The following is a 72,089-nucleotide window of genomic DNA, read 5'->3' as shown; positions in this document are numbered from 1 at the left end:
TGTTTTGGGCGACGTTAAAGGTGCCTCAGTTCAAAGGAAGTGTCACTGAACCCGAAATTTCTCTCCACAGATGTTGCCAGGCCTGCTGAGCTTCTCCAGCAATTTCTGTTTGTGTTGTTAAAGGTTACAATATAGTTTAGGGATTTAATGAGCCTTGTGGAGATCCAGGTCGGCGCTAGTTAAATAGAATGTGAGCGATAGAGCATAGGAACAGCAATAGGCCATTCAGCCCTTTGAGCTTGTACCACCATTTAATGGGATCAGGGGCCCAACTCCATATGCCTGTCTTTTTCATATCCTTTAATATCTTTGCTTAACAATAATGCATCTAAAGCAGATTTAAACAACTGAAATGAGATTTTAGCTATAAGGCACTAGCCCTGCTTACAGTGAAGCGTTCTGAAGGAGGATCAAATTTAACTGTTTCTCTCTCCCCATATGCTGCCAGACCTACTGTGTTTCTCCACCAATTTCTGTATTTATTTCAGATTTCCAGCATCCACAGGATTTTGCTAACAGTTAATCAATTATTCTAGGATCTTACACTAAAGAAACGTTAACTCAGTATGTTTGTTTGTTTTATTATTCTTACAATCTACTGCCTTTCAAAGCTTAACTTTTGTTTAAGCCAAAGGTGAATTCTATTCTATCCAATCCCAGAGTCATAAAAGAAACTAGGAGAAAGTGAGGACTGCGGATGCTGGAGATCAGAGCTTAAAAATGATGCTGCCTGACTTGCTGCGCTTTTCCAGCAACACATTTTAAAGCAGAGTCATAAAAGCAAAGGATAAGCCCTATTCCAAGGGACTGGACCTGCTGTCCAACATTCAGGAATGTTGCATTTCCTCTACAGAATCACAGAGGTCTTATAATGCAAGAAATAGCCATTCAGCCCATTATGTCTGCACTGACCGTCCAAATGAGCATAAGCAGAGTTTTTTTGGATACAATGTTGAACCAAGACTAGTTCTAATTGTTGAGAGGTAGGGAGGGAGAAGAGGGAGATAGAAGTCATAGAGTCATACAGCACAGAAACATATCCTTCAGTCCAATCAGTCCATGCCAAATGTAATCCATGCTAAACTAAACTTGGCTCACATCCCTCCAAACCATTCCTACTGATGTCCTAACCTAAGTGTCTTTTTAAATGTAGTAACTGTACCTACATCCTCTGGAGGTTCATTCCAAGAACCACTTGCTCTGCAAAAAAAAATTGTCCTTCATGTCTTGTTTAAATTTCTCTCCCATCACCTTAAAAATATGCCCCCTAGAAATCCCCCATCCCAGGGAAAAGACACCCTGTGACATCATTGCAAAAAAATGAAGGGCAATTTATTGGTCCCTCTTAACAAACACATCAATTGTAAAACAGATTAAGCATTTACCTCATTGTCACCTGTGAGATCTTATGCACAAATTAAAACCGTATTCACCTACATAACATCCGGTCCTATTCCAGTCCAAGCCAGCTGGTGAAATATCAAGCTAGGTATAAATGATATTACTTGGAAAAAATAGAATTATTCACAGAATGCCATGCTGAATATGTCTGGAAGCACAGCAAATAGGAGCAGGAGTAGGCCATTCATCCTTCAAGCCTGCTGTACCATTCATTGTGATCATGGTTGACCATCCAACTCAATAGTCCAATCTTGCTTTTCGTCTCTATCTTTTGATCCCTTTAGCCATATCCAACTCCTTCCTGAAATCATACAATGTTTTGGCCTTGACTAGTTTCTGTGACAGAAAATTGCACAGGCTCACCAGTCTCTGGGTGAAGACATTTCTCCTCATCTCATTCCCAAATGGCCTCCCGCGTATCCTTAAACTGTGACCTTTGTTATGTGCTCTCTGGTCATCGGGAACACCCTTCAGTGTTTACCCTGCCGAGTTCTGTTAGACTTTTATAGGTTTCTATGAGATCCCCCCTTATTCATCTAAACTCCAGCGAATATAATCCAAACTGATTCAACAGCTCCTCATCTGTCAGTCCTGTCATCCCAGCAATCAGTTTGGTAAACATTCGCTGCACTCCCTTGGTAGCGAGAACACCTTTCCTCAGATAAGGAGGCCAAAACTCCATATACTCTCCACCTCACTTTAATGACCCAGCAGTCTCACTTTATACTACTTTGATTGAACAAGATTTAAATTAACTCGATAGGTGGCAGCCCCTTAGTGGGACACTGTAAAAACAGAAAATCTCAAAATGAAAGCTACAAAATGTACGTTTGGTGTGAGAGCTGATCATGCAGTGCCCATCAGCTGCAGGGGGCACCAAACATATCAATGGACTCTGAGCTGCTTTTCCAAGGACACTCCGATATGAGCATTAAATAACAAACTCGCGTTAAATGAAATTGAACCAAATTAAACTGGTGGCAGTTCCTTAATGCAATGGTGTAACTAAGGACAACTTCTCAAGAGAAATTTAATAATTTAAATTAAAATGTCATTTCAAAGGGTAATGATACATCCAGCCCCTGTCAGTCACAGTGCACCTGAAATGTACGAACAGCCATTGCTTGCTATTTTTCCATGGACACCCTGACATGGCCAATCCTGCAATTTCAAAATCCTCTAAATATTTGATTAAACTATGCCCTTCACTGATATTTCTTGAAATAATAATTAATATACCATTGGCAGTTGTGACTACTAATTGTCGGACAAGTGTTTTGGCAGGTTTAACATGACAGGAGAAAGATTTAAAAGGGACCTGAGGGCCAACTTTTTCACTCAGAGTGTGGCACGTGTATGGAATGAGCTGCCAGAGGAAGTGGTGGAGGCTGGTACAATTACTGCATTTAAAAGGCATCAGGATGGATATATGAATAGGAAGGGTTTAGAGGGATATGGGCCAAATGCTGGCCAATAGGACTAGATTAGTTTAGGATATCTGGTCAGCATGGACAAGTTGGAGGGAAGGGTCTGTTGTAAATCTCTATGACTCTAATATCATGAACATGGCACAGCAGTTATAAGTAAAATTCTTGGCTCTTGCATGCAGTGGTAGTGTTCTGACCTCTGAACTAGAAGCCTTAGGTTTAAGTCTTACCTATTTGGAGATGTGTCATAGCACATCTGAACAGATTGATTAAAATATCTACAAGTGAATTATTTTATTCTGAATCTGTGTGGGTTTTCTAGTTTCTTATCCATGGTCTTTATGGTGAGCTTTTATATCACAGATTGCTTCTGTTTGTGTTGAATATCTGATCCTGGTGAGAGTGTTTTGTCATCAGCCACAATTCAATTGCTAACATTTTTGCATCTGAGTCAAAAGGTTGAGGAGTTTAACCCTGGGAGTTAAACATAAAACTCAAAGCAGATAACCGAGTGAAATACTCGGGGAGTGCTGCACTGCCACTCGGGGTTTGTCTGCTCTCACAGATGGAAGGAATGTTAACTTTCGAAGAGTGCAGGGGATTAACCCTGATATCATGGCTACTATTTCTCCCTCAACCGGCATGAAAAGACACTAATTAGCTGGTCACTTTCTGATTGTTGTGGATGCTTGGTGTGAAGTTTTCTATTTCCTATTGCTGATGACCAATGGCTTCGCTTCAGGAAGGATTTCATTGACTGTAAAGTGCCTTGGAACATCTGTTGGTCATGATAGTTGCTATGTGTACCTGCCTATCATAAAATCCTTGGTAATCCAATCTTTAAAATTGCAGTTATAGAGTCATAGAGATGTGCAGCGCAGAAACAGATCCTTTGGTCCAACTCATCCATTACTGACCAGATATCCTAACCTAATCTAGCCCCATTGCTAGCACTTGGCCCATATCCCTCCTAACCCTCTCTATTCATATACCCATCCAAATGCCTTTTAAATTCTGCAATTGTACCAGCTTCCACCACTTCGTCTGGCAGCTCATTCCATATACGCACCATGCTTTGTGTGAAAACGTTGCTACTTAGGTCCCTTTTATATCTTTGTCCACTCAATCTAAACCTATGCCATTTAGTTCTGGACTCCCCTACTCTGGGGAAAAGACCTATCTATCCTATCCATGCCCCTCATGATTTTTTAAATCTCTATAAGGTCACCCTGAGTATTTAATGCTCCAGGGAAAACAGCCCCAGCCTGTTCGGCCTCTCCTTATAACTCAAATCCTCCTTTGGAATTTACATATAATGTTCTTCTGTTTTCTGTTTTTGAAACAGTGAGCCACTTCATTATAAGGGAGACTCTTGTTATAGCGATTTCAGTGTTTAATGATGGAGCAACCATTCCGTTTGTGAGCTGTAGAAAGGTCTGGTATAGTTAGGAGTCTAATGGAATACTCTCCACTTCAACAGCACACAAGGAGCTGGACACCATCCAGGGCAGTCTAATTGACTGATGCTACATCCACAAGCAACCACTCTGTCCACCTCACATTCACCACCACCAACATTCTGTAGCAGCAGTGTCTATTACCTACAAGATGCACTGCAGAAATTCACCAAAGATCCTTAAATAGAACCTTCTAACCCACAACCACTTCCATATGAAAGGACAAGGATAATTGGGAACACCACCACCTTCTAACTCCCCTCCAAGCTACTCACCATCCTGACTTGGATATAAATCACCGTTCCTTCACTGTTGCTGGATCAAAATGCTGGAATTCCTTCTGTGAGGGCGTTGTAAGTCTACCTACAGCATATGGCCTACAGCAGTTCAGGAAGGCAGCTCACCACTACCTTCTCAAGGGCAGCAAGAAATGGGCAATAAATACTGGCCCAGCCAATGATACCCATGTCCCACGGTGAATAAAAATAATTGACAGGGTGTATTAAGGTTTTATTTGATGTTGTGACGAACAAGTGAGGGGAGGGGGGTCAGATAGTCTCTTTTTCTACTCCTCATATGAGTGCAACAGGTTTTATTTTAATAAATGTGCCAGTTGAGTCAGTGTTTAAATTTTTATATGCTGTAACTGTAAAACATGCAGAAAATAACACTTATTGTACTTAATCCAATCTAAATTAAACAATAAAAATGCACACACTCCAGGATTCATATACACACAGATACAAATATATGACAGAGTGGGAGGATAGATTAGGCTTTTCAAAGTCCTGTAAAGTGAAAGGGGGATGTGGCTCCTGAAGGTTAGTGACTTGACTAACTGCAGGCTGAACCCAGTGGTCCTTGTAGGTCAGTACTGAGGTCCTTGGATATAACAGCTTCTTACATAACAGCTACAGGATTGTGTTCTTTCTAAAATCTGTCTGTTACAAATAGAGAATAGAGAAAAGACAGCACATAGGTTTTGAAAGTTTGCAGGTTGTCATAAGAAAGCGAGAGAGAGAGAGAGAGATGGAGACTCACAGAGGGGTTTTACTTCTTCAGTGTCCAATGTACATATTGTGGTTTGCAAGACAAAACAAAGAGTTAGCTCACTTGTGACATGTCCTTCTACCCCAAAAATGGTTCTGCTTCAGTAGATTCCAGGCACATGGTTTAGAAGATTCAATAATGTCTGGACAAATTCCTTTCAAAGCTAGAATCCCATTGTCCAAGCTATTACATTTAATATCAAGAGCGTGATGCTGGAAAAGCACAGCAGGTCAGGCTGCATCGGAGGAGCAGGAGAATGGACATTTCGGGCATAAGTCCTTCATTAGGAATGCTTATGCCCAAAACGTCAATTCCCCTGCTCCTCGGATGCTGCCTGACCTGCTGTGATTTTCCAGCGCCACACTCTCAACTCTGATCTGCAGTCCTCACTTTCTCTTATTACATTAAATGGTCTACTTTCACCAAGTTGAGTTCCCAGGTGATTATCTGGATATTTTCTGAATGGGATAGGACATGGTCATTCTCCTTCAATGGTAACTGTTTCTGGTGACGCTTTCCAGACAAAGTTGTCTCCAGTCTGATGGTTTGCGAATTAGAAGGTACAGCAGTGCAAACGTTTGCTTATCTTTCACTGTGAATTCAAGCCCTTGGGATGTGCCTTGTGTCTATTTTTTAAAGTCAATTTGTGGTTCCCATGCAGTGAAATTCATAAATTTATTTTTCACTTTGAACGTCTTCACAACAGTGTCAAATTTTCTGATTAGGTTTCCAGATAGATCATCAATAATATGGTCAAACCTTGGAGTCCAGATACTTTTACAGATTTTAAATGATTTTTAAATACGCTACAATATCTCCAATAGCATGATGGCTAGGAACAGTCAGTATGCATGTCAAATCTCCTATACATTTTTATTATAACTTGTGAGCTGCATTTTAAATATTTTTGCAGTAAATTTGCACATTAGAGGACAAATCTACTACACTTGCAGGACGGGCAAATGTGCAAATACAGCCACTTACATTCCAATCCAGCTTCCTGTAAACACAACGGAGGCAGAAATGTTTATGGTGAGACAATGGCCCCGTGTATTTTCATTAGACTATCAATCCAGAGACCCAGGTAATGCTCTGGGTTCAAATTCATGGAATTTGAATTCAATAAAAATCTGGAATTAAGACTGTAGTGACACTGTTGTCAATTGTTGCAAATACTCAAGTTGTTCAGTAGTTTATGGGTGGCTCAATGGTTAGCACTGCTGCCTCAGGGTCCCAGGTTCGATCCCAGCCTTGGTTGACTGTCTGTGTGGAGTTTGCATCGTGTCTGCATAGGTTTCTTCCAGGTGCTCTCACAGTCCAAAGATGCTAGATTGTCCATAGGTGTTAGGCGCATTAGTCAGAAGGGGAGTGGGTTACTCTTCGGGAAGTAGGTGTGGTCTTGTTAGGTCAAAGGGCTTGTTTCCACACTGTAGGTAATCTAATTTAGGGAAGGAAACTGAGCCTTCATGTGACTCTAGCACCACAGCAATGTGATTGTCTCTTATCTGCCCTCTGGGCCATTAGGGTTGGGCAATAAATGCTGGCCTAGCCAGTGATGTCCACATCATGAGAATGAATTTAAAAAAAACAATTTATGTGGCAAATGAGTAAATCCCACATCTATTACTTTTGTATTGGCTATAGTTTCCAGACCTCTACTATCTGGAAGGATGTTACTCGGGAACATCACCACGTGCAGATTTCCCTCCAATTAGCTGCCCTCGACCTCTTCATTTCCAACTGCCGCCGGGACATTTACCGCCTCAACCTGTCAATCCCACTCCAACCTCTCACCCTCACAACGCGCAGCCCTCCAATCCCTCTGCTCCAATCCCAACCTCACCATCAAGCCAGCGGATAAAGGGGGTGTAGTGGTAGTCTGGTGCACTGACCGCTATACCGCTGAAGCCAAACGCCAACTCAAGGACACCTCTTCCTACTGCCCCCTTGACCATGACCTCACCCCCCATCACCAAACCATCATCTCCCAGACCATACAGAACCTCATCACCTCAAGAGATCTCCCACCCGCAGCTTCCAACCTCATAGTCCGGGAACCCTGCATTGCCCGGTTCTACCTCCTTCCCAAGGTCCACAAGCCTGACCACCCTGGCCCACTCATTGTCTCAGCATGCTCCTGCCCCACTGAACTCATCTATACTTACCTCGACACTGTCCTATCCCCCCAGTCCAGGAACTCCCCACATACGTTCAAGACACCATCCACACCCTCCACCTCCTCCAAGATTTCCATTTCCCCGGCCCCCAATGCCTCACCTTCACCATGGATATCCAATCCCTCTACACCTCCATCCATCATGACCAAGGCCTCCAAGCCCTCCGTTTTTTCCTCTCCTGACGATACCTACAGTACTCTTCCACTGACACTCTCATTCTTTTGGCTGAACTGGTCCTCACCCTTAACAATTTCTCCTTCAAATCCTCCCACTTCCTCCAGACCAAAGGGGTAGCCATGGGCACACGTATGGGCCCCAGCTATGCCTGTCTCTTTGTTGGCTATGTAGAACGGTCGATCTTCCGTAATTACACCGGCACCACTCCCCACCCCTTCCTCCGCTACATTGATGACTGCATTGGCGCCATCTCGTGCTCCCGCAAGGAGGTTAAGCAATTCATCAACTTCACCAACACATTCCACCCTGACCTTAAATTTAACTGGACCATCCCTGACACCTCCCTCCCCTTCCTGGATCTCTCCATCTCCATTAATGATGACTGACTTGACACTGATATTTTTTACAAACCCACTGACTCTCACAGCTACCTGGATTGCACCTCTTCCCACCCTACCTCTTGCAAAAATGCCAATCCGTATTCCCAATTCCTCCACCTCCACCGTATCTGCTCTTAGGAGGACCAGTTCCACCACAGAACACACCAGATGGCCTCCTTCTTTAGAGAGCACAATTTCCCTTCCCACGTGATTAAAGATGCCCTCGAACGCATCTCGTCCACATCCCGCACCTCCGCCCTCAGACTCCACCCCTCCAACCGTAACAAGGACAGAATGCCCCTGGTACTCACCTTCCACCCTACCAACCTTCGCATAAACCAAATCATCCGCCGACATTTCTGCCACCTCCAAAAAGACCCCACCACCAGGGATTTATTTCCCTCCCCACCCCTTTCCGCCTTCCGCAAAGACTGTTCCCTCCATGACTACCTGGTCAGGTCCACGCCCCCCTACAACCCACCCTCCCATCCTGCCACCTTCCCCTGCCACCACAGGAGCTGCAAAACTTGCACCCACACCTCCTCCCTCACCTCCATCCAAGGCCCTAAAGGAGCCTTCCACATCCATCAAAGTTTTACCTGCATATCTACCAATAACATTTATTATATCCGTTGCTCCTGATGCGGTCTCCTCTACATTGGGGAGACTGGACGCCTCCTCGCACAGTGCTTTAGGGAACATTTGCGGGATACCCACACCAATCAACTACACCGCCCTGTGGCCCAAAATTTCAACTCCCCCTCCCACTCTGCTGAGGACATAGAGATCCTGGGCCTCCTTCACTGCCGCTCCCTCACCACTAGACGCCTGGAGGAAGAACGCCTCATCTTCTGCCTTGGAACACTTCAACCCCAGGGCATCAATATGGACTTCAACAGTTTCCTCATGTCCCCTTCCCCCACCTCACCCTAATTCCAAACTTCCAGCTCAGCACTGTCCCCATGACTTGTCCTACCTGCCTATCTTCTTTTCCACCTATCCACTCCATCCTCCTCCCGCCCCTGACCTATCACCTTCATCCTCTCCCCCACTCACCTATTGTACTCTATGCTACTTTCTCCCCACCCCCACCCTCCTCTAGCTTATCTCTCCATGCTTCAGGCTCTCTGCCTTTATTCCTGATGAAGGGCTTTTGCCCGAAACGTCGATTTTACTGCTCCTCGGATGTTGCCTGGGCTGCTGTGCTCTTCCAGCACCACTAATCCAGAATCTACCTTCCAGCATCTTCAGTCATTGTTTTTACCTTGGAAAGATATCAGTCTTTCCCTTGATGTGGCTCGTTCAAAATCCTGAAACTCCCTTCCTTACAAGATTGTGGGTCTACCTACACCAAATGAACTGCAGTGGATTAAGAAGGCAACTCACCACCATCTGCTCAAGGGCAACGTAGGATGAGCAATCAAGGCTGGTCCCAACCAGCGATGCCCATATCTCATGAATGAAGAAAAATCTCCCTCTGTCCCCATCACCTTCCAGCAATATTATTCCTCAATTCCAATACTGAACATTTGCGAATGCAATGCATATGTAATATTAATCCATACATAAATATTTGATAGTTGGCATTCCTATATTTACATGGACAGTGTGGGATAACTGAGAAACCCAGAAAATACCCTTTTGGGCAACCTCAGCAATAAGACTAACTTATAAAGAGATGTGTGTGAAGAATGTATATATCCATTGTACATATGTATTTCATATATATATAGATGTCACAACTGACCTATGTCAATAAAGATGGCTGCCTCTTCATGAACAAATGCTTGTAAAATGAAATGTGTAAACAGTTGTTAAAATGTATTGTCAGTTTGTGGCATCAGGGTGAGGATTCTAATGCACGATGCTTGGCCTCTCTCTCTCTCAAAGATCCTGTGGTATGCGTTGTTTTCAATAGAGGTAACCCTATCACCTTGTTAATTATACTCTGATTGCTCTTACGAAATGAAAACTGAAACTCTAGCCCAACAACTAGCTCCATTCATCACCTTGGAATTGATCAATTAGTGTAATTTTTAGGAACAATGCCAATAAACTGAGAGCAACATCCTGCGTCATGGCCAGGAATATTGAAGAGATCTGGGAATCTGCTTCCAATTATAGTCCATTGGCATGGCATGACCCCCAGCTTGGTCCTCATGCCTGTTCTCTGATACCTGCACACAATACATGTTTGGATGATTAATGCTTTCATGTAAATGAAGCAAGTGAAAGAGAAATTGTAATGGTTACAGGGCCATTGGGAACACAATATGCAATGTGCTCCGGGGGCTTGGAGAATGAGAGGTTAAATCTTCACAACATCTGCTCTCTGGGATAAATACAACTGTTGTACAATTATATCAATCAACTCCTTTAAATAAACTCCATCCATGTTTGTTAAAGAATACGGCCAAATTAATTTTATATGATGACCGTGATGGCATTCCAAAGCCCTCCACATCCAACGAAATAGGTAAAGTGTAGTCACTGTTGTAATATCAGGAAACGCAGCAGGTAATTTGAACATAGCAAAATTCCACAAGTAGATAAATGACCAGGTTATCTGTTTTAGAGATGCTATTTGAGCATTCCATCTCTAAAAACCGTTTAGGATCTCTTAAAGCCAGCCATGAGAGTAAATAAGTGAGACATTTCTGGACAGTTTGAAGAAATGAAATTGGAAGCTGCGGTTTCCAATTTTCCTTGCAAAAATGTTGCTACTTGCTCATAATCTACTTGGAGTTTTCTACATTTGAGACCAATTAACTCCAAGTCTTTGGTCACAGACAGAACTAAAATATCCTCAGATTCATAAAAACTAACGAGAATTGGAATTGAAACCAAAATGAGAAATGATTGGAAACATACAAGTGGTCAGTTAACAATAGTGTCCAAAGTTAAAAATCACACAACACCTGGTTATAGCCCAACAGGTTTATTTGGAAGCACTAGCTTTCGGAGCGACGATCCTTCATCAGGTGGTTGTGGAGAATAAGATTGTAAGACACAGAATTTATAGCAAAAGTTTACAGCGTGATGTAACTGAAATTATATATTGAAAAAGACCTGGATTGTTTGTTAGATGAGAGACTTAACAAACAATCCGGGTATTTTTCAATATATAATTTCAGTTACATCACACTGTAAACTTTTGCTATAAATTCTGTGTCTTACAACCTTATTCTCCGCAACCACCTGATGAAGGAGCGTCGCTCCGAAAGGTAGTGCTTCCAAATAAAACTGTTGGACAATAACCTGGTGTTGTGTGATTTTTAACTTTGGACACCCCAGTCTAACACTGGCATCTCCAAATCAGAACAATAGTGAAGATCACATTCACAGAGTCACACTGGACTCAACGTATTAACTCTGCCGCTCTCTCCACTGATGCTGCCAGACTTAGAGTCATAGAACCATATAATATGGAAACAGACCCTTTGGTCCAACCAATCCATGCTGACCATAATCCTCAGACTAAGCTAATCCCACCTGTCTGTGCTTGGCCTATATCCTCCCAAACATTTCTTACACATGTACTTATCCAAACGTGTTTTAAATGTTGTAACTATATCCATACCATCACTTCCTCTGAAAGTTCATTCCACACACAAACCACGTTCTGTATTAAAAATTGCCTCTCATGTCTTTCCTAAATAATTTCCTTCTCACCTTAAAATTGTGCCTCCGAGTCTTAAAATCCCTACCTTGCAGAAAAGACACATGCCAATCTCTTTATCTATACCTCTCATGATTTTATAAACTTCTATAAGGTCACCTCTCAACCTTTTACATTTCAATGAAAAAAGTCCCAGTTTATCTAGCCTCTCCTTGTAACACAAACCCTCCAGGCCCAGCAACATCATGGTAACCCTCCTCTGAACCCTCTCCAGCTTGATAAGATCCTTCCTATTACAGGGCTACTAGAACTGAACACTGTAATGGCCTCACCGATGGTCTCCCCAATGTCCTGTGCAATCTCAACAGAACATCCCAACTCCTACACTCAAAAGTCTTGCTTAGCATTTCCAAAACCTTCCTGTTTCTATTCCCAGTTTTGTTTTATAATCTGCATTCTTTGGGAAGGGGGAGATGACAGGGTTAGGGAGGGAGTGGAGGGGAGGAGTTGAGAGTGAAGTTCTAGTCTGAAGGGAAACTGGTTCATTCAATGTCAAATGTCAGAGCAACATAATATTTGACCAGCAGAATGTTGCACTCCATGATGTGTGTGTGTATGATAGAGTAAATGAGGGTGTATTGTGTCTGTTTGTAATTGTAGCTGTGTATCTGAGAGTTGTGCAAACTCTGTGAGGGTATGAGCATGTGGAAGTCAGCAAGGGCATATCTGTGAGTCTGTGTGTGAGTGAGGCTGTGTGTAAATGTGGGGGTGTGGGTATATAATGTGTGGGTCTGTGTGGGTGTACAGTATCTTGCTGATTTCATAGAACTGGAGATTTGATGAATATGCTCAAGATCATGAGGGAACTGGACAGGGCAGGCAGGAAGACATTATTCCACTGGTGGAAGTGTTAAAAATGAAAAATTGGTGAAATAAAAGCAAAACAACATGAGAAAAAGATGTCTTCATGAAGTTGTTTGTTAGGATCCTGGAAGCACTGCCTGAAAATCTGCTGGAGGAAGAGTGAACGAAGGCATTTGAATGAGAATTGGATCATTATCTGCAAAGGAAGAATGTGCAGGTTTATGGGGAGATGCATATTGAGAATCCATGTGTACATGATGTGTGTGTGTGTGTGTGTGTGTGTGAATGAGTCAGAGAGACAAAGTCAAAAGTCACACAACACCAGAATGTGGTCCAACAGTTTTATTTGAAACCACTAGCTTTGGGAGCATTCCCCCTTTGTCAGGTGAACCCCCTTCGAAAGACCGTGATTTGTTGGACTATAACCTGGTGTCATGTGACTCCTGACCTTGTCCACCCCAGACCAACACTGGCACCTCCACATTGTGTGTGTGAGACAGTTATGAATGCCTGGACAATAGTCTGTGTGTGTGAGGTGTGTGCATCTGAGTGAGGTGGCTGTGCATGTATGTACCTGGTTGTGAGAATGAGATTGTATGTTGAGTGTGTGTGCAACAGCAGAGGAGTCTAAGGGTGTGTGTGATTGTGGGTTTGAGTTAAGTGTGTGGATGAAGGCAAGTGAGAGTCTGAGTGTGTGTGAACAATGTTGTAGAAAATCAGATTGGGGGTGGTGACTCCTGTACACTTCTGCAGTTATTTTTAAATAATTACTGAGACGAGAACACACATGTTACCAAAGATAAGCATTAATTACGAAGGAAAAAGTACTCCAATGACATGGACAGCACTGGAAACAGGCTGTGTTTTGTGGGATTCCTTTAACCAGTGAGGATGAGGCTTCAAGCCCTCTTAGAGCTTCCATAGAGGTGTGGCTCCCTGACACAACATTGCAACAACAAGTACCTTCATTGCTGTTGTGCACAGGGCTGCATGATATCATCTGGCTTTTCTCTGAGAATAGGAATGTTAAAATTTAGAGTGACCTATTTCCAAAGAAAATGCAAAATTGTCAAGTCAAACTTTTGTTTGATCTAAAAGGAACAAATAAAAACAGAAAGTGCTGGAGAAATTCAGCAGGTCAGACAGCATCTGTGGAGAGAGAGAAAAACAGAGGTAACGTTTGACGACTTCTTCAGAACTGATTCAAAATATCAACTTTGTTTCTCCAGTGCTTCCAGATCTGCTGAGTCTCTCCAGTACTTTCAGCTTTTGTTTCAGATTTCCAGCTTCTGCGGTATTTTGCTTTCAATTTAACAAAAAACAGAAAATGTTTTTTTTTGAGGTGGTTGAGCTGGTAAATAATTTGTGTAAACTCAACTGAGTGGAGATTCTATTGATGAGCAGTTTGTTCTATTTAACATCCGTGGTTATATCTTATATTATCCTACGATATATTGGAAGTTGGAGAAATGTGGTGGCAATTCTGCACACAGCAAGATCCCACAAGGACATGGATGAAGCAGTCAATGCATTTTGCCAGTGATGTGTCTGATTTGTAAGGTGCAGGTAGGGAGCTTCAGTGATTTGCTTGTTTTTGCTACAAAATCATCTGGAGCATTGTTATTCTGGTTTGAAATATCAATCTGGAATTCATAGGATCCCTACAGTGTGAAGCAGGCCATTCAATCCATCAAATCCACACCACACCCTTCGAAATACATCCCACCCAGACCTACCCCCAATCCTGTAATCCTGCATTTCCCATGGCTAATACACCTGGCCTACACACTAGGGGACCAATCCACCTCACCTATATATCTTTGGGCTGTGGAGAAAACTTGGAGGAAGCCCACACAGACACAGAGAAAACCTCTTAGAACGGGGATAAGGAGAAACTTCTTCAGCCAGAGAGAGGTGAACCTGTAGAATTCATTGCCACAGAAGGCTGTGGAGGCTTGGTCCTTGATTATATTTAAAACTGAGACCTGAGTATCAAGGGGTTCAAGGAGTACAGGGAGAAAGCCGAAGAATGGGGTTGAGAAATTTATCAGCCATGATTGAATGGCAGAGCAAACTCAATGGCCTGACTGGCCTAATTTCTGCTCCTAAGTCTTCTGGTCTTATAATGTTCCACACACAGGATCAAACTCAGGCCCTCGGCACTGTCAGCCACCATGCCACCGCTAGTCAGAGACTGAAAAAGCATTTCTGTCTGTCCAACATGAAACATGCCTCATTGTCCAAACTGCTTTTAACAATATAATTTTGCAGAAAAAAAAGAGTCAGATGTTCCACATCCCTTGGCCTCCCATTATTATACTCAGTTATTGCTGTTCCAGAATCAAACCGCATACATCCCAGTTGTAACCCGTCATTAAACCAGTCCATGTCTGTCCAGACCTCCGGGAATTCTGCTGGTAGCTGTGGGGAGGAACTGCACTGAGTGGATGGTTGAGGAGGGCAATGTTGCATTGAATGGCAGCATTCAAGAGGAAACAGAGTAAAACATTTCTTGGAGCCCTTTGGAGCGGAAAGCTGTTATTAAGGTCGACTTAAGATCATGCAATGATTCATCTCAAATGTGGTTAGTTGTAACCACAGCCTGCATTGCATTCCTTTATGATCACAGTCTTCTGGCTTCGGCACAGAGCATTCGAACTGCAGCTTTATTTATGTTTTTACACTCGGTAAAATGCCCAGAGACAAACACACACATCGAAACACACTCATCCAGTCTAAGGATAAGGAGTAGGCCTTGTAGGACAGTGATGAGGAGGAATTTCTTCACTCAGAGAGTGCTGTGGAATTCCATGGCAAGGAAACTGCTGAGGTCAAAACATTCAAGAAGGATGTAAATAGAGCTCTTAGGCTAAAGGGATCGAAGGGTAACTGATTTGAATGACAGCCACGGTGATATTGAAAAGCAGAGCAGGCTTTAAGGGCAGAATGGCTTACGCTCGCTATTTTCTATGTTTCTAACACAGAACAGTGAGAAGGTGGCCATTTGGCCCAACATGCAAGTTCCATACCTTTGATACAGTTATCCAATTAGTCCCCCACTCTTGATATTTGTCTGATTCTCTTTGAATGTTACTGTGAATCTGCTTCCACTCCCCTTTCAACCAACATTTCAGATTCAATCTTGCTGCAGGTGAAGCTTTCCTCTTCTGATCAACAATTTCCTGAAATGAACCAACCTTCTTCTACCCTTTTACTCTCAAGGTAACATAGAACATAGAAGGATACAGCGCAGTACAGGCCCTTCGGCCCTCGATGTTGCGCCGACCGAATCCTACCTAACCTATACTAGCCCAATAACTTCCAAATGCCTATCCAATGCCCGCTTAAATGACCATAAAGAAGGAGAGTTCACCACTGATACGGGCAGGGCATTCCATGAACTCACAACCCGCTGTGTGAAGAATCTACCCCTAACATCTGTCCTATACCTACCACCCCTTAATTTAAAGCTATGTCCCCTAGTAACACCTGACTCCATTAGCGGTAAAAGGTTCTTAGTATCTACCCTATCTAAACCCAAACATTCGAACCCAACCATATTCAGCCACTTCATCAACGACCTTCCTCTTATCTTAAGCTCTGCAGTGGGACACTCACTGATGATTTTATGAAGGTCAACACCAGTTAGACTTCTCGGACACTAAAGCTGTGTCCATCAGCACCATCGGACATTATCCAGGTTTGTGTTCATGAGTAGCATGTAACATTCACATCACACATTTACCAGGCAATGACCATCTCCAACAAGGAATTTACCCGTCAAATTCAGTGACATTACCAGCACTGAATCCCCCACTACTAAATCCTGGGGGGTTACCACCAGCCAGAAACTGATTGAGACCAGCCACACAGTGGCTACAAAAGCAGATTGGCGACTAGGAATTCTGCAGTAGCTCGCTTCTTGACTGACCACCATCTAAAAGACAGAAGTTAAGGGCATAATGGAATACACCCCACTTGCCTGGATGAGTGCGGCTCCAAAAATACTCAAGAAGCTTAAAACCATCTAGGCTAAAGCAGCCCACTTGAGACCACATCCACCATCTGCCACATTCCCTTACTTCACCACCAATAGGCAGTGCCTCAAAGTTTAACCTTTACAAGATGCACTGCAGTAACTTAATACGGTTACTTTCACAGCACTCTACAGACTTGCATCTCTACCACATAGTAGGACAAAGACAGCAGATGCAAAGGAACACTGCTACCGTCAAGAAGAATCAGGTCAAGCCGTCTGTGCTAACAATTTCCAAACAAGGCCAAGGAGAAATTGGCAACCTCAAAACTTTTAAAATGTTGCACTGATGGTGCACTCGCCACTTTTTCTTCCCAAGCATGTTGAATTAAGAATGTAAGAAATTGGAAAAATAAGAAACAAAATGTAAGAAATGGGAGCAAGAATAGATCACAAGGAGCATTGAGCCTGTTCCACTATTCAACCTGATCATGCCTGATCATCTGTCTTACCTGTACTTTACTGTGGGCTCCCCATGTGCCTTTTTTCCTTGAGAAACCACAAATCTGTCTATCTCACTTTTAACTTTGTTCAATAATAACATGCATAATATATGTTCAATTTTATGGTTAATAGTGCAACATTCACAGACTTTTGGGTTAAAATTCCAAAGATTTGCAATCCCTTGAGGGATCCATTTCTCCTCATTTCCATCCTGACCAATCAATTCATTATCCTGGAACAGTGTCCCCTGAGTTCCAGGCTGAGGATTATGTGAAAAGCTTAAAAATCATCAATTAATCAATGGATTGAAAATGTTTACATCGAATTGCAATTGCAAAATGTATAGCTGAAAAATAGGGCACTCATTCAAGACTTGATGCTCAAATCAAAGTGATGACTTTGGTTGTGCAGATTTTAATAAATAATGTTACCCAACTTCTGTTCATCAGAAATTACTGAGGTGCAGAAAGAGATCATTCGGGCTGTTGTATCATCATCCCGCAATTAATGGAGCACATAAGCATTTGACTCAATCGTGTGATTTCTAGAACTGAGACAAGGGTGATAGCTCATGCAGAAACAGCAAACTTTGCAAACACTTTTCACTTGACATCATTCACACAGGAAAGTGGAGGATTCAAAAATAGTTTTTAAAAATGTTCCACTGAAATTACAATGCACAGGTCACCTCAATCTCCCACACCAAAGTTCAGGCCCCAGGGTGGACAATGAAATCTACTGTATTATGTCAATGAAGAGGTGGGGTAAGAATCAAATTGGAGTATGCAGCAGGCATCTTAGTGGTGAAAGAATATATTTTCTTGCTGGAAAAGTGTCATAATTATGGAACATGGGAAACTGAGGTGGTTATCCTTTGCATCATTTATGAGTAAACATAATTTAACCTCACTTAACTAGTGGGGGTATAGCTCAGTGGTAGAGCATTTGACTGCAGATCAAGAGGTCTCTGGTTCAAATCCAGGTGCCCCCTCATTGTATGCAGTTTTAGTGAAAACAGTGCACATTAAATATTTGTTCTCTTACCCAACATGCAGAGGAAGGTTTTGCAGGTTTTTTCCTATATTCCTTGTTAGTGTGTATCAATTAATTCCAGTCTTGACATCTTTACTCTTTACCATATAAATTATTGCACTTTACATATTTATTCAATTTGCTTTACTGAGTCTTACATGAGGGGTGTACACCTTAGTGGTGGAGCATTTGTCTCTACTTCACATCCAGGAAGTCCCTCGCTGAACCACCATTTGCTGCTTGACATGAAAGTTGCATACCAAGATGCGCATGAGACAGATAGCACTTAAAGAGAGTGTTAAGTTAACAGGTTGGGTCCAAGGACAGCAGAAAGTCATAAAACCCAAGTCAGGGTTACAGTGTATTTGTGTGAAGGTGCAAAGTGGCTGATGAGTTGCAGGACAAAGGGAGGATTCAGACGCTGGAGATCAGAGTCAAAAAAGTGTGGCGCTGGAAAAGCACAGCTGATCAGGCAGCATCCGAGGAGCAGGAGAGTCAATGTTTTGAGCATAAGCTCTTCATTAGCAATGAACATCCTTCCTAATGAAGAGTTGTAGGTACAGGTTGTCAAGTGGGAATATGATGTTGTGTCTAATAACAGAACCCTGTTTGAAGGAAGGACAGGAGTAAGTGTTATATATTCCTGGTTGCAAGTTGTTTAGGAAAGGATGTGAAGGGGAGTGATGGTGGTCCTGATTAAGTAGAGCATTGTAGTGCCGAGGAAAGGACATGACCCAGAGGGGGTCAAGGATAGAATTGATTTGGCTTGAGCTAATGAACAAAATAGGTATAATTACACTGCTGAGAATAGTCAATAGGCCACAAATTATTCTAAAGCTTGTAGAGGAAATAGTTTTCAAGCAAATTACAGATAGATGCAAAAGTTATCCAGGAGCTGTAATGGGAGAGTTTAGTTATCATAGTGAAACTGTTAGTCATAGCTTAATGGACAGAAAACGCAAGAACTGCTGGGGATTTTTTCAGGACAATTTTCACCAGCAATATGTGCCCTGCACAATGGAAGAGAAGCATTGTTAGACCGTGTTCTTGGAAATGAGGTGGGCCAAGTGAATCAAATTTCAGTGGGAGAACATTCAGTGGGATAGTGATCACTGTATCATAAGGTTTAGGGTGACAATGGGAAAGAATAATGAACAATGCAGAGCAAGACTAATTAATTGTGGGGAAAAGCCAAGTTCAATGGGAAAAGAATGGGTCTGGATCAAATAAATTGGAGTCAGTAGTTGGGAGGAGAAAACAAAAGCTGAATCATGAACCATCTTCAAATTAAAGGTCCCGGGCAGTTCCTTCTCCCACTTCACTCAGCATCTCCCTCTGCAGCTCACTATTGAATTTAGCAGCAACCCTCTCACTCATTGCTTCAATCAGTGCCTCAAACACCTTAATTGCCTCTTCATTCAGTGCCCCACTCCACTCTTCAGCATCCTGCTCACCATCCTGCTTGCAAACTTTCTGGTCACCCAACTCCCGACGCCTCACTGCCCCCCTCCTACTCACCACCTTGGTCCTTCACTCCTGGGGATTGTGAACAATGAGGCAACACAACAATGGGCAAAAGGGAGGCAGTGACAGGCAGGAGCAGCTTAGACAAGTAGTTTTTTTGTAATTCATTGGCAGGACATGAGCGTTGCTGACTGGGCCAGTATTTATTGCCTGTCCCCAGTTGCCCTTGAGAAAATATTGGTGTGCTGCCTGTTTGGAGTGGGCAGTGAGCAAATTGCAAACCCAGGATTGGAATTTATTTTAAACACTTGAAAATAGTCTTTTTATTGCCCCGTTCTTGGTACAGCATCACAGATAGTGACATCACATATGCTGCAACTACATGGGTTCAGAGTGCACCCTTGTAATCAAGGTGGCAGCAAACATATTTTAGATTAGATTCCCTACAGTTTGGAAACAGGCCCTTCGGCCCAACAAGTCCACACTGCCCCTCTGAAGAGAAACCCACCCAAACCCATTCCCCTACACTATATTTACCCCTGACTAACGCACCTAACACTATGGGCAATTTAGCATGGCCAATTCACCTGGCCTGCACATCTTTGGACTGTGGGAGGAAACTGGAGCAACCCGGAGGAAACCCACGCAGACACGGGGAGAATGTGCAAACTCCACACAGACAGGCGGGAATCATTTGTGAAAGTAGAAGCTCATGGAGTAAAAGGGGCAGTCCCAACAGTTGACTGAGTGATAGGAAAGACAGAGTAGTATTTGATGGATGTTTCTCAGGCTAGGGAATGGCTTGCAATGTAGATCCCCAGGGATCAGTGTTGGGACCCCTGCTTGACCTGATATATATTAATGATCTAGACCTTCCAAAATTTGCAGATGATGTGAAACTCAGGAGTGTTGCAAACCGTGAAGAGGCTAGTGTAGATCTGTAAAAGGAGAAAAGCAAGTTACTGGAGCACACGAATAGGTTACAGATGAAATTTAATACAGAGAAGTGTGAAGTGCCACATTTTGTTCAGAATAATATGGAAAATCTATATAAAATAAGGCATACAATTCTAAGTGGGTGCAGGAGTATAGAAATATCAGTGTGCATGTGCGTAAATCACTGAAGGTGATAGGAAAGGTTGAGAGAACAGTTAGTAACACTTGCAGTATCCTAGGACTTATATACAGGGGCGTAGAGTACAAGAGCCATGTAAATATAAGTGTATGCCAAATGAATAGAAGAAGGTAAATGGCTGGAGCATTGCATCCAGTTCTGTGCACTTTACTTTAGGAAGGATACAAATGTATTTGACAGACTGCAGAAGAGGTTTACAAAAAGGATTCCAGAGATGATGAATTTCAATTATCAAGATAGTTTGGAGAATCTGAGACTTTTCTCTGTAAGGAAAGATATATCTGAGAGAAGATCTGATTGTGAACTCTGGGGACTGAGTACATAGGGAGAAAAAGATTTCACTGAAGGAAGGATTGACAATAAGAGAGTATAGATTTAAAGTAAATAGTGAAAAAAGCAAAACTGAGAAGTGAAAAATCATTTTTGTGCAATAAATTTATAGGATCTGATTCTCGCTGCCTGAGAGTGTGGGAGAGGTAGGTTCAATTGAAACATTCAAAGGAAAATCAGCTGGTTCTTTGAAAAGGAGAAAGCAGGAGAATGGAACCTGATGAGATTCTCATTTGGATAACAATGCAGACATTGTTAGCTGAAGGTCCTCCTTCCGTGATGTAACTATTCAATGATTTTGTAAAATGAATTCTCACTAAATAATAAGCATTCCCTGCAGAGAAAGTTGCTCCAATTTATTCTGGTGATTCTGACTCTTCTGTGCAGATTTTGAATTCGTTCCAGTCCATATTCTTTCACTCCTCAACTTGGAAATTGTTCCACATTGGGTATTCACCCTGAAAATTGAACAACTGAAGCTCTCAAGTACTACTGTTGAGTTTGGACCTTGTAGCTTAATGGTACAGCATTTGCCTACAGGTCTGGTACTCTCAAATTCAAATCCAGGAGCTTTCCTCTTGTAAATAAGGGCTGATGCAAAAGCAAAACCTTGCTAGAGAAGCTCAGTAGGTGGAGGGAAAGCAGAGTCCAATGACATTCCCTCAGAAATAAGAAGCTCCACAGATGCGGCCTGACCTATTGAGTTTCTTTAGCAATTTCTATAGTTGTTTCAGATTTCCAGCATCTGCAGTTCTTCAATATAAATAAGATTTGATATTTAGCCCAGCTCAAGAATCACAGAATCGAACTGTATTATTTACAAGAATTGATCCAGGCCCCTTTTTCTGTAGTTGCACCTTTTGTCTTTCAAATATTAATCAAATAATTATTGACTGTTGTAAATTAATATGCTTCCACCGTCCCTTCAGTGGTTACATTTCAGTTTATTTGTCTTGTCCAGCTGATCGTGGTATTCTGAAACAGTTAACAATCTTGAGCTTTGAGGATCGAGCATACTTGTTGATTAATTGGCTCCACATGAATGGGTCTCCAGTTGCAATCTTTTTTCTTTGATGAGTTTGTACATGTGTTTGCAAATAAAATTCATAGTGATGCCCTTCTTGATCACCATCAGAGGCAAAATGCTGCCTAACGGTTTCTCACCAAAAATCATTCCCTAAAATGGTGAAGTTACAGATAGAAGCAGCGATGTGCTTGTCAAAAGGCAATGAAGCAATTTGGCAAACACAATGAGCTGCTGCTATGCTGTAACAATACTGTCTTTCTATTTTTCTGTGGCTATCTTCAAAAAGTCCATAAATCTGAAAACTTTAGTTGAAAATACAAACAGTTTAAACTTCGATCTGGATTCAGCTCCTGCAAAAAAGCAACACTGAATCAGTACTGCACTAAATTGTCCGCCTGGGTTTACTAACGTCGTGTGTTTGGAGGGGGCGCATGGACACAAAGTCTTATCTCAATTGTGTGAAAGCTGCCACTGAAAATGAGCTAATGAACAAGAGCAGAACAGCCTGTGCAAACAAAGCTCTCCACCCAAGAAAAGTGAAAATGTGAACAATAGCTCGAAAATATTTGCCACCATCAGTGCATTGGCCCGGTCTCTTTACACCAGTTGAAGTCTGGATATTGACCAGTGAGCCCTTCCCACATATGTCAGCGCTCTGCTGAGGTGGTCATCTCAGGGATTGGTGAATATTTCATTGACTGGAATTAAGGAGAGTTAAGTGTTGTGTGGGAGACTCATTACCTACTGCAGTATTTTATTGCAAAGTGATTACCAGTCAGTCAGCCAGGATTGAGGGGTGACAGCTCTGTGGAAGATATTAGCCTGCCAATTGCATTCTTCCTCGCTCAAATCCCATGAGCCCCTTATCGTTGCTTCCATTTCCACAAATAAGGTTTGCTGATATTACAGCATCTGTGGAGTCAAATTATACAGCGCCAAATTTTGTTATTCGTGCTGTTGTGCCTTTATACCAGCTCTACAAGAGAATTATCTGATTGACCCACAAGAGTTGCTCCGTCCTCATGGTCCTGCAGGAATTAATTAAATTCCTTTTTGACTATTGAATTTGCTTTCACCTGCCCTACTGACAGCACATTTGGAAACATATTCACAGCTTTACAAAGAGGCTGTTCATTGTCTCAATGATTTCTTGCAAAGCCCTATCTCTTCATCGATTTCCTATTCATCCTTGATCTAGACTTGAATTACAAACAATCTTATTTTGGAATAGGCAGTAAGCAATTCTAGGCATCTAGCTTAGTGGAAGAGAATTCCACAATCGACCAAGTGGTTTGTAGTTCAAATCCACACATGTGTTGGTTAGTCAACGTGTGCATAGATGAGCTACTTTTCACAGAATTCTGAGTAGCTCACAAAGAGCGCTGCTCTGATTATGTTGCATGAGTTTTGACTCTTTTGGAGAGACCTCACCCTAACTTTTACCTGAAATTGCAATAAAAACAAAAAATCCGTGAGGAATCCAGCAGGCCTGGCAGCATCAGTGGAGAGGCAAGCAAAGCTAACATTTCAAGTCCAATGTTACCTGAAGAAGAGTACAACTTACTTTTTCTTTTCATTCTTTGCCCTAAGAAATGTTAAATATGTAATAAAATGATGAAGTGCGGATGCTGAAGGCCTCAAACATAAACATGAATTGCTGGGATAACTCAACAGGTCTGGCAGTATTTGTTGAGAGAAAACAGAGTTAATGTTTCAAGTCCAGTGACCTTTCTACAGAACCCAGATTTGCTGAATTTCTCGATCTCTGCACAATTATAGAATTACCTCTTGATGTAAAACAACAGTCACTTTATGAGGGGACATAATTCAGTGGTAGAATATTTAACTACATAACACATGGTCCCTGGTTCAAACCCCTCCAGCTCCACATGTTTTGATATGAAAATATTGTTCTCTGAATTGTACAGCAAGGGAAGTAAAATCTTTTCAGCCTGTTGCTTTGCCAGATCAGTCCTTTGAGTGAACTAACGAATTAATCAATGCAGTTGGACCTTCTTCAAATTCCCATAGAATTTTACCCTGGATATAGTAATCAGTTTGTTGTTTGTATGCTGCAACATTATCTGTTTCTACCTCCTTTCAGGCAATACATATCGCGGCTTAAACATTTCCCTCATCTTCTCAATATTTTCTTCAAAAGATTCCATTTATTATTGTATCTTTTAATGAAGCCTGATGCTGAAATATACATTTTACCATTATACTTTCAAGTAAACAATGCTGTAATTTAAGAAAAACAAAGAACAATGGATGTTGCAAATGAGAAGCAATAGCAAAATGTGCTGGGAAAGCTCAGCAAGTCTGGCAGCATCTGAGGAGAGAAAGCAGAGTTAATATTTCAGGTCCAGTGACCTTTCTCCAAAACTGATCGTAGCTGGGAAAGGTATAGTACACGTGCTGAAGATGGGATGGGGAAGGGGGGAGGGGTAAACAACAGATGGAGATGGAGCCCAGAGAAAGAGATCAGCAATTGCTCTTCAAATGAATGGGTAAAGGTCCCTGTGTCTGCGTGGGTTTCCTGCAGGTGTTCCAGTTTCCTCTAAGAATCCAAATATGCGCAGGTTAGGTGGACTGGCCACGCTAAGTTGGCCAGGGATGTGTAGGTGGATTAGCAGTGACCAATGCAGGGTTACGGGGATAAGGAATGGAATGGCTCAGGGTGGAATGTGCTTCAGAAGGTCGGTGTGGACTCAATGAGCCAAATGGTCTGTTTCCACACTGTAGAGATTCTATGAATAGCTGTGAATGAAGACCGTTAGTGTCTGACAATGGGATGGTTGTAGAAGCAGCCGATGTGATGGCAAGATCTGATATGTGGAGGGTGGAGTAAGGGCATGGGAAAAGCTGCTCAGGTCCTAAAATTATTGAACTCAATATTGAGTCCCAAAAGCTGCAGAGTCCCGAAGCAGAAAATGAAATGCTATAATTTTGCTTCTTTGGAATATTACTTAATGGTCAAGCATTTCATTGCAGGTCAAAAGATCTCTGGTTCAACTGTCTTCACTTTATTTCACAAATAAAGTGTGAAAATGCGATGCCAGTTCATTAACCCCCGAATAGTACTGATCAAAAAGAGACCAGTTGGTCTGTTCTGCCATTACCCCAGCTGTTTAGAATAACAAACAAACAAAGAAATGTAGGATGCTGGAAATCTGAAACAAAAACAGAAATTGCTGGAACTGTTTCTGAATCCAGTTAACTCTGCTTTCTCCCTGCAGTTTGGCCAGACTTGCTGAGTTTTGCCAGCAATTTCTGTTTTCATTCTTTTTGACTATTTCCCTTCGCATATTAATCAAATTCATGGCTGAACACTGCTATTGAATCTGTTCCTAATGACTCTCCAGCTTTTCAATTACCACTTTAAAATATCTGCTCTCCCTCGCAATTATTTCTGGAAAATAGTGCATTTATTCTTGTACTTCCATTTTACACCAGAAACAGACATATACCATTGGCCACTTTAATATGGAATGCTTATCTTGCCCTGAGCCTTTAAGGTTCTATCTCAAATGATAAATTATTTTAAAATAAGTCAATTCACCCTCAAAACAAATCCAAGTGCACAGAAATATAGATATCCCCTTGCTGTTTTTGGAAATTTGCTGTATGCTGTCACATAATCACTGCCTCTATCATGGAACTTCAATCTACACCTTCAGCATTTTAAGGGTGACTTCCAGTGAGAAATCCATCTAAGTATTCAGCTTTATCACTGATCTTTATTATCACTACATGACGTGTACGAAGGAGGTTCTTCTCCAAGTAGTACCACAAGATCAGAAAAATCTACTTCAGAGGAGAAGCAAACTCTCAGGTTAAACTTTAGTCTGAAATCAGCTGCTCCAATAATGCAACATTGTACTGCAAGGGCACCTGGATTCAAGCCAGGGATATCTTGCCACGAAATCAAATGCTTTGCCACTGAGTGGCCTTGCCTTTAGCCTATTGAATGTTGTTGCATCTAGCAATCAAGTCGCCTGATAGTCATTGCCCAAAGTATCCCACGCAACCCTGTACTGTACTAAGTTAACAGCCTAAATTCACGGAAGTTTTGTGATTGTGGGAGCATGAACAACAAATATTTGACTCAATTGTACCACTGAGTATCAGCTGATAAACAGAGTACAGCAGCCTGTGCAAATATCCTCCAAGCAAGGTTTCTGCACCAAGAAAAGTGGACCTTAACAATATTTTTAAATAAATTGCAACTGTCGATGCACTGTCCAGGACTTCTTCCCACAGTAGATGGCACTGTGATTACCAACTGGTGATATCTTTCCACTTCTGTCAATGCTCTGATGTTAGGAACAAAGTCGGGATCATGGAATCAGACATTCCAACAATGGGTGAATCTCACTCTTGGCTGGAAATGTGATTCCGTCAAGATGAGGTAAGGATTGCGTGGGATGCTTTGGGCAATGACTATCAGGCGACTTGATTGCTAGATGCAACAACATTCAATAGCCTAAGGCAAGGCCACTCAGTGGCAAAGCGTTTGATTTCATGGCAAGATGTCCCTGGCTTGAATCCAGGTGCCCTTGCACTTTTGTAGGTATTTTCGCAAATAAGTGTTGATCGTTTAGCACTTCATAGTTTGCAGTTCTACTTGATGTAATCACTGATCTTCATTGTTGTTGTTCATTGCAGCTGAAGAGATAGTGAAGGCATCAGTGGTAATCTTTCAGGAATCACTACAATCAGGGAGGGTCCCAGAGGTGAATCGGTAACATGACATCCCTGTTTTAAAAAGAAGTAAAGCAGAGGATGGAAAAGCACAGACCAATTAGGTAAAAACAATGACTGCAGATGCTGGAAACCAGATTCTGGATTAGTGGTGCTGGAAGAGCACAGCAGTTCAGGCAGCATCCGAGGAGCAGTAAAATCGACGTTTCGGGCAAAAGCCCTTCATCAGGAATAAAGGCAGAGAGCCTGAAGCGTGGAGAGATAAGCTAGAGGAGGGTGGGGGTGGGGAGAAAGTAGCATAGAGTACAAGATGTGAGTGGGAGGGGATGAAGGTGATAGGTCGGGGGTGAGGGGAGGGTGGAATGGATAGGTGAAAAAGAAGATAGGCAGGTAGGACAAGTCATAGGGACAATGCTGAGCTGGAAGTTGGAACTAGAGTGAGGTGGGGGAAGGGGAAATGAGGAAACTGTTGAAGTCTTCATTGATGCCCTGGGGTTGAAGTGGTCCGAGGCGGAAGATGAGGCGTTCTTCCTCCAGGCATCTGCTGGTGAGGGAGCGACGGTGAAGGAGGCCCAGGACATCCATGTCCTCGGCAGAGTGGGAGGGGGAGTTGAAATGTTGGGCCACAGGCCGGTGTGGTTGATTGGTGTGGGTGTCCCAGAGATGTTCCCTAAAGCACTCTGCTAGGAGGCGTCCAGTCTCCCCAATGTAGAGGAGACCGCATCGGGAGCAATGGATACAATAAATGATATTGGTGGATGTGCAGGTAAAACATTGATGGATGTGGAGTGCTCCTTTAGGGCCTTGGATGGAGGTGAGGGAGAAGGTGTGGGCGCAGGTTTTACAAGTCCTGCGGTGGCAGGGGAAGGTGGCAGGATGGGAGGGTGGGTTGTAGGGGGGCGTGGACCTGACCAGGTAGTCACGGAGGGAACAGTCTTTGCGGAAGGCGGAAAGCGGTGGGGAGGGAAATATATCCCTGGTGGTGGGGTCTTTTTGGAGATGGCGGAAATGCCAGCGGATGATTTGGTTTTATGCGAAGGTTGGTAGGGTGAAAGGTGAGCACCAGGGGTGTTCTGTCCTTGTTATGGTTGGAGGGGTGGGGTCTGAGGGCGGAGGTGCGGGATGTGGATGAGATGCGTTGGAGGGCATCTTTAATCATGTGGGAAGGGAAATTGCGGTCTCTAAAGAAGGAGGCCATCTGGTGTGTTCTGTGGTGGAACTGGTCCTCCTGGGAGCAGATACGGCGGAGGTGGAGGAATTGGGAATATAGGATGGCATTTTTGCATGAGGTAGGGTGGGAAGAGGTGTAATCCAGGTAGCTGTGGGAGTCGGTGGGTTTGTAAAAAATGTCAGTGTCAAGTCGGTTGTCATTAATGGAGATGGAGAGGTCCAGGAAGGGGAGGGAGGTGTCAGAGATGGTCCAGTTAAATTTAACGTCAAGGTAGAATGTGTTGGTGAAGTTGATGAATTGCTCAACCTCCTCGTGGGAGCACGAGGTGGCCTAAGTCATGGGAAAGATCCTGGAATCCACCGTGAAGGATGAAATTTCTGAATACTTGGAAGTGTGTGGTAAAATAGGGCAAAGTCAGCATGGGTTCATCAAGGGTAGGTCATGCCTGACAACTCTGCTAGAAGGTGGGCGGCATGGTGGCACAGTAGTTAGCACTGCTGCCTCACAGTGCCAGAGACCAGGTTCAATTCCTGCTTCAGGCAACTGACTGTGTGGAGTTTGTCCCTGGGTCTGCCTGGGTTTCCTCCAGGTGCTCCGGTTTCCTCCCACAGTCCAAGAATGTGCAGGTCAGGTGAATTGGGCATGCTAAATTGCCCATAGGTTAGGTGAAGGGGTAAATGTAGATTACTTACAGTGTGGAAACAGACTGTTCGGCCCAACAAGTCCACATCAACCCTCCGCAGAGCACACCACCCAGACCCATTCCCCTACATTTAAGGGGAAACTTCTTCAGCCAGAGAGTGGGGAGTCTATGGAAATCACGCCACAGAAGGTGGTAGAGGCCAGATCATTGAGTATATTGAAGATGGAGATAGATAGAGAGGTACTGTTAGTACCTACAAAATTGGAGGTGTAGTGGAAAGCGAAGAGGGTTACCTCAGATTACAACAGGATCTGGACCAGATGGGCCAATGGGATGAGAAGTGGTAGATGGAGTTTAATTCAGATAAATATGAGGTGCTGCATTTTGGGAAAGCAAATCTTGGCAGTACTTATACACTTAATGGTAAGATCCTAGGGAGTGTTGCTGAACAAAGAGACCTTGGAGTGCAGGTTCATAGCTCCTTGAAAGTAGAGTTGCAGGTAGATAGGATAGTGAAGAAGGCTTTTGGTATGCTTTCCTTTATTGGTCAGAGTATTGAGTACAGGGGTTGGGAGGTCATGTTGCGGCTGTATAGGATATTGGTTAGGCCACTGTTGGAATGTTGCGGGCAATTCTGGTCTCCTTCAAAACAGAAGGATATTGTGAAATGTGAAAGGTTCAGAAAAGATTTACAAGGATGTTGCCAGGGTTGGGGGATTTGAGCTATAGGGAAAGGCTGAACAGGCTGGGGCTGTTTTCCCTGGAGCGTCGGAGGCTGAGGGGTGACCTTATAGAGGTTTACAAAATTATGAAGGGCATGGATAGGGTAAATAGGCAAAGTCTTTTCCCTGGGGTTGGGGAGTCCAGAACTAGAGGGCACAGGTTTAGGGTGAGAGGGGAAAGATATAAAAGAGACCTAAGGGGCAACTTTTTCACACAGAGGGTGGTACAGTATGGAATGAGCTGCCAGAGAATGTGGTGGAGGCTGGTACAATTGCAACATTTAAGAGGCATTTGAATGGGTATGTGAATAGGAAGGGTTTGGAGGGATATGGGCCGGGCGCTGACAGGTGGGACTAGATTGGGTTGGGATATCTGGTCAGCATGGACGGGTTTGACCGAAGGGTCTGTTTCCATGTTGTACATTTCTATGACTCTACAGGGGATCAAGGGTTCCAGGAAGAAAGTGGGAGAATGGGGTTGAGAAACTTATCAGCCATGAATAAATGATGGAGCAGACTTGATGGGCTAAATGGCCTAATTTCTGCTCTTATGGCCTTATGGTCTCCACCAAATATTGTCCATAAAGCTGTTGCAGATGTCACACAGTGTCTTGGATAATGAGACAGGAATAAAGGAACGGTCATAGCAAATGACCACTGACAGCCATGACATAAATCAACAGGGAAGCTGCTCCTTATGTGATGGTTTCTTGATTAGTGTAGCAAAGAACTCATTTCCAGATATTGTCATACACTTATTCATGCCCTCCTGACAGGGCAGACAAGTCCACAGTTTTACATCTCATCGCCTCCTTTGACAATGAACTGTGCTGAGCTGTCATCCTGCACTAGGTTCTTTGGGAGAAGGGAGAGGGCACCCACAACCATTTGGCATCATGTGCATTCTACTGCTGAGGAGTAGCCTGTTCAAATATTCAATTCATGAGGACATACACCAAGAGAAGTGGAAACTTAAAAATAGCTTTTAGAAACTTTCCTAAACTGTGCACTAATCACCTACTTATTCTACAGTGGGGCTCTGTGTCATAATGGCATAAATTACTGGCACAGACCAATGGCAATCTGTATGGCAATAACCCTGTGCCATGAATGAGGTTAATAGCACTGAGTAAAGCATTAAGGCATAAGTGTAACTTCTACCTGGCCAGAAAGATTTGGCAATTAAATAACGGTGATGTTGTAAGAAGCTTAGTCCATCATCTCTTGGATGGCTTGACTGTAAAATGTTTCAACCATGCTTAGAGCCGAGCATTTGGAACAATGTGGCAAAGCAATAGCCTGCACTCCGAGTAGCTCCTAGTTTGAACCACAAATTGGCTGGTGAACCCATATTCCGCAGAAAATATATAAACAAATATCCAGGTCAACCCTTTCTGCTCTTTCATAAACCAGTATGAGAATCGCTAAAATGCACATCAGAGAAAGGGGGCGTTCAGACAATATGATGTCATATCACCTCGTTCATAGAACATAGAACATAGAAGGATACAACGCAGTACAGGCCCTTCGGCCCTCGATGTTGCACCGACCGAATCCTACCTAACCTATACTAGCCCAATAACTTCCAAATGCCTATCCAATGCCCGCTTAAATGACCATAAAGAAGGAGAGTTCACCACTGATACGGGCAGGGCATTCCATGAACTCACAACCCGCTGTGTGAAGAATCTACCCCTAACATCTGTCCTATACCTACCACCCCTTAATTTAAAGCTATGTCCCCTAGTAACCCCTGACTCCATTAGCGGTAAAAGGTTCTTAGTATCTACCCTATCTAAACCCCTAATCATCTTATACACTTCTATCAGATCTCCCCTAAACCTTCTCTTCTCCAATGAGAACAGCCCCAAGTGCCTCAGCCTTTCCTCATAAGATTTTCCTACCATTCCAGGCAACATCCTGGTAAACCTCCTCTGCACTCGTTCTAAAGCTTCCACATCCTTCCTATAGTATGGCGACCAAAACTGCACACAATACTCCAGATGAGGCCGCACCAGAGTCTTATACAACTGCAACATGACCTCAGGACTCCGGAACTCAATTCCTCTGCCAATAAAGCCCAGTACACCATATGCCTTCCTCACAGCACTATTTACCTGGGTGGCAACTTTCAGAGATCTGTGTACATGGACACCAAGATCCCTCTGCTCATCCACACTACCAAGTAGCCTACCATTAGCCCAGTAATCCATCATCTTGTTATTCCTACCAAAGTGAACGACTTCGCACTTAGCTACATTGAATTCCATTTGCCACATTTCCGCCCAGCTCTGCAACTTATCTATATCCCGCTGTAACCTACCACTTCCTTCCTCACTATCCACAACTCCACCGACTTTTGTGTCATCCGCAAACTTGCTTACCCAGCTTTCAAGTCCTTCCTCTAGATCATTTATAAAGATAACAAAAAGCAATGGTCCCAAAACAGATCCTTGTGGTACACCGCTAGTAACTGCGCTCCAAGATGAACATAATCCATCAACTACTACCCTCTGTCTCCTTCCAGCCAGCCAATTCCTAATCCAAACCTCTAATGTATCCTCAATGCCATACCTCCGAAGTTTTAGCATTAGCCTACCATGGGGAACCTTATCGAACGCCTTACTAAAATCCATATACACAACATCTACTGCTTTACCCTCATCCACTTCCTTGGTCACCTTCTCAAAGAACTCAATAAGGTTTGTGAGGCACGACCTGCCCTTCACAAAACCATGCTGGCTATCCCTGATCACGTTATTCCTACCCAGATGTTCATAAATCTTATCCCTTACCATTCTCTCTAAGACTTTGCCCACCACTGAAGTCAGACTCACTGGCCTATAGTTGCTAGGGCTATCCCTACTCCCTTTCTTGAACAATGGGACCACATTCGCTATCCTCCAGTCCTCTGGTACTATTCCTGTTGACAACGACGACATAAAAATCCAGGCCAATGGCTCTGCTATCTCCTCCCTAGCTTCCCATAGGATCCTGGGGTAAATGCCATCAGGCCCAGGAGACTTATCTATATTCATCCTTTCCAATATTCCCAAAACCTCTTCCCTGCATATTTCCAGGGCATCCATTCTAATTATTTGTGATTCCATATTCACATCAGCAACAGTGTCCTGTTCCTGAGTGAATACTGAGGAAAAGTACTGATTTAATGTCTCTCCAATCTCCTCCGCCTCCACACACAACTTCCCACTACTATCCTTGACTGGACCGATACCTACCCTAGTCATCCTTTTATTCTTGACATACCTATAGAAAGCCTTTGGGTTTTCCCTAATCCTACCAGCTAAAGACTTTTCATGTCCCCTTCTCGCTTCTCTTAGCTCCCTCTTTAGCTCCTTCCTGGCTACCTTATAACACTCAATCGCCCCTACTGAACCTTCACGCCTCATCTTTACATATGAGTGGGCCATCTAATTGCATTTTCCTCAAAGGCATGCAGGATTTTCCTCTTCAATTATTAATTAAATTTATTTTTTGAACAGTACTTTTAAATCCGTTTCTGCCAGCCATTCACACAACGTATTTCAAAATGTAATCACTGCCAATGTCCCTCCATTTCCTCAATGGTTTCTGGAAGTTATTCATCTCCACTTCAATTTTCCATTGAGTTCTGATATGGTCTTGAGTTATGGACAATTTTGATTTGAAACAGGTAGTAATCAATGCTGGGGTAAAACCCAATGACAGACCACATGATTACAGATTAAGCAGGCCCTTGCTCAAGTCTAGATACCTCCTCAAAGCAATTTTGCAGATAGAAAATCCTCATGTAATTCTTTTTGTATAGGTTCGACATTATCATTAGTGATTGTGGTTTGATACAGAGGCTTTGCACCCAACATCATTCTGAAGGTGACGAATGCACCAATTGAGGTTTTCACGTTGGAATGTTCACAACATAGAAGACCTTTGGGTGTAGGTTTGCTCGCTGAGCTGGAAAGTTTGTTTTCAGACATTTCATCACCACACGAGGTAACATCATCAGTGAGCCTCTGGATGAAGCACTAGTGGCATGGTCCACTTTCTATTTATGTGTTTAGGTTCCTTTGGGTTCATTGATGTCATTTCCTGTGGTGATATCATTTCCTGTGATGATGCAATTTCCTGTTCTTTTTCTCAGGGGGTGGTAAATGGGATCCAGGTCAAAGTGTTTGTTGATAGAGTTCCGGTTGGAATGCCATGCTTCTAGGAATTCTTGTGCGTGTCTCTGTTTGGCTTGTCCAAGGTTGGATGTGTTGTCCCAGTCAAAATGGCGTCCTTCTCCATCCGTGTGTAAGGACACGACTGAGAATGGGTCATGTCTTTTTGTGACTAGTTGATGTTAGGATGATAGAGGCCTTTTTCCCATTGTGTCAGGATTGGTTTCATGTAAGTGAAATTCAGCAAATCTGACCTCACCCCATCTCCCCAACACCCCCACCACTTTGTTTTTCCTCACAGCCAAGCAAATCTTTCTCTGTTTAGATAAATATCCAATTGATGTGATTGAATCTGCCTCCATCATACTCATAGGCAGTACATTCCAGAGCTTAATCATTCTCTATATTAAAACGTTTTTTTTCTGGACATGCCTTCACTTTTGCCAATCACTTTAAATCAGTTTGCTTTGGTTCTCAACCTTTCTGCCAACAGGAAAGCTCTTTAGGAGAGCAGGAATACATATCCAGAACTAGAGGGTGTGGGTTTAGGAGGAGAGAGGAAAGATTTAAAAGGGACCTGAATGGGCAACTTTTTCATGCAGAGCATGGTGTCTGTATGGAATGAGCTGCCAGTGGATGTGGTGGAGGCTGGTACAATTACAACATTTAAAAGGTATCAGAATATATATATATGAATAGGAAGGGTTAGAGGGACATGAGCCAATGCCCATTAATGGGATTAGATTAATTTAGGATATCTGGTCAGCGTGGACGAGTTGGACTGAAGTGTCTGTTTCTGTGCTGTACAGCTCTGTCTCTCTATAACCCTTGGATTCTGTGGTGCAAATCCCAACCCTCAGCCTTAGCTGATAAATAGAGGGGACAGACTTTTCAAATATTTTCTAAACAATGCCATGAGAAGGCAAAATTGTAAAAATTGTTTCAATAATGTTTCCACTGGCAGTGAACAAGCCATCTCTTTTTCCCACAACAGGTTGGATTCTGGATATACACCACTGAGCTCTTGTCAAATTTGTCAGTATTCTAGTGCCAGGAATGAAGTTGACTGCATGGATGGGACCAACCCAATGGATGGCAAACAGCTGGAAATGTGTCTGCATTATGTAGGTGTGACTGTTATGTGGGAAGCAAAAGCCATCATCCATCAGATTATTCATTTACAAAAGACATAAGCCATAATTAAATGTGAGGGGATGTAGCTCTGTGGTCAAGCATTTGACTGCACTCAACTGGTTCCCCCAGTTCAAATTTACATTTTATTTCCTAAATAAAAACTTATCATGCATAGCAACTCTGTGAGCATTAAAATCACAACCCCTAACAGAGGCCATGCTGTAGGACACAGAATAAATCAGGAAATAATGAGGGCATGTGAAACAAAAGCAGTACATTAATCATTGTTAAATTTAATTTTTATGTAGATTGGGTCAGATTGGCAGAGGTAGCCATGAGGAAAAATTCATATAGTGTGCTCAGGACAGGTTCCGAGAACTATATGTAGTGGATCCAACCAGAGAGCAGGCTATTTTGGATCTGGTGACATGTAATAAGGCAGATTGAATGAATCATCTCAGAGTAAAAGGCCAGCTAGAAAACAGTAGCTATAAATGGTCAAATTTAGCATTCAATTTAAAACCTGGGTCAGAAACAAGTGAAAATCAAACAATTTAAATAAGGGTAGTTACAAAGGAATAAGGGGCTTGAGTGAACTGGAAAAGGGTCAAGGAGCAAAGACTACTGAGGAACCATGATAGATATTAAAGAAAATACTTCATGGCTCTCAACAAAGTGAGAAAGAAGGATTTTAGGAAGGACATAACCCAACCACAGTTCACCAAATGAAGTAAAGAATAACTTCAAATTGAAAGAGTAAGCATAACATGGCAAAACTTAGGATCAGGACAAAGAATTGAGAAAGTTTTTTAAAACTAACAGAAAATAGCCAAAAATGGGTGAAAATAAGCTTTGAGGGTGAACTAGCAAGTTATGTGAAGACAGACAAAAGCTTCTTTAAACATAGCAAAAGGAAGAAAGAGGCCAAAGTGAATACAGGCCCCTTAGAGACTGAGGCTGGGGAAATAATAATGAGGAACCAGGAAATGGCAGAGCATTTGAATAAATACTTTGCATCAGACTTCACAGTCGAAGACATAAATAGCATTCCCAGAAGTACAAAATAATCAAAGGGTTCAAAGGGAAAAAAAAAGTATATATAACTATCACTAGAGAAAAAGTACTTGGGTATCTAATGGGACTAAAGACTGATACATCCCTCGGAACTGATATGATGTATTATAGGAACTTAAACAATGTTATACAGTGATAATGGATGGTAGACATCTTCAAAGAATCCTTAGATTCTAGCAAAGTGCCAGAGGATTGGAAAACTCCCAATACAACACCTTTATTTCAAAGAGAGATATCACAACCAGATAGGCTAGTTAGCCTGTCAATGGGAAAATGTTAGTGTCAACTGTAAAAGATGTAATCAAAGAGCATTTAAAAATACACGGCATGATCAGACAGAATCAATCTGCCTTAAAACTGGGGAAAGCATGCCTAATAAATTTATATGATATTTGCTGCAACTCTTCAAGGAGACAACAAGCAGGATAGAAAAAGGGAAAAGAGTGAATGCAATATGTTTGGATTTCCAGAAGGAAATTTGATAAGGTACCACACCTTAAGATAAGAATAGGATAAGAATGCAAGGTGTTGGAGGTGGCAATGGTTAGAGATTGGCTAACAAATAAAAAACAGAGTTATGGTCAGAAAGGCATTTCCAGAATGGCAAACTATAGCTAGTGGAGAGTGATGGGGTTTAGTGCTGGGCCACCATTATTTACTATCTATTTAGTGACTTGGATGAAGAAAGTGAATGTACAATCTCCATACTTGTGAATGACACAAAAATAAGTGAAAAAGCAAGTGTTGAGGGTGAAACATAGAGCTACAGATATAGATAAGTTAATGAAATGGACAAACACTTGGCTGGTGGATACAAGTTAAGAAAATATGAGGTTATGCACTTCAGCAGGAACAATAGTGGAGCTGAATATTATTTACATGGATACAGACTGTTGCAGAAAGCTACAGCACCTAAGGATTTGGGAGTCCTCTTGCATACATTTCAAAAAGCTCAGCAAGTAATACAGAAGGTAAATGGAATAGCATATAAAATTAGGGAAGTTTATTAAAACTATCCAAGACATTAATCAGACCACATCTGAAATACTGTAAAATATTTTGCTCTCCTTATTTAAGAAAAGATATATTCCCAATTGTGGCAGTTAAGAGAAGATTCAATAGATTGATCCCAGATGTGGACGGACTTTCCTGTAAGGGTTGGGTCTGTGCTCATTGGAGTTTAGAAGAATGAGAGTCAAAACATGATTGGAACATTTAAGCTTCCTCGGGGGCTTGGCAAGGTAGGTATGGAGAGGTTGTTTCCCCTTGTCAGAAAGTCTAGGACCATATTCTCTGAAAAAGAAGTCTCCTATGTAAAGCAGAGATAAGGAGGAATTTCTCCTCTCAGATGGTCGTGAACCTGAGTTGTTAAGTATATCCACAGCTGAGCTAGATAGTTTTCCAATCAGTAAAAGAATTGGGGTGGTTCAGTGGTTAGTACTCCTGCCTCACAGCACCTGGGATCCAGGTTCAATTCCACCCTCGGGTGCCTGTCAGTGTGGAGTTTGCACATGCTCCCTGTGTCTGTGTGGGTTTCCTCCGGGTGCTCCGATTTCCTCCCACAGTCCAAAGATGTGCAGGTTAGGGTGAATTGGACATGCTAAATTGCCGATAGCATAAGGTGCATTAGTCAGGGATAAAATGTTGGGAAATGGGTCGAGGTGGGTTACTGTTCAGAGGGTCGGTGTAGACTTGTTGGACCAAGTGGCCTAGGGAGTCTAGAATTGGGGATTAGGGCAGGAGTTAGGGGACGATGACCAGATCAGCCACAATCTCATTGAATGGTGGGGCAGACCTGATGGACCAAATGGCCTACGTCTGCTCCCACCTATAATGTGTATGTCTTATAGTTAGTGATATTTATTCTTGAGTGGTTTGCATTAGAGTACAGTTCAAATATGGGTGTTCAATGCATATTTTACATTTTTCCACAAATGTGATCCAAAATGTATCCATTGCAGTGCACCCAGTCTGTGGTTAATACCACCTCTTTGTCATGTTCTTCTCACCAATGATAACCACAACCTTTGCCAGCTAGGACAAGGGCAGCAGCTGTATTGCAGCACCACTATCTGCAACCAACCCAAACACCATCCTGACTTGGAATGACTCCTTCACTGTCACCGAGTCAAAAGCTGGAAATAATTCCCAGCAACATTGTGGCTTAGCTACTTCCCCAGGACTGGAATGACTCGACACCACCTTCTCTAGGACAATTAGAACAATAAATACTGGCCCAGTCAGTGACGCCCACATCCCATGTAAGTATTTTTAGAAAGTGAATTGAGAACTCTGTGATTTCTGTAGCTTTAGTGCTGATGGCAGTAATCAGGATGGTGCAAACAGGCAGCGCCCACAGACTGCTATGAGCTAAATGAAGAGACTTATTTTTGTGATGGTTTGGGGATAAATATACTCTGAAACCTCTTCTTCAAGAAAGATCATAAAATATTTTATACTCAGCAGTAAAGGCAGACAGGCCCTCAGTTTTAACATCTCGTCCTGGTAACGCCTGCACTGACAATTGCAGCAATGCCTCAGTTCTGCACTGAAATGTCACTCTGGCTTACCCAGTCTGGAGCACACTAATATTCTAACCATTGATCCGTGGCTGCTAATGAGGAGAGCAAATGGTGTGAGGACCCTCAGAAACAGCCTATCCACCAAGAACACAATGGGATTCAAAAACAGGTACCCTCCATAACTGGGGGCCTCTTGCAACGTTCATTGCAAACTGATGAAGCACTGTCGGTTGCCACTTGAGTTAGAACACCCAGCTGCCCACAGTAGGGGTATTGTGACACAATGGTAGCGTATCTACCTCTGAGCCAGGAGGTCGGAGTTTAAGTGTCAGTTGCAACAGCATCTCTGAGCAGCGTTTTTGGGGAAATATCTTAATCCTAAAGCCACTGGTGTAAAGACTTCCTTTTGAGATTTATATCCTCACAAAGACGATGAATTATCCGCACCTCCTCCTGCAACAACGTTATTAGAATTGGGTATCATGTGTGAAAGAACTACACATTTTCAGAACAATGTTTAACATTTTGCAACAACTGTTCGAAATGAAGCTTATTCTGTATCTTTCACTGGTTTCGATGGTATTTTGGTGGATTTTTTTTTAACACTGGGGTAACTAATGCAGCGGAGTGCCTCTGGAAATAATTCAGCTGCCGAGCAGTCGAACCGCAGATGGTGTGATCCCTAGATCAGGTGTCCCTTATACCATTTCTTTACCAAGACGGTCTACTCATCTTAAGGAGCGCCGTGACCACTGAATGCAATAGCTCGGACAGGAGAAGCCTTTTCCTGAAGCCATCCCACCCGCTATTCCCCCAGAGTCCTGCAAAATTCCCCTTTACAACTGCCCTTTGAAAGGTTACAACTGAATCTGCTCCCATCACCCTTTCAAACAGTGCATTCCCAACTGGGAGTCAGCCTCAATGGATTCTCTTCATTCTCTCCACATATATTTTGCCAATTTCTTCAAATCTGTGTTCTGGTTACCGACTCTGCTAGGGAACAAAACTTTGCTGCGTATTTACTCTCTCATCATCCCTGGGAATGTTGAACTCATTTACAATCTCACCCCCCGCCTCTTGGCTCAGCGGAGAACAGTCGATGTAGCAACTCCACGTTGGGAAAGTTACATTTATAGAATGTTATAATTCTGTATGTTGAAAAAAATGGAGTCTAAGGATATTTTTGCATCGGCGTACAGCAGTTGGTGAAATTGGATAGAGAATGAAAAAAGGATTACTTTTATTTTAGCTTTAAAAGGATATTTTATTCAATTCTAATCACAGAAGGAAAGCGAGATAATGAAAGTGATATTAGACAAGTCGATTTGAATTTACGACTTTAACGCAGGATACCCATAACCTTCTAAATAATCCAATACAAAGTTATGGCCTTCCCGGAACTGATGTATATAATTAAACTAACCTTATAGTCTGGTTTAGGATAACATAGAAATAGAAGAGGCATCAACCTCTTTAACCCACCGCTTGGACAATATAAACTTATTCACTTCACATTGTGGGCGGCACGGTGGTTAGCACGGCTACCTCATAGCACCAGAGATCCCGATTCAATTCTAGCCTCGGGTGCCTGTCTGTGTGGAGTTTGCACGTTCTCCCCGTGTCTGCGTGGGTTTCCTCTGGGTGATCCGGTTTCCTCCCACAGTCCAAAGATGTGCAGGTCGAGTGAATTGGCCATGCTAAATTGCCCGTAGTGCTAAGTGCAGAGGGAATTGGGTCTGGGTGGGTTACTCTTTGGAGGGTCGGTGTGGACTGGTTGGGCCGAAGGGCCTGTTTCCACACTGTAGGGAATCTAATCTAAATGTATCTCTCTGGTATCATTCATATTTATTCAGTGCACACCTTAAAGCGCCTCATGGCGCTTCTGTGTCCGATTATAATAAGAATTGGCTTCATTATTCTCTGTATGACATATTCAGTTACGATGCTTGGAGTCACGACAGTATTGGCCTTTTATTCCGTTTAAAGGGGGTGGATAATAAACGCCAGCCGAGTCAGCAACGTCCACATCCCAAGAACGAATTTTAAAAAATCGAATTCATACCTACGTCCTTCCTAGTGTTTGCAAACAATTGTTTCTGCTTTTGATTGTTTTCGTTGCTTCCTTCGAACTAACTCCAGAATACCCTGAGAAAGAAGCTAACAACATTAGAGTCAGATAATTTAGCTCATTGGGATATTGCTGTGTATTAAATAGGCAGTTCTTTTTTTACAATGGTGATGCACTTCCCAGTGTGGGAGTGCATTAGATGTGGAGTACTTTGGGTCGTTCAGGCAATGTGAAATATATCTCTCTCTCTCACACACACACACACACACACACACCTTCCAAAAAAAAGGCTGTTTTTTTTTTCCCCTGCAGCTCTGATGAACACAGTTAAGTGTAACTTTCCTTCTATGCCAAATTCACACATAAACGGCATTCCCTTCAATTAAAACACTTCTTCCAGATAAAATGAATTAAAATAGTTCCATTCCTTGCATTCCAATTCAAATATATTTCCCAATTCGGATTTGATCACGCGTGCTGTTAATGTCCCGTTCAAATCAATCTCAGATTTGACTGAGTGCTGAGCGCTTTCCAGAAATGGTTAATGGTTTGAGTTTTACGCCCGAGCAGTTTTATGGTAAATGATGCCTGTAAAAAAAAATCTTCGGTTCGTCCAATGATTTGTTAATTGTATACATTTGGTCTGCAGAGATCTTCCCGTTTAATTATTCAGTAGACGATGGGCTAAAGCCTCCCAGAATGTGGGAGTGAGTGGTATAAATTTAATACTGCAGCAGGAAAGGCTTCAAAGACATGCCAAGGGATTAGCGCTTTGAAAGCAATCCTGATGCTGAGCTTAGTGTCACTGGCGTAAACTGCAAACAGCTGCTGCAGTGTCAGCTTAATGTTTAATCATTGTTGCTACGCTGATGATGTCATGGGACATGTTGCTGTATTTATTACAGGGAATTCCTCTGTTGTGTTCAGGTTGTCTCATATCGAGTTGCTATGGTGACAACATTTCATGTTGCTATGACTAAACGTCATAAATATTGTTATTGTGATGGCGTCATGCATTTACAGTTGCGATGGGAATTATATCATCAAAGGCATTTTTTTTATTGCATGGTGCTCTCCAGTCCAACCTGATCTGAGAGAGTCCCTGCACTGTCGGCTCCGGTGCCCCACCTGAACACAGAATTCAAAGGCCACAATCCTGGGCAGAGTTGAGAGTGGTCTGTGCTGTCTTTTGGATGAGGCACTAAATCTTGATTCAATTGGTCTCTCAAGTGGGCATACAAGATCCCATGTCATGGCCTTGGAGAAGTTACCTCCAGTGTCCTCGCCAAGATTGACCCCTCAAACAACATCAGAGGACTTGATTAATAAGACCATACAGCATAGGAGCAGAAGTGGTCCATTTGGCCAATGGTGGTTAGCATTGCTAACTCACATTTGGGTTCAATTCCAGCCTCATGTGACTGCCTGTGTGGAGTTTGCATATCCTCCCACAACTGAGTGGTTTCCACTAGGTGCTCCAGTTTCCTCCCACAGTCCAAAGGTGCGAAGTTTAGACGGATTGGCCATGGCAAATGCAGGGTTAAGGGGACAGGGTGGGGAGCTGTGTTTGGATGGAATGCCCTTTGGAGAGTTGGTGCAGAATCAATGGGCCAAATGTCCTCTTTCTGCACTGTCAGGATTCTACAATTCTAGCCAAATATGTCAGCTGGTCATCTAACGCACTTATAACTGATCTGATAACCCTCAACTTCAGTTTTTCCCATTACCCTTGATTCCCGCACTGTGTATTTCAGTCTTGAATATACTTAAGGACCCAACCTTGACAGCCCTCTGTGGTAAGCAATTTCAGATTCACTACCCTCTGGGACAAGGTTATCTTGTGATTATTATGTTATTGCTTGTGGCAGCTTACTCCACACAAATTGCTTGCCCTCTATCCTCCATTAAACAGTTTTTTTAAATTAGATTTTATGGGAATCATTGTTAAGGACAGTATTTGTTACATATATTTAGTTGTCCTGCAGAGAGTCCACCAACTTCTGAAACTGCTGCAGTCCATCAGTAACTGCATTTTAAAACTGAACTTCAGTGGTTGTAAAACACGTCAAGTCATACAGTTGTCATGTAAGCAATAACATAAATTTATGCTTTTATCTTAAAGCCATGCACTTGAGTTTATCATGAAAACCAGAAAGTTGAGATCAAGTGGCAGCCCCTTTGGTTATCAAGATCATAGATTGACTTTGAAAGTGAAGCTTAGAACAATAGACAGAGAGAGAATCTTGTCATGATTCTTGAAGAAAGTGAATTTTTTGACTGCATGAACTGAGAATTATATTATTAGTTTTTTAAACCACCCCAATTTTGAATATAAATATAGTAATGTATCCATTTAAATCTGAGAAATTCTTTGAAATTTTAAATCCACTTTTTAACTTTGGTAAATTTGTCTCACATCCATCAATTTCTATCCTGAGTTAAGGTCAAGACAGGTATTCGTATCACATACTGTCAGGGGCACAAATAAAGCAGCAACACTGTCATAGCAAAGTAATTGAATGCATTAAAACATTATTGTCTCCCAACAAAACAAACAAAATAAGGAATTCACACTCAGCTACCATAAATATTCCAATCTTTATTTTACTCTGGAAACCACTACATAAATACAAATAATTAGTTAAAACAGTGTATACTTCGGTTTTTCTTTTGTACACTGCCATGTCTGAACTGGAGTGTTCACAACTTCTGATATATTTCTCATAGAATACAGGGAGAACTGTCATTTGGATACAGAACTGGCTCAAAGGTAGACAACAGAGGGTGGTGGTGGAGGGTTGTTTTTCAGACTGGAGGCCTGTAACCAGTGAAGTGCCTAAAGGACCGGTGCTGGGTCCACTACTTTTCATCATTTATATAAATGATTTGGATGTGAACATAAGAGGTAAAGTTAATAAGTTTGCAGATGACACCAAAATTGGAGGTGCAGTGGACAGCGAAGAGGGTTACCACAGATTACAACGGGATCTTGATCAGATGGGCCAATGGGCTGAGGAGTGGCAGATGGAGTTTAATTTAGATAAATGTGAGGTACTGCATTTTGGGAAAGCAAATCTTAGCAGGACTTATACACTTATGGTAAGGTCATAGGGAGTGTTGCTGAACAAAGAGACCTGGAGTGCATGTTCATAGCTCCTTGAAAGTGGAGTTGCAGTAGATAGGATAGTGAAGAAGGCATTTTGTATGCTTTCCTTTATTGGTCAGAGCATTGAGTACAGAAGTTGGGAGGACATGTTGCAGCTGTACAGGACATTGGTTTAGGCCACTGTTGGAATATTGCATGCAATTCTGGTCTCCTTCTTTTAGGAAAGAAATTGTGAAACTTGAAAGGGTTGAGAAAAGATTTACAAGGATATTGCCAGGGTTGGAGAATTTGAGCTATAGGGAGAGGGTGAATAGGCTAGGGCTATTTTCCCTGGAGCATTGGAGGCTGAGGGGTGACCTCATGGAGATTTATAAAATCATGAGGGGCATGGATAGGATAAATAGGCAAAGTCTTTTCCCTGGGGTGGGGGAGTCCAGAACTAGAGGGCATAGGCTTAGGGTGAGAGAGGAAAGATATAAAAGAGACCTAAGGGGCAACTTTTTCATGCTGAGGGTTGTACGTGTATGGAATGAACTGCCAGAGGAAGTGGTAGAGGCTGGTACAATTGCAACATTTAAAAGGGTATATGAATAGGAAGGGTTTGGAGGAATAAGGGCCAAGTGCTGGCAGGTGGGACGAGATTGGGTTGGGATATCTGGTCGGCATGGATGAGTTGGACTGAAGGGTCTGTTTCTATGCTGTACATCTCTATGACTCTATTTCCAGAATACCTTGCTCAGACAGTCCTTGGAACAATGACAATTCATTCTCTCTGTAATTATATCAGCATCTTGCTACTGATGTCTTCTCAATGAGGAAGAGCTCTGATCAGTGTTCAACTCAAAGCAAGTAAATTCATTTCAGCTGTCATGGAAATGCCAACCCAGGTGCCAATTTGAGCAAAGATTGTTCTTGAATATAAGCCTCCTGCAATTACTTTGAAATGTAATTGGTGGCTTCCAAAAATACTGGAAATCATAGAATGGTCAAAGAACAGAAGGTGGTCATTTGGCCCTTCATATTTGTGCCCACTCTTTGCAAGGAGTATTGAGCTCATCTCGCTCACTGATCTGTTACCCTCACCTTGCAAATTCTTCCTCACTAGAGCTTATTTAATTTTTGTAAATCGATGACTAAATCTGTATCCACCATACTTGCTGGTCATACACCTCTCAGATCTACCAAGTTATTGTTTCTAAATGTGTTTCCGCTATCAAGGTCAAGCTGATTGGTTTGCAGTCACAAGGTTTAGCCTTACATGTTTCTTTGAACAAGTCTGTAGCATTAACATTTCACCAGTATACTGGCAGTAGCCTCCCAACTAAAGGAGGAATGAACAATTATTGCAAGTACCATAGAACTTCCAAACTTCATTCCCTTGGATGTCCTCAGATGTATTTGATTTGGTCTTAGTAACTTGCTATTTTTAGGTACTGCGAGTCTTTCTTGTATCCCCACTTCTCATTTTTAGACTTCTTTTTTCAAATCATTTCCTCTTTCACTTTGACTTCCTCAAAATCTGCTTCTTTAGTAAAGGCAGATGCAAAGTACATATTTAATGTCTCAGTCATGCCCTCTGCCTCGATGGTGGTTCGTAAGGAGGTTTACCCTTCTTTTACTAGAGTTCTATTGATGAGATTACTTACAGTGTGGAAACAGGCCCTTCGGCCCAACAAGTCCACACCGACCCGCCGAAGCGCAACCCACCCATACCCCTACATTTACCCCTTACCTAACACTACGTGCAATTTAGCATGGCCAATTCACCTGACCCGCACATCTTTGGACTGTAGGAGGAAACCTAAGTGTTTAAAGGAGACTTAGAGTCATAGAGATGTACAGCATGGAAACAGATCCTTCAGTCCAACTTGTCCATGCTGACCAGATATCCCAACCTAATCTAGTCCCACCTGGCAGCACCCAGCCCACATCCCTCCAAACCCTTCCTATTCATATACCCATCCAGATGCCTGTTAAATGTTGCAATTGTACTAGCCTCCACCACTTCCTCTAGTACCTCATTCCATACACATTTTAGATTTTAATTTATATTCACTGCAATTCTCTTCTCTTACTGTACTTTTGCCGCTCTTACTTTATTTTTAATTCCCTCATAAACTTTTTTCTTCAGCATGGTTTTCAACTGATTTATCAATCTAGCATGTATTAAATGCTCCTTTTTGCTGCTTCATCTTGCCCTCTATCTCTTTTGTCATTGTCCCTGTTTGTCTACCTTTCTCCCTCATAGGAATGTGCTCCACATCCAAACAATTTAATCTTCGAAGGCAACCCATTGTTGTGTTAGAGCTTTGATGCCATTTACGTGAGATAGATCCATTTTCACCCCATTGACATTGGCTCTGTTACAATTAAGCTATTTTTACTCAAAATTGTTCCTTGTTCTTTTCTACGATTAATCTAAACCTTATAATATAATAAATAATTTAAAGGGTGTTGAATTAAAAGAGAGCTTAGAGATTCACTTAGAAGCTTCAATAAAAGTACAGTTTGGACTTGCTGAACAGTGATACTCTGCAATAAAAAAGAACAAACCTAGAGATTTTGTTTTAATCCATTTTGACAGACTGCAAAGAGCAGTCGACTAGACACACTGAATCTGATTGTCCCACATCTTAGACTAAACTATAAATATCAGTTCAGTCCTAGATAATTTCTTGCTCATCTTTTTATATCTGTCCATTTTATATCTGTCCAACAAATGGAACTCTAATATCAGACACACTTAAAATAATCATTCCATTCTGCTCAGTCAGTCTGCCCCTAACTTGGTCCTGTGGCTTTAGTTGAAACTCAAGACTATAATTTTGTATGTCTGGGTAAATGGAAGCATGAGTTTATACAAGGATACTCTGTATTTTAGAGCATGCCAGTGTATTTGTTATGTGTCTGCCCAGTACAGCAAGTCTGGCATTTATTTGTTCGTACCATCTGAAGACTAAGTCTCCCGTCTGTAGGTGTACGTGGCCACCATTATGAACCTCGTCATATGTAACAATGACAGATTATTCGATTGTTTATTCTATTCCGTGGAATCTGTCACACTAATTGTTGTCAGGGTACAGGCAGTATGGATTTGCATGCAATTGAGAAAGCTGATGTTACAAATAGCCATACAGCTCACACTTCCATAATCTATTCCAAAATTGTCAGCTGTACCTCAGTGATGTCATTTTGCCCTCCACATAAGGAAGATGGGGTTTCAAATCTTATTCGAGAGTGTGGTGCTGGAAAAGCACAGCAGGTCAGGCAACATCCGAGGAGCAGGAGAATTGACGTTTTGGGCAAAGATCCTTCATCAGGAATGAGGCTGTGAGCCGAGGGGTTGGTGAGATAAATGAGAGGGTGGTGGGGCTAGGGAGAAGGTAGCTTGTCCTTGGCAGACTGGCAGATGGAGTTGAAGTGTTCGGCCATGGAGTGGTGGGGTTGGTTGGTGGGATGTCCCAGAGATGAGTTCAATGGGGCAGGAGCAGGCCAAGACAATGGGTCAGCTGAGATAGTCAGGCTTGTGGATCTTTCTGCTCAACCTGCTCCTGCCCTGCCAAGCTCATCTCCACATACTTCAATATTGTCCTATTCCATCACCCCCACCCCCACCCCCAACTTCACACACCCCCTCCCCCCAACCTGGTCCAGGATCTCTCCACATACTTTTGGGACACCACTCACACACTCTACCTCCTCCAAGACTTCCATTTCCTTGGGCCCCAATGCCTCATCTTCACCATGGACATGCATTCCCTAAACACCTCCATCCACTATGACCTCCAAGCTTTCTATTTCTTCCTCTCCTGACATCCCCACCAGAACCTTCCAGTGACACTCTCATTCATTTGGCTGAACTGGTCCTCACCCTCAATAATTTCTCCTTTGAATCCTCCCACTTCGTCCAGACAAAAGGGGTAGCCATGGGCACCCGCATGGGCCCCAGCTATATCTGTCTCTTTGTCGGCTATGTGGAACAATCCATCTTCCGTAGTTACATTGGCGCCAATCCCCACCTTTTTCTCCGCTACATTGATGACTGCATCAGCATCATCTCATGCTCCCACGAGAAAGTTGAACGGTTCATCAACTTCACCTACACATTCCACCTCAACCTTAAATTCACCTGGACAATCTCAGACACCTCCGTCCCCTTCCTGGGCCTCTCCATCTCTATCAACGGTGACCAACTCAACACTGACATTTTCTACAAACCCACTGACTCTCACAGCTACCTGGACTACACTTCCTCCCACTCTGCCTCCTGTAAAATTGCTATCCCTTATTCCCAACTCCTCCGCCTCTACTGCATCTGCTCACAGGAAGACCAGTACCACCCCAGAACACACCAGATGGCCTCCTTCTTTAAAGACTGAAATTTCCCCTCCCACATGGTTGATGATGCCCTCCAGTGCATCTCATCCACTTCCCGCACCTCTGCCCTGACCAAAACAAGGACAGAGCCCCTCTGGTCCTCACCTTCCACCCCACCAAACTCTGTATACATCGCATCATCCTCCACCATTTCTGCCACTGACAAATGGACCCCACCACCAGAGATATATTTTCCTTCCCTACCCTATCTGCTTTCCGTAAAGATCGTTCCCTCCGTGACTACCTTGTCAGGTCCACACCCCTCCAACAGCCCACCCTCCCCTCCCAGCACCTTCCTCTGCCACCACAGGCATTGCAAAAACTTGCACCCACACCTTCCCCTCACCTCCATCCAAGGCCCCAGAGGAGCCTTCCACATCCATCAAAGTTTCACCCGGATTTCCACATATGTCATATACGTATCCGTTGCTCCCGATGCAATCTCCTCTACATTGGGGAGACAGGACACCTACTCATATAGCACTTCAGATGATATCTCTGGCACACCTGCACCAACCAACCCCTGTGGATGAACATTTCAATTCCCCCTCCCGCTCTGCTGAGAACTTGCACGTCTTGGGCCTTCTCCATCACCACTCCCTAACCACCCAACATCTGGAGGAAGAATGCCTTATATTCCGCCTCGGAACCCTCCAACCCCATTGCATTGAAGTGGTTATCACCAGTTTTATCATTTCCTCTTCCCCCACCTTATCACAGATCCAACCTTCTAACTCAGCACCACCCTCATGACCTGTCCTACCTGTCCATCTTCCTTCCGACCAATCCACTCCACTCTCCTCTCCAAAATATCACCATTACCCCCACCTCCACCTACTCCCACTCTCAGCTACCTTACCCCCAGCCCCATCCCTCTCCTATTTAACTCACCAGTCCCTCAGTTCATAGCCTCATTCCTGATGAAGGGTTTTTGCCTGAAACATCGATTCTAATCTCCACACTCTCGACTCTAATCTCCAGCATCTGCAGTCTTCACTTACATCTTTCAAGTTTTATTGTAAAGACTTAAGCACAGAAATCTTAGGCACATGTTCTTTAAGGTGAGATATTAACAAACTAAGACCTATCTACGCCCAGAGGTGAAAGCAAAATATTCCATTAGACTGTGGGTCCAATGAACCAACTAAATTAGGTTAAATGATCATGATCTTATTACTATTCATGAGAACTTGATGTATCCAAAATGGCTATGTGTTCCCTAAATTAATGCATCTCCTTTATAATCCCATAAACACAAATTTGCAGGAAACTCTTGGTGTAATGATATTACTGCAATGCCAATTGATTGCAACTGCAGCCATATTGAAAGAGATATGAATAATCCATCTGTACAGCATGTGTCCATGATTTCTCTAAACTGGATATTCTTTTTTTTATTTTCGTCTATTTTTAATTGTAATCACTGGTGTAAATTAATTATCCACTATTAATGTATCAGAGCTCTTAAATCATTGCCTCCTTTTCCAAACTCATGTCCTTATGTTACAAAGCCTCCCCATGGTTTATCCCATTGTCTCTAAATTGCCTTCAGCCCTACAGCACTGGAGAACAATGCATTCCTCCAACATTGACACATGTGTATTGCCCAACCATTGGCAACATTTCCTTCAACAATCGGAGCTCTAAATTGTCACATTTTCTCTTGAATCCTCTAACTCTGGCCCCCATTTTTAAGACAAGTGGGGCTGGGGTTCAGAATCAGATGTGAGTTTATTGAACAATTAATATATAAGCCTTTTTCTTGATCCAATTTCCATTGAAACTTATCTCATTGGCCAAGCTTCTGATGAGCTGTCCTGATGCCTTTGGCTAAGGCTCAATTCTCTGCTGATGGCTTTTCTTCAACATGATAGCATTGTAAATACTGTGAGTACAAGAGCAGGTCAGAGGCTGGGAATTCTGTGATAACTCACCTCCCAGTTCCCCACAATCTGCGTGTCTTCTGCAAGGCACAATTCAGGAGTGTGATGGAACACTGTCCATTTCATTGGACGGGATCAGCTCCAACAGCACTTGAGACCAACCAGGCCAGAGGAAGTGGTGGAGGCTGGTACAATTGCAACATTGAAAAGGCATTTGGATGGGTATATGAATAGGAAGGGTTTGGAAGGATATGGGCTGGGTGCTGCAGGTGGGACTAGATTGGGTTGGGATATCTGGTTGACATGGATGGGTTGGATCGAAGGGTCTGTTTCCATGCTGTACATCTCCATGACTCTATGACAATAAAAATGTTTCATTGACATTCTATCCACCAGTTTTAAACATTCAATCCCCTCCGCGGACATGGCTGCAGCAGAATGTACCACCTACAAGATGCACTGCGCCAATTCGCATTGGCTCCTCAGACAGCACTTTAGAAATCTGCAGAACAGAGACAACAGAGATATTGAAGCATCTGAGCAAACGTTTAGATACCTATTACCCTTCTTTCACTGTTGGCCTGTGCAAATCTTGGAACTCTGTCTCTTAACAAAACTGTGGGTAGACTTCAGGGAGTTCCCATGGGCAACAAGAAATGGGCAATAAATACTAGCTTTGCCAGTCTTGTGGATGTCCCTGGTTCTATATAAATGTAAGCTATTGGGTTTTGGTAACGCAATAGAGAAATGCTTGAACAGTTGGTGAACAGTTAGTTTCCAAAGTTAAAAATCACACAACACCAGGTTATTAGATTACTTACAGTGTGGAAACAGGCCCTTCGGCCCAACAAGTCCACACCGACCCGCCGAAGCGCAACCCACCCATACCCCTACATATACCCCTTACCTAACACTACGGGCAATTTAGCATGGCCAATTCACCTGACCCGCACATCTTTGGACTGTGTTCAACGGGTGTATTTGGAAGCACTAGCTTTCGGATCGCTGCTCCTTCATCAGGTCAGTTAGTTTCCAGGCAACTTCTAATGGCACCTCGGGAGGAACAGGCTTCGGGGCATCGCTGTGGCTGATGAAACACAGGAGCCGGACTAGCATTAGCAGGGCAGCAGTCATTAAAACAAAGGACTTTGAACCTTTCCATAATATCAACTGTTTACGTTAACCCCCAACTCCCAAATGCTGGGAAAAAGAACACGTCTGTTGTAACTTTATCGGCACATTATGGAAAAGCAGGTAAAGTGAGCCACTAACGGTGCAGGTATTCAGACCAGGTACAGTATTAGTGTCCAGTATCATGTGCCATTCAAAAAGTGCCAGATGCTCTTGGAGCGGGGGTGGGGGGGTGGGGAAGGTGGTTTAAAAGGACCGAGTCCATCCCCTGTCATTCAGATCTTAGGCTCATTCCCCGAAACGCGGGCTCCACCGCCTTTTATTATTTACTCATGTCATTCTAAGGCGCATATGTGAAAGTTTATCTGAAGTGGAATAATCCATTCGGGAAACCTATCCGCCTGTTTCTGGAGACACGTGTTGACACCGCAGCTGTTCGGAATCTTTCTCTAAAAGGATTTACACAGAAAACGCCTCCAGAATGTTAATCAGCTTCTCCCCAGCAAAGCCGAGGCGCTCTCTGCTTTCTGAAGTGCTTCTGCTTTTGGGAAATGTTCAAGGTTGGTGCGGAGGTCCTGATGCTGCAGCACTTACCATTAATGTGGCAACTCCTAGGGGAGGGTGGGGGAGGTCCATCAGGTGGGGGAGGGGTTCTGTCTGCTTCCAATGAACTTCCAAACTGTTGGGTCTCAGTTTTAGTATCATCGTCCAAATGTCTCCTGGATCGTTGTAGGATCTATTTCGAATCTGGAAGTTAACTGCATTATCAGCAACCGCGGTCTTTTTTTTAATATAAACCGAGAAATGCTATCAAGCGTCTTTCCCACCACCCTGACTTTTTACTTTCCTCACCAACACCCCCCCCCCCCCCCCCACCCCCTTTGTAACTACTAACCGCCACCAGTAATCACCTAATTCAATACCTACAATCAAAATCCATTATGGGTAATGCATACCATCAAAAGTGAAGGAGGGCTGGGAACAGCAGAAGGGATTAAACTGGAGTTGGAGGGAGTTAAAGCCCTCGACCACCACCTCCCCACCCCCTTCAGTGATCCCACCTCTCTCTAAAGACATCCCCTCTCCAAGGGCATCCGGGCATGAACATAACCGTGGAAATGGACAATAAACAAGTGTTGTCAATCAATGGAAACATTTCACCCGATGGATATTTGGAAAAAGAAACCATGAGCGGCATGGGGACGGTACAGGGGATCCAGGCCAATTGGAAGAGTTAGTACTAATGACCACCACCGACTAGATGGACCGAATGGTCTCACTGAAACATTTCATTCACTCATCATGATGTGTGAGCTCGAGTGACCGGGTATGAGTGAGTGTGTGACTGAGTGTGAGAGGCTGAGTGTGTGTGATTGAGTGTGAGAAGCTGAGGGTGAGTGTGTGTGATTGAGGATGTGAGAGGCTGTGAGAGTGTATGTGTGTGTGACTGAGAGTGTGAGAGACTGAGTGTGTGTGTTTGAGTGTGAGAGGCTGTGTGTGTGTGTGTGTGATTGAGTGTGTGACTGAGTAGGAGAGGCTGAGTGTGAATGTGTGAGACTGAGTAGGAGAGGCTGAGTGTGAATGTGTGTGACTGAGTGTGAGAAGCTGAGTGTGTGTGTGTGACTGAGTGTGTGATTGAGTGTGAGAGGCTGAGTGTGTGTGTGTGTGACTGAGTGTGAGAGGTTGAGTGTGTGTGATTGAGCGTGTGGCTGAGTGCGTGTGATTGAGTGTGTGACTGAGTGTGAGTGTGTGTGACTGAGTGTGAGAGGCTGAGTGTGAGTGAGTGACTGTGAGGGACTAAGTAAAAGGCTACGGCTGAAGGAGCGAATGTGAGTGAACTAGGCCCGAGTGTGTGCGTGCAGTCTCGACCTTTCTGTTTTTAGCGTGAATTACAGTGACTTTGGAATCAGCTGACTCACTGAGACCGGCTAATCTGGATATTTTTCAACAATGAAACAGTAACGTCATTCTGTCGAAGAACTACGTGCAAGACCTCGAGAACCCTCGGGAAGGTGGGTCAGAGAGAGACCATAGAGACAGTGGAAAGCGAGCTTTGGCGAGCCGGGGGAGGGGTGGTGTCGCGTGGTGACAGAGACATAGGAATGAAATAGTTTTGGAATAAACTGCACAACTTAATATAAAACAAAGAACTGTGGATGCTAAAACATCAAAAACAGACATTGCTGCAGGAACTCAGCATGTCTGAGTGGCGAGAGAAACAATGAACCTTTTGGTGACTTAGTTTTGAGGTTTCTGTAACAATTCCAGTTTTTGTCTCAGGGCAGAGTGGAAAGTGCGTCTCAAATCTGGTCGGCGCGAAAAACTTTCGCCAGCTGACGGAAGTGGAAAGAGACTGGAAGGCAAAGCCAGGGTTTAACACAAGAAACCGATTTGTGAGTGCACAGCTCCCACCTCCAGGGACATTGTCCGGCATTTGACACTGGAAGTGAGATAGCTCTGGAAGTGTGTGGAAGTTTGAAGAGCGCCTCATCTTCCGCCTGGGAACCCTCCAACCACAAGGAATGAACTCAGATTTCTCCAGTTTCCTCATTTCCCCTCCCCCCACCTTGTCTCAGTCGGTTCCTTCAACTCAGCACCGCCCTCCTAACCTGCAATCTTCTTCCTGACCTCTCCGCCCCCACCCCATTCCGGCCTATCACCCTCACCTTGACCTCCTTCCACCTATCACATCTCCATCGCCCCTCCCCAAGTCCCTCCTCCCTACCTTTTATCTTAGCCTGCCTGGCACCCTCTCCTCATTCCTGATGAAGGGCTCTGGTCCGAAACGTCGAATTTCCTGTTCCTTGGATGCTGCCTGACCTGCTGTGCTTTAACCAGCAACACATTTTCAGCTCTGATCTCCAGCATCTGCAGACCTCACTTTTTACTAGTGTGATAGCTCAGCCTTTCCAAGGGAATGGGAAGAAATATTCTGGGCACAGAGGAAACCAAGATACAAAGTTGAATTTATAGAACATAGAACAAAGAAAAATACAGCGCAGTACAGGCCCTTCGGCCCTCGATGTTGTGCCGATCTAAGCCCACCTAACCTACACTAGCCCACTATCCTCCATATGCCTATCAAATGCCCGTTTAAATGCCCATAAAGAGGGAGAGTCCACCACTGCTATTGGCAGGGCATTCCGTGAACTCACAACCCGCTGAGTAAAGAATCTACCCCTAACATCTGTCCTATACCTACCACCCCTTAATTTAAAGCTATACCCCCTTAAATTTCTACAGCAAACACTAGCTTCAGTGAAGAAAGTACATTAATCAGCCTGGAAACCGAAGAGAGAAGAAGGAACAATTTAATTAAAACTTGGTCTATCTTGGCTTCCAACAGAGATTTCCTTCTGAACTGACGGACATGTTAGTGAATTTGTAATTCCTCATGGAATTTCCAGGAGACCTGCACATGTACCAACAGGATGGTCCAGTGACCCCAAATTCTACTGCTCTCTCCGCAGATGCTACTGAGTTTCTCCAGCAATTTCTGTTTTCCTGTTTGACTCATCAGCTCACTCCAGCGCAGACTCACACCCACAGGCTTCCAGACTCACACAGCACAAACTCCTGTCCACAATCGGACACCGATTCTCAATCCCACGTCCCGGCATGCAGACAATCACAGGCCGCCCACCTTAACACCAACCCCTTCCTACTCTCAGCTGGTCAGACAACATCCCTGGAGAGAGCTGAAAGCGTGTTGCTGGAAAGGCAGGCAACTTCAGAGGAGCAGGAGAATCGGGCCGGAACCCTTCCTCAGCAGACCTCACTGTCTCCATGGAGAACAAGTTACCGTTTCGAGTTGAGATGACCAGTGCTCTCTGTCTCTCCAGGGATGCTGCCTGACCCGCTGTAATCTCCAGCATCCGTTGTTTTCAGTATAAATTCCAGTCTCTGCAATAATTTGTTCCTACCGTTCCTAATCTCGCCTTCCTTCACTTCACCCAAGGACCCAACTAGATGCCTCAACACAGGGACATGGCAGTACATGTACTGCTCTGAGTCCCAAGCTTTTTTTTATCTTAAATTGCATGCATTTTCTTCCACCCTCCTCCCATCAATAGTCACATTATCCCAAGCCTTTGGGAGTCTAGTGGGAGCAGCAACGAATCCATTCCAAAACTGAACCGAGTTGCCAGCAGCTTGGTCCGATTTTGGTTCTGAATCTGGTGCTCCATCTCAGTGTTGCAGCGATTGTCCACCGTAGTGCTCCCAACCCCGGCCAGGGCTCACCCGGGTCCCTGCTCCGGTTCTGAGTCTGAAAGCAGCCGCAAACTCACGGTGAAAGAGTGTCTCACACACACGCACAAAGAAACACAACTGGCCGACCAGCGCCCGCACCAGGTGGGTCAGGGCGGGCCCTGCCCCGGACTGGGGGTCAGTTTTGGCCCTTTGTTGGCTCCATCGTGAACACACGGGCCGGGCCCGGCGTTTCTCCACCCTTCAAGCTGCCCTTTAGAAGGAGGGTGGCGGTTCGCCTCTCCCGCTGTTAAGTTCTTGCTTGAAGCCGGCTTGCCTTGATTCCCACGTGCTTTGTATGTCTCTCTTATTGTTCACCGTATTCCAGGAAATTGCAGCGGTCAATCATTTCCTTAAACGCATTATTTTCGAGTTTAAAACAAAAAAAAATCCTGTGCCCTCTCAGACGAAATTTAGCATCCGTGACTGTCGCTTCGGCCAAGCGTGACCCATCCTGGATTAAAGAGCCCAACAATCAGTCTTAAAAAAATCAAAAATCAGGTGTCACTTACCTACCACTTTGTAACATGGAATGGCTAATAAAGTGATAGGCTGCAAGTTGTGTCTGTGTCTGTGTGTGTGTGTGGGTGTGTGTGTGGGTGTGGGTGTGTGTGGGTGTGTGTGTGGGTGTGTGTGTGTGTGGGGGTGTGGGTGTGGGTGTGGGGGTGTGTGAGTTTGTGTTGGTGTGTGTGTGGGTGTGTGTGGGTGTGTGTATGTGTGGGTGTGTGTGGGGGGTGCATGTGGGTGTATGTGTGTATGGGTGGGTGTGTATGTGTGGGTGTGTGTGGGTTTGTGGGTGTGGGTGTGTGTGTGGATGTGTGGGTGTGTGTGTGTGGGTGAGTGTGTGGGTGGGTGCGCGTGTGGGTGTGTGGGGGGGGTGGGTGTGGGTGGCTGTGTGTGTGGGTGTGTATGGGTGTGTGTGTGGGGGTGTGTGTGTGAATGTGGGTGAGAGTGTGTCTGGGTGGGTGTGTGGGTGAGTGTGGATGGGTGTGGGTGTGTGTGGGTGTGTGTGTGGGTGGGTGCGCGTGTGGGTGTGTGTGTGGGGGGGTGGGTGTGGATTGCTGTGTGTGTGGGTGTGTATGTGGGTGTGTGTGTGTGTGGGTGTGTGTGTGAATGTGGATGAGAGTGTGTCTGGGTGGGTGTGTGTGTGTGTGGGTGTGCGTGGGTGTGTGTATGTGGGTGTGTGTGTGTATGTGGGTGTGTGTGTGGGTGAGTGTGTGTGTGTGTGTGGGTGTGTGTATGTGGGTGTGTGTGTGTATGTGGGTGTGTGTGTGGGTGAGTGTGTGTGGGTGTGTGTGGGTGTGTGTGTGTATGTGGGTGTGTGTGGATATGTGTGCGTGTCTGTGTGTGTGGGTGTGTCTGTGTGTCGGGGGGGGAGGGGGGTGTGGGTGTGTGTTTGTGTGCGCGGTTTTTGTGGAATTCTGTTCCAACTCACTGCGCTATGTGAGGGATATATGTCTGATCCGAAAAGCTTCAAACAATTCTCACGTTTGGAAAGTATTTTGAAAGAAATGCAGACTCTAATCAATCCTTCACAGAAATGTTGCTCCTTGTACCCAACCACCACAGCTCGGACTGCAAAAAATACCAAGAAATCCGAGAGATTTAATGTACTTTCATGGCAAAACGAAGTTTTTTTAAAAAATGTTTGCCTTTAGCAAGCCAGCTTGTTTGTATTTGTAAACCTCCCCCCCATCCTGTTAACGAAGAACAAAAGCCAGGCCTTTGTGGGCACGTCCCTGCCCCTTTAATGGTGGATTGAGTTCGCTGAGGGTCAGGGGTCAGCCAGAGGTCAGCTGGGTCATTGTATTGTGATCGTGGGTCAATAGGCAACCGCATAGCCACTAAATCCACATCATTACCTAAGTAGTCCAGGAATGCTCGGGGACCATTCATTGCAGAGTGGCCGAATTTTTAAAAGAAATCAATACTTTGAATAAAACTAGGCTCGTTTTGTTACGTGTCTGTGCAATTGCGTATGTGTGTAGGTGTCACTATGTGTCACTTTGACTCAGTGTCTCTGTGTTTGTGTGGGTTGATGTGTCTGTACCTGTGGGTGTGGATATGCTCTGTGGTTGGCTGGCTGTATCTGCCTGTGTAAGTGTTTATGTCTTCGGATGGGGGTACACATGTGAACATATCTTGCCTGTGTACATGCCTGTATGTGTGACTACCTCTGAATGTCTGTGTCTGTGTATGTCTGTGCCTGTGTCTCTGTGTCCGTGGACGTGTGTGTGTGTGGAGGGTGGGACTGTGTGTCTGTGCCTGTGTGTGTGTGTATGCCCGAAACGTCGAATTTCCTATTCCTTGGATGCTGCCTGACCTGCTGTGCTTTAACCAGCAACGCATTTTCAACTGTGTCTGTATCTGCCTGTGTGCATCTATGCTTCAACCTTCGCGGTTTTAAAAAGGTTGGTCAAAAAGTGTGAAACATAACACACATACATTTTCAGAGGCTTCTATTACAAACTCTTCGTGATGTAAAAGTGAATGATTTCCATCAGTACTGGTATTGCCCAACCTAGAATAAAATCACGGGAGTTGAGGATCATTAAGCAGTCATTCGGCCCATCAGCTGCGTCGATGTTAGCATAAGGCCCGCTTCCCTGCGGCTTGTCCCATCCTTTCAGCCAACTGCCTCTCACATTCCCTCTTCAGCTGGGAGAACTCAATAATAATTCTGTGCCTCTAATAATAATGAGTCCTGCGCCTCACTTGAGGCCACTGTGATTCGGAAAGTTGACGCTAGAGTATTAAATCTGTGGAAACATTGAGCGCTGATCCTGTTCCAGTTGGTCCTGGTGGAATCTCCGAGCTACAAAGCTGATAGCGTCGTTAGTGATCCTTGGAAACGGAATTCCTGTGTTAAAAAAAATCCATTAGCTGGAACTCAGAGATAAAAAAAAACAACGCGGGAAACTACTGCTAAAACTGAGTAATCAGGTCACGTTGAATTCTAAGAAGCTGGCTATAAATAATAGGTTTCTGACAACCTCCATTGGGAAAGTGTGGAAAATAAAACAAGATTACAAATAGAAATCTGTGCACCTTGGACTCAGTGTTACTATAATCAGCTATCCATGTCCTGTTTATCCATAGAATGATCTACTTGCACCCTCGATAAGTACTTGCTTATTTTAAAAATCCATCAATTCCGTGCATTGCCAATTAACATTAGCAAGTTGCAGAGAATTGACATTCGGTACTAAAGATGTATGCAAAACGTACCCAGTTTTCATAATCGGATTAAAATTCAGATGATTCTGTCAAGATTTAACTCCAAGTAGGCCACATCTTCAACCAGTCAAAGTAATATTTCTAAAGTTAGTGTGGGGGTTAAAGTGGATTAGCAATCTCCTGAAAAATGTGACATTTTGTTCTTTGGAAAGTGGGATTCCATACTCCATTTCTTACAAAGAAAATATTCACTTTGTCTTTATGACCTGTCAAAACATCCAAACTATCGGTACCAATTGTGTACCAGTTAGACACTGATAATCGATACTTATTCTTCCGCTACATTTCACATAACCAAGTCACGGATATATAAACCAGTCGGTCATTTTGTACTAATCCAATGCTAGTTAATCATTATCAAAGTATCAGTAAACCCACACCAAGGGAAATGGAGAAACTGAACTAGGTCTTACATGGAACAGTTCATTCTTTAGTACGTCTGGCCGAGTGTGAAACGTGACTGAGGGGTTTCTGCTCCTCATTACTTCTGGAAGAGTTTCAAACGTAAATGACAGACAGCGTTCCGAAAAGGGCACCATCCGAAAATAATGAGCATTGCTGCAATAATAAATACGAGAAAATGTAATCGCTGCCTTACATTAATAGATAAATACTTTCAACAGCCCAACTGTTTAGTCAGTCAAAAAATCTATAATTAGTTTGGGATAAGTGATCCCTGCGATATTTTCTGCGTGTTATTTGATGACTGTTACTTCAAACCCTATCGTAAGTCAATGCTTCCAGTACAGAGACTGACAAGAGATCGCCGATCTTTCACGTCCCAATGATCAATACTGGGTATGAGCAATGTTAGGTTCTGAACACATTTCAACATTTGTCCCATTTTTGATCTTTGCTCCAACTGGGCCTTTATCATTGCGGTGTTTTGAGCAGCTTGGAATTTGGTGGAAAATCAGACAGCCAGTACCTCACATCCATATAGAGCCTTCTCATGGTGAAATCGTGCACTTACACAGGGCCTTTTAATGTCATGAAGAGAGCGGGGAGAATGCTGTTAGACAAAACAAAACTTTTCACTGTACTTAGGTACACGTGACTATAATAAATCAAATCAAATCAACTCCTGATACGCAAGGAGATGTTGGACGTGCGACCAAAGGTTTGGTCAAACATTTTTAAGGGTCGTCCTAAACGGTGTGAAGGCAGAAATGTTAAAGGAGGGATTTCCAGGTCTGAAAGGCCCAGGGATCTGAAAGAGAAGTCCGCTGTTGCTGACTTGTTTAGTTCCCACGTTGAGGCAACTTTCAGATGACCAGGCTCCCTCGCTACATTTTTTTAAGCTTTCATTATTGTGACTGGACATATAAATACTCCTCCTAAATCATCTCGGTTCACTCTCAAATTAAGGCGGTGTCCACTCTCTACACTGAGAATACCGCTGTATTAAAGCAGGAGTTGCATTCTATGTTAATCACCGTGAGGTCATGGTAAAACTGGTCGTTTTAAACTAAATGTGGCGCTTTCAGGACAGACGACCACAGAATTTTCTTTCTGTCCCTCCAGTCTAGGCTATTTCCTGCGTCTTCGCGCACTGAGTTTACAGGTTATTTGAAAAAAATTGCGAGTTACTGAATTTAGGAAAGTCCAACAGATTTGTTTGATTGGATCAGCAAGCAATTCTTAGACTGCACGCAAACACTATAGTTGCAAACTGTGTGCAGCAGAGACCTAGCGAGACCAGACTGCCTTTATAACAACATGGTGAATATTTTCCAGATATGAGCAAGTTCATTTGAAGCCAGTTCAGAGAATTGCTATCGCCCTTCTCCAGGAGAAACCAGACCATGTTATTGTTGAAGCTACCTTTCTAGGACCGACAAGTTCTGTAGACCCAAACAATTCTGTTACCTTTCGTTTCAGAGTACGGGTTAGTTAACACTTTCCCCTTTGGGGGAATGGTCTGCAGAGCGTTAGCCTTAAATTTGACGCAAAATGGACCGGAAATAGAGTGGGATATCCTTTTAAAGCTTTGTTAGCGCGCGTGTGTGAAGGGGAAGCTGTGAAAACAGCTCGAAAGGACAAGGAGGAATACAAATAGCAAGTAACAGAAGGTTATATTCCTTACACTCCCCCGCGAACTAAACGCAATCTCAATACCAATTAAATGAAAGACGTTAAACTGAGAGTGCGAAAGTCAGAAACATCTGAACTCAAAGTTGAATTGAATTGAACATAGATATCGTTGATTCAAAACAGAATCAGCTAATATAAAAATAATTACAGCCTGCTAGTTTGGAGCCAGCCCGGTTCATGCTATGATGTGCATTTAAATTCAAGTGCCATTAATCTATTATACCGCTGAATCGGTGGCTATAGCAGTAACACTGTCTCATCATACGCGAGGAAATGACTGTGCTACATAATGATGGTGCTTCCAACAGAATACTTCAATGAAAAGTAAAACATGGGGGGAAATCAATGCCGTTTTGGCCTCGGTTTGGGAAGAGTTAAGAGAAAAATGTAAGGTTTGTGCGTGCCTGGTATCCCATAATGAGTGGAGGCAATGCCACACTTGTTGTCTTAGTTGAGATAGGAAGCTGACAAAGGATTCATTCTTATGTTTCGGTTCCCTTTCCTCGGTGGAGGTGCGGGTTCGAGTGAGGGAGGGGAGGGGGTGGCTGGGGAGAAGGGCTGGTGGTTGGTTCACCTCGTTGACAGCAGGGAGAGGCAGTCCCTGTCAGGATGTCTGCAAGGCCAGGGGCTAGCGAAAATCTCCGCAGACATTTTTAAAAATCTGTATTTGAATTTGAGCTGCAATTAAATTGTTCACAAAGCTTTGAGTGTGATGTGGGAAGGCAAAGGAGAGAGAAAATATCTACGTGTTCTGTATATTATTTGAAAATGTGTGCTTCATTATGCACGCATTAAACAGTGCACGTGTGAGTAGGTACATTCACTTGCAGATATGAATGTGCGCATTTTTGTTGGTTACTATGTATTTTTGTGAGCAGAGCATGAATGTGAGAGTTGTACATGCATATGAGAGCGAAAGTGTTGGTAGGTATGGTATATGTGAGAGAGAGATTTGCAGGCCAGAGTATGTATATTCGAGAGCATATGGAAAGGTGGAATTATGTGTACCGGAAAGATGTCTAAATATTTAAGGAAAAATAGTTCGACCGATTAGAAACTTATAAAAATCGAAACAACTCAATAAAGGTTAATTCAACTTTGCACGTTCCCAAGGGCCTGTTCTGCGTGTTCTATGAGATTGATAAACAGGGACCCAGCGATTATTCCAGCATGAGAATATAGAGGCCTCGCCGCTTGTAGTTCCGGAAACAAATCCACAGTCAAATCCACATTGGATTTTTGTCGATTGTGATGAGATGGAAACAAGAGGAGAACTTGTTGGTCCAGCGTAGCATGTTGTCTGACTGCTTCAAACGTGTAAATATTGTGCAGAATGTGCCCTTTTTTTGACAAGGGAAGTAAGATATGTGAGGGGCCTAGCTCTCAATAGGGAATAAACTGGAACTGAACAAGAGACAGGTTGCACAGGTTTGTATTCTTTGTGCTAAGAGATGAGTGTGTGCACTGGACCGTGTCAGTGTGCTCCCCCTTCCCTCCCCCAACCCCCCTGAACGCCTCTTGTGTTAGCATGCAGTATACAGTGTAGGCGTTTGATATGCGTTTAAACGCGTTTAATATATATACTTAGCTAATTAAGATTGCAGAATTTAGAATACCTATTGATTTAGTGTTGGCAAAAAAAGGACTGATTTCAGTTTAGACACGCCGGGGGAAATGACAATATGGGTACATTAATTTCAGCGCAGGGAATCGTAGAACCCAGCGTAAAACTCTGCAGATTGTTAACTTCCAGTGACAATGTAAATATGTTAAGATCAATTCGACGTGCACCGTGACTGATGCAGGACTCACGTTTACTGACCTGAGGGTTGATCTATCCTGTAGCCTGGACTTAAATGGACTCAAGTTGCTTTTATTCGAATGACTTGCTCGATCATCTGCTGCAGCATCTATTCCTTACATCTGCATCCTGTTACAGGGGGCCATTGCGGCAGAAGCTGAGTTTGTTTTATTTTAGTAATTTGAAGGGCATATGCTGAATAGAATCTGGAGGATTTCGCTGGCAAGACGGCTGATTGGGGATTTAGATATAGAGAAAGGATTCCTTGAGGTATTGGAGAGCCCCGGAACCGTCACAGTTTAATCTTCCCTAACCCATATCAAACGCATGTACACACAAACTAATACAATATTTAGGCACAAACATACATACATTTACAAACACACACGTACGTGCAAATACATACGCACGTGCATGTACGTACACACATACTGTACACCCATTTTATATACACACGCACATATACAGATTCAAATATGGGCGTATAATCGCACATACACATGTCGAAACTTACGTACATACATGCAAGAACGCATACAGATAAATACACATGCATATAGAAACACATACATAGAAACACATAATAAAAACCAGGGGAGATAGTGGCCTGGTGGTATTATCGCTGGGCTGTTAATCCAGATAATATTCTGGGGACCTAGATTCAAATCCAGAAAAAAATCTGGAATTAAAAGTCTAATCCATTGTTGGCTGGTTCACTAACACCCTTCAGAGATGGAAACTGCCATCCTTACCTGGTCTGGCCTACATGTGACTCCAGACCCACAGCAATGTGGTTGACTCTGAACTGCCCTCTGGGTAATTAAGGATGGGTAATAAATGCTGGCCTAGCTAATGCCGCCCTCATCTTGTGAATGAATAAAGGGGAAAAAAAGGCACGTACCTAAAATACTAAATGCAGTTTGGTGTACGTGCATTGGTGTCTTTATGTTAATAAGCGCTTATATTTACTAATTGCAGTTGTGCACGGCTCGACCTAACTGATCTGCTACAATATCAAACGGAGACTCCGACTTACCACGTCCCAGTGGCCAGCCTGTGTGGAACAGGGTAGGGGACCCAAAGGTCGAAACTGCATCTCAACTCTACTCAGTGTCTGCCTGACCTCCGGCTGTGACATGGCATATTTGCCCTAGTCACTGAACTGGATTGGATTAACCCCTTCCCCGCTCCCCCCACATTTCACTCCCCGACAGAGCTGCGTCCCGATCATTTTAAAAATCAACATTTTGAAAGTGAAGGCAACCAGTGCAGCCTCGTGGGCTCAGAGTAATCCAATCAAGAATGAAACGCGGCCGGAGACAGAGGGACAGCCGAGCGGATGCAATGGTAAATTACATGGATTTGGTAAAATATTCGCAGTCCTCGTTTGATTCGCAGAGAAATGCAAGCAGCCCTCACCTCGTTTAAATCCCGAGCCTGTTGGCTGAAAAATAATCAGCGTTTCGGGTCTGATTTCATCCAGAAATTCATTTCACCAGAGGACTGCGCCGCCGATTCCTGGCGCACAATGGCTCATGTCAGGAAAGATGAAGCGCCGAAGTGTAACCGACTTCCTGTCCTAACACACAGACATGCTGAGGGAGAGAGAAGGGGAGGAAACACGGGCACTTACAAAAAAAATAGTTCATTCGATGAACCCGGACAACAGTCTCCCTGGGCTCTGTAAATACTGCATAGGACTGATGGCTAGCATTACTAAATATCCCCAGTCTTAATGTTGGTTGTACATTTAACACAAAAGGCGGTTCTCGCTGTCCGGCGATTGGCGGGGGTTGGTGATAGATTGGGATATTTCACGTTAAATTTGAAATAGTCCCAATATTTAGAATTGGTGAGTGTGGATTTGTGCCGGGTAAGTGCAGTTTGACAGAGTTCAGGTTGGGCTGATCAATGGACGGATTACCAAACGTGAGGTGCTACAAAACTTATTTAATTTTTTTCTAAGTAACATAACCCCTCGAGTCCCTCTGGGTTTAAGGGCTGTGTTGAATGTTAACATCGTAAGCGCATGATCAATAGCATTGACCGTTGCATCACTTTTAAATGAAACAAATTGAAGTTGTTAAGCCCTGGGCCACGCTTGGCCGAACGAGCGGAGAATGGTAAGTTCACCTTTGTGATGTCAACGGCTCCTTTCTGCTCTGCAGCCACAAGGAAATAGATATGAACTCTGACCACACATGCGGTTTATATTTTGTGAACTTATTCTCTGTCGTAATGTCTGTCCAAACTGGGCTTTAAAGATTCAGTATTGCCTCTGGTCACTTACACCTTTTCTAAATGAAGCTGATCACGTTTGGAGATAATAAACTGAGTGAATCTTGATGCTCGCTCTCACTGGAGTGATCATGTGTGATGCATCTGACTGTATAATTTACATATGATTTCACAGAATAGACAGACATACATAAAATACCAAATCAACATCGAATGCATTAATTTGGAAAGATTTAAACCAACCAACAAGGCTGGGTGGAGGACTGATAGCGAGGAAAGGAATGGAGAGCTGTTTTGTTGTGTAGCTAAGCGGCACTTCTCCGAGCAGTTACTATCATTGACATTTTCCACTGTTAACCAGCCCAGGTGGCAATCTTTTTGTGTTTTAGCGGAAGCGTCTTTAGCTTCTCACACTGCTCTGGAAAACATTATTGACGGTGAAGTCATGCTTTATGGTATTCGAGTTTGAAATCAGATGTAGTTTGATTTCCCTGAACCCAACCTCCAGGTAGTCCCATTTAAAACAATGGATCAAACCCAAACACGACACGTGGTGCCCAAGGAAGGCTGGAGAACTATTCAACATATAATTTCAACACAATAGGCCCGGATTTATTTTTGATAATTCCGCCAAACGATGAACAATTGAGGAAAGTTTGGATAAAAATCGAGCCGAACGGAAAAGGGAATTCCTTCCACGCTTTCCGCTGTGCGTTAAGTTGCAAAATGACTGGGGGGGGGGGGGGGGGGAAATAAGACGGCTGATCTGTACAGCGTTTTCCAACCCCCCCGGACAGATAGATTTTTGAGGAGACCTGCTAAATTACCTTATTGCAATTATCGATTGTAGTTTGGGATCGCCAACATTATGTTTATGGTGGGATGGGAGGGAGGGGGGAATCACAAAACATCTTCAGTCAAAGCGGCCTATTAATGATTTTATCAGGAACTGTTCGAAACTACTGCATTACCTATACTTAGCTAAAATTTCGAATCCAGGAGAATAGGAAATGGATGTTTAAAAGATTAAAAACTCATGGAGACACGCACGTTTTCCTGCCAAACCCGGCCGCCTAAATACTCCTTGCAGCTCTAATGATAAAGAAATTGCTACTCAGCAGCGGCAGGGAATGCGGGTTAGATTTAATGTGATGTGTACTTGCTGCTCGGGCGGTTATGAATGTTTCGGGGGGGGGGGGGTGGGGTTGGTGTGTGTGGTGGAGAGGCGCGGGGGTGGGGGGGGAGGTGGTGGTGAGCAGAATATCAGCTTTTCTTACATCACATGTAGAAAGTATCCAATCAGCTTGGAGTTGAGAGGAATGCTTTGGTGAAGTGGTGTGTGGACAAGTGCTAATACTGTGAACTTTTCTACAGGAAGGAAGGAAGCAGGGAGTGTAGTTGGCAGGTTCATCTTAAAGAGCTCGTTAAACTTCCAAGTGTGTGTGTGTGTGTGTGTGTATTTCATCTTACCGTTTAGTAAAATGCTACAGTGAAATGCGGACACATCTTGCTCATTTCAATCATCGCATCTCTTAATTTGGGCCATTTAGTTTCGCCCAAAAAATTAATTAATGGCAGAACTACCCCTTTGCTTTTTTGCATGGCGAACACAATGGTTGGGATTATCCCGGGATGTGTGGATTATATCCCCAACGTTGCACTGGGAGGATTTCAGTCGGGTCATTTGGAAATGGACGGGGTTAGACTGGGTTACCTGCGCATCAATGGGAAGCAAATGTTCGCCCTGTCGCAAGTCCTGGCGGATCTGTTCAAAGACGTCCCGAGGACCACGATTCGCAAGAGGATGGAGCACCTGAAGATCAAACGCCGCCGGTGCGATTTGAGGGAGTTGCGGACTCTGAAAGCCATGAACTCGGTACCGACGCGAGCGGTCAAGTGCTCCCTCATTTCCAAAGAGGATCTGGAAGTTTTATACACGGTCTACAAAACGCCAGACGTCGGCAAGAGGAAGATCAAGGTAAAGGTGAGGAGTGGCGGACAGCTGAGCAGCTCGGAGGGACACGGTTTCTACACCGGGCTCTGTACCGAGAGGGCGCTGCTGCTGAGGACACGGGCACCGGGAGAATGCGCCCAGGTCAGATACCCGACACCGAGCGGGACTGAGCTCCTCGATTACCCCTCGGCGATCGTACCGGCCGGTAAAGACTTCCCGGAGTATGGAAACGCGGGGAAAGCCGCGATGTGCCCGGTGTACCGGGAGCAGGAGGTGTTTTACCGGGACCTGGTCTGTTGCTTCCCCAGAGCGGTCCAACCGTCCATCGCGGTTCGGGTTCATGGAAACGAGCAGCCGGTTCAATTCAGGGCGAAATATTCGTGTTGTAACCGGGGCAAAACCGTGGGAGGCGGTTTTCTCGGTAACGGCAATTCATCGCTGAGCCCCGCAGCTTTCCAGTCGGTGAAAACCATGTTCCTCTCTGGAGATATAAAGACGGGAAATGAAAGGGGCTATGCACCGGGCGGTCAGGTCGCCTCTTTGGGATATTCCAGTGACTCGGACTGCAGCCTCGAGCCGGGCACTCTCTCGGATTTCGGTTCCACGGACGAAGACGAGGAAGATGGAGAGTCGGTGTTTTCCGCCTCTAGCAGCGGCGATGAGAGCTCCACCGCCTCGGACTCCAGCTCGGCTCACAGCGGCGTCTCTCTGCACAGTACCCGCTTCAGGAGAGCCACCTTACCCAGCGTCAGCGCGAAGATCCCGGCGGTGTTCCCCAGCCCTGCGCCGCCCGACAGAGTGGAGCCCCCGGCGGTGGACAAGTCCCAGTCGCGGCCGCTGTTCCTGCAGGTAGCCTCGAACTCTCCCACCCGCGGCCAGTCCAAGGGGAGCCCCGGCACCGGGCTAAAGGGCAATTCTCCTGCCGGGGAGAGGCAGCCAGGAGCCAGGGTCCCATCTCAACTGCCCGGAGCCTCTAGGACCGGCCTGTCTTTACAACAAAGGGATGCGTTACAATGGAGAGCGCGGCCCGGGGGCTCAGCTCTTTCCTGCTTTCATCCAAACGCTGGGAAATTCGACAGTCGGGACAAAGCGGCCCTGTTCGGTTCCGGAGCCCATTCCCAGGGCGGGAGTAAGCACAGGGTCAGCGGCTCCAGGGAGCGCCCTGCCATCTGCAGCCGCCCGCCGCGGGCGAGTGTCCAGAGTCCCGGCTTCAGTCCCGGCTCCGGGCCGGGCTCAGGAAGAGAGGGGCCGGGGCGGAGGTCCAGACCGAGAGTGAACCTGGGGGTTGACTGGGAGGAGGAGGAGGAGAGTGGAGTGATACAATCAGTGAGCGAGTTTCCTGGATCTGTCCATCCGCTCCAGGATCCCACCTCGACAGGAATACAAAACCAGTGCACTTTAGCGAACGGGCCGCCGGCCGCTGGCTGGGGGAACGCTGTCAAAAAGAGGCGCATCTCTTCGAGCTGCCGCCGCGGTCGGTCCAAACGCTGCCCAGGGGGGAGGGTGCAACCCTGGGTCACAGCCACCGGCCAAAGGCCGAACCTACTGAAAGACCCTGCCAAGTGCAGGCGTGTCAGCTGCGGATTAGTAACGCCGGTTAAGAAAGCTTTCAGTTTAATGGGCAATTTCCCCACACCGCCCTCGCTGATTGTCGGTGACGATGGGGACCTGTGCCCGGCCTATTCCTTCAGCTCGGAGCCCTGTGACACAGTCCAGAAAGCTCACCCTCTCTGGGCCTGGCAAATCGGCCGCTCAGCGATTCCCCTTCCACCCAGCCTTAAATTCAGGGGCTTCAGCCTTTAGGGGGATCAGTGAATGTGGGACGTGAAATTCCATCCCCACCCCCCCCCCCCCCCACCCACCCCATTGACCATTTGCAAAAGGAAGTGTTGTAACACCATCCGCTGTTCCAACACCCTGATCAGAAAATGCAGGTTACAACAAAGATTGAACAGCTATTTTGATTATTTCATCCCCAAACCGAACACGGCAAAATTTTTTAAACCAAAAAGTGATCCTAATTTATCAGCTACAGTAGTGACTCTTTGAAGATCGGTGTGTTTCATAGAGAAATGGGGAAGCAGTCAGGTCTGGACCCAGTACACGCCTGGATGTGGCTCTTTGCACTAGTCTGTTATTTTCCCCTGTGCAATCGACCTATTAAAGCATTGGGAGTGATATTTACTGAACGAACAGTCTCACAAGCGAGAGAAATTTCAAATATATCAGAACGATTTAAAAAAAACAACACTTTCCAAGTAGCCTCCCACGGTCATCAGACTACATTGTGTTGTGGGGAAAGGGAGAATGAGAAGATTATTCTACGTGCCACCTCCTCCCCCCACCCCTTCCATCCAGCTGGGTCTAGATTATCGGGATTTAAAAAAAAATTCTCCTGACACAGTGATCTCTTGTACTCACCTCAGTTCCTTCTTTGTTCCTTCAGGAAGCTTTAATTAAAAGTAGTCAAAAATACTGGTGACAGGACAAGGGAGTAACAGCTGTCATCTTTTAAATGGAAGGGGAGCTCACTCGAAATGAATTGTACTGCAGTTGGTTCATTTAAAGGTTTTATTTTCGTCCTTTTGATAAACTATTGTCAATTTTAATTTAAAACATATTTGAACTGGAGTCTCATTGAAAGCGGAGAGGGAGGGAAGTGTGATTGGGGTGGGGGCGGAGGATACCTTTACTTGACTCTGTAGACGGGCCAGTGGGTAAATATCCTGAGCTCTGTGTGTTGCTTCTGTCCCCGCTTAATAATCGGATGTATAATTTGCAAGGGAAACACAGTAACCTTCCCTTTAGATGCAAATCAGTTGAACTCTGAAGGAAAAGAGATTAATGCACAGATGCATGCTTTACTGATCAAACCCCACGTAAAGTTCCAGTCAATAGTTCCCCATTCAGAAGGGGGAAAAAAAGACTGATGCTTGAGTTGAAATGCAATTGTAATTCCTTTTTTTAAAAGAAAATAATATTAAAATTTATTCCTCAGTTGTTGTAAGTTTTATTTATTTAGAATTTGATAAAGGTTCCTTTCAAGAACACAGTAAACAAACTTTAGCAAGTTTTTTTTAGTCCCTGTTCTTTGTGATGTCGACAGTTAACAGTGAGTGAGGTTACGGGGAGGGGAGAAGGCTACTCCCGCTCAGCGAGTCCTCATCAGTAAGAGTTTAAATTATGCTTATTTCTTGCGAAAGAAACAATCAGGGGCAAAACGTGGCGAGGGTGTTGTGCTGTCTAAAGGATTATTGACACTGTGATTCGATTCACAATAACGGCACGGGGTGGAGGGGGAGGGAATCCCTTCAAACGCCAGGTTTGAATTAATGATGAAAAACGTGTTTGAAACAAACAGATGTGAAGAGAGTGGGGATTTTTTTTCTTTCTTTCTCTCTCTCTCTTTGAGAGGGGGAGGCTGGGCTCCTGTGCTGACATTTTAAATCTGTTCTGCTCTCCCCATCCCCCACCCCCGCGACCACCACCAGGATTCTGGAGAGAGAGAGAAAAAACGCGGACAATTGCAGTTTCAGCCAAGATGGTGGTCGTTTGTTTATATAGGGTCCAGCCTGGCAAGGAGGAGAGGTGAAGGGTAAACCGTGCAAGTTACTCTCAAACTTAGAGCTGCATCATGTCACGGGAACCATGCAGCCTGGAATGTTTCAATTCCTTTCTTTTTATCGCGGCGGGAATTGGACGATAGATTAGGCTGGAATGGAGAATTGAAGAGAGAGAGAGAGAAAGGCGTAGCGAGGGACAAAATCCAGGGAGATGGAGGCAGACTGTTGATCCTGTTTTCCGTGAAGCGGCGAAAGGAAGATGAGGTAGTTTCGCGGGGTGAGTGTTTTCAGGAGCTGGGACCCGATTTCAGGAGTAAACTGAAGGCGGTTAGTCAGAGACGGGGACAGGGAGAGGAGGGATAGACACAAATCTAACACGCACAATGTGGATCGTCACCCGCCGTGCGCTCCCTTTGCTGCGGCTGTAGGACAGAGGCGGAACCTTCTCCACCATCAAAGTCTGAGTGGCTAAAATGAGCCACTTCCAGGGAAATTGTAAGTGGATCTCGAGGCACTCCGCCACACAGACTGCAGATGTAACTGGCGACCACTGCCAACTATCCTTTCTCCAACACCGTGCCTTCCACTCGGAGGTAAAACCCCCACCTGCAAAACAAAAGCACACATGATTCCATGCTCAATGTATATCATTGATGTGAGAGGAGGTGGACCCTATCGATTACCGAGATCCGCAATTTAAAAATGCACCAGAAATAGCTCGTCTGACCACTGTTAGAAACCACACGCCTGCAAAATTGGCAATGCTCATTCAATTGCAGTCTTCGTCTGACACCCAGCCGGCTGGACGCCCCGATGGCCCACGCCGCTTTTAATTGTAATTATATTTGCATTCAACAGTTTGAGGGATTGTCCCGGTGCTATCTGGCACACCCTGTAAAATCCTGGGATTGGAATTGGAAAAGGTAGCATGAAATAATCATAAATGAGGTAGAAATTAGCAAAAAGAAATGAAGATGCTTACAGTTAATAAAAGCTACAACAGTTCATCTCGTGTTATAGCCACGTATCAATACATAACATAGATAGATAGATAGATAGATAGATAGGTAGATAGATAGATAGATAGACAGTCAGATAGATAGACAGGCAGACAGACATAGATAGAAAGAAAGAAATGTTTTGCTGTGCAAAACCTGTATCCATTGCTTCACGATGGTTCATTCTGACAAGTCCCATTGGATTTTATTGTGCAGCGACGATTCTTTCATATTGATTTTCTCATTTGTCTAATTGAACATTTTCGGTCCGTTTGTACCGCTAATGTTGACAAAATCTTGCTCTTCACTCAGTCTCGAGCCTCATGTTTTCTGACTTCGGGAAGAGATGGAAAGTAATTGGACTCTCATTTGGTCACAACACTTTTAACTGATTTTAAATCTGCAGGCGGAGGCTGAATAATCCTCCCAATCCTTTCCTAAAAGGGGAACTCGTCTGTCGTGGTTAGATTAGGAGATGGGCCCTGGTTTAGAGAGTTCAGGAGTAACATGGTCACTGCGATTTGAAACATCGATTGATTTGCCCTATCTAATGTGTTTTTTTTAAAAAAGATGCTACTGGGGATCAATTTGCATATATTTATGTAGTGTGTGAACAGATGAATTGTGAATATTATTCCCTCGGATTATGATGATTTGCCGCACAGCTCTAATTTGAAAAGGGCATAATTTGCAAAATACGCACAATGCAGCACTTGGATTGTTTTTGGGTTGGTCTCAATACCTAATGTTTAAAACTAGAGTCAGCATTTATTTTTGTTAAACTTCCGGCAGTAGCGGGCTCTTCCTCTACAACAATGTCAATTTGAGTTCTATCTGTGATTTCAGTGATTGGTTTGCAGACGCTTAGACTAGCTGGGCCCGGCGGCTTGGTTGCTCGAAAAAGTATAGGTTAATTCTTTTTAGTGCTGAGAACCCTAAAAAAAGGTTCAAGGCTTCCAAACTACCAAGGTTGCCGAGAGTCAAGGAGACTACACATACTAGGGATCTTGGGTTTTAACAGGCTGCGGGTGTGCAGAAAATAAGATAATAAGAAAATAAGTGAAGACGTTTTTTAAAAAGGCACCAAGGATCTCGGAAGAATGAATCAGAATATTCTTCAGTAAAAAAAGAGGAGATGTGAGCTGGACTAACGCGTGATGGGCTCCCAGGAAGGAGTGTGAACTGGATGTTACGTAATATTTAAAAGAAAGAGTTGTATTTATAGGACCCCTTTCGTGACC

At 43.9% G+C, this 72,089-nt stretch overlaps 1 protein-coding gene and 1 long non-coding RNA gene across 2 annotated transcripts; one reads left to right on the top strand and one right to left on the bottom strand.

The window, feature by feature from the left end:
- Positions 1-57,407: 57,407 nt before the first annotated feature.
- Positions 57,408-63,686, bottom strand: LOC132830842 (uncharacterized). The gene is made up of 3 exons (XR_009646445.1): positions 63,515-63,686; positions 58,614-58,758; positions 57,408-57,823 (listed from the first exon to the last, which is right to left on the bottom strand). It is a non-coding gene; the product is annotated as an uncharacterized LOC132830842 (long non-coding RNA).
- A 2,139-nt stretch (positions 63,687-65,825) lies between these two features.
- LOC132830841 (SKI/DACH domain-containing protein 1-like) lies at positions 65,826-68,113 on the top strand. The gene has a single exon (XM_060848722.1). It carries the CDS (start codon positions 65,934-65,936, stop codon positions 68,088-68,090), a length of 2,157 nt encoding a protein of 718 aa, XP_060704705.1. The 5' UTR covers positions 65,826-65,933; the 3' UTR covers positions 68,091-68,113.
- The last annotated feature ends 3,976 nt before the right edge of the window (positions 68,114-72,089 follow it).

This window comes from Hemiscyllium ocellatum, chromosome 32 (assembly GCF_020745735.1).
Source record: "Hemiscyllium ocellatum isolate sHemOce1 chromosome 32, sHemOce1.pat.X.cur, whole genome shotgun sequence".
NCBI classification, from domain to species: domain Eukaryota; kingdom Metazoa; phylum Chordata; class Chondrichthyes; order Orectolobiformes; family Hemiscylliidae; genus Hemiscyllium; species Hemiscyllium ocellatum.
Note: the sequence above shows the minus strand (reverse complement) of the source record. Positions and strands in the feature narration are given on the sequence as shown.

Excerpts from the sequence above, each read along its gene's own strand:
- LOC132830841 (XM_060848722.1), top strand. The coding sequence starts at position 65,934 with ATGGCGAACACAATGGTTGGGATTATCCCGGGATGTGTGGATTATATC.